We start from the raw sequence: 72,089 nt of genomic DNA, 5'->3' as shown, positions 1-72,089 counted from the left end.
CCCAGGGGGCCATATTTACCCATGTGCTTTGCCATACTAATGGCACACTGTGGGGTGATGCACCATTAGTATCCTTTGGCATACTAATGGCGCACGTTGGGGTGATGCGCCATTAGTATGTATATTAGGAATTTTTTTTCTTTTCTGATATTTGCACAGATTAAAAAATATATTATTGGACAGAATATAAACAGCACCACATAGCAACAACAGATTCATCGAATACAATAGAAGATTAGTCTCTGAATACAATTCATCATATTAGTCTCCGAATTCAAAAGACCGAACAAAGATAGAACATTACAAGTCTCGAGACCGCGAGTAGCGAGTTTGTCGAAAGTAATACTAATCCTAACAAGTCCTACTAATCATATCATACAACTTCTACTCGTTATTAATAACAAGTCATACGATCATCTCCCTGATAGTCATCGAACCAACCCTACTTAATTGTTCTTAGCACATGATCAGTATTAGGCAGGACCTAAATACCCTATTTAAGGTAAAATAGCATAAAACAATATAGACCCTAACTCTCCATTATGGAGAATGGAGATCATCCTGTCTCCAATTCTTGCGCGGCGCTTCCTTTTGCTTCCAAGAACCTCCTTACGACTGTCCATACATTTTTTCCATTCTCTGATTAGCATGTCTCCACTTCTTCTAGAAATCCGGTATGGACAGTTGAGATTCGTAGGATGACCTGGATATAAGTTCAAAACACGAAGGCTGCCATTCTGATACATCAAATGAGTCACACAATCCTCTGGGATTCTCTATTGAAAAACATAGTAATAACTTCATAGTTAGCAATGATGTACTAGTTTTAGAAGTATGCAGAAGATGCACGGATGTCGTAATAGTAAAAAATCTTACCAGGGTATCTCCATGGTAGTTACCGTAGTTCAACACGTGCACTAGTGGCACGTATTGACCATAATGTTGAGGAGTTTGATTGTAGATATTGTAATTCTCAAGATCAGTACAAAATCCGACCAGATGATTTTTCTCCTGATAAGTTAACTCGGAGCCATCGGTGTAGTCGGTTTTGTCTACCATGTTCCGCACATTTTTTGAACAATCAAAATAAGCTGTCAATGGAAATAAGTTGTCAACTATTTTGAAATAAACAATATAAATTAGTTAATAATTAACTATGTTTGAGAAACTCACATAGCGGTAGAACTGGAGCGTATCAACAAGGACCCAAATGTCCATATTGTCTTGGTCGATGTCAGGATCACCAAGATCCATGGTGAGAAGCATACCCTCATCAAAACCATACATCTTGCAAAATGCTTCTCAATTTTTGCAACCAAAATGGGTTACGCTCTCAGCATTATACAGATTTACTTCAAAATCCACATCATGATGTGTCCTTAGGTGAATTTTCTTCGTTTCAAAATTTTCATGATCTTCAAAATCCATCCTCTCCAAGACATAGCGTCTTGCATGGCATGGGATAAACTATACTCGAATTGTAAAAGATGAAATTACACGTTGAAATAGTTGAAGTCATGCTTAATTATGAAAAAAACACTTGTCGTCGTTGCGTACCGTTTCAACTTCGAAGGTCTCCTCGAGCTTAATGCTGAAGCGCCGATCATCGTCCTGGTGAGGCCTGTCGCACAGACCTCGACCGTCGTGGCACCAGCGCACTCCCCCGGGAGACTTTCGTCGTCCGGTGATGACATTTCCTATGTTCATAATTCAAAACTACATCATCTCTGTTGGGTCCAATAAGATAATCCACAGTGTGGTGAAAACACGCCCTTCGAACTGGTTTGAGCAATTGGTGAATGGAGATGGTCTAAGATTTTCAGTAGTAAGAAGTGAAGTGGTAATTTTATTTTGAGAGCAAATGGTTAGGATGAGTGGTTCCTACTTAATTAAGTACTAAGACCCCGGCCCATGCATTAGTCACAAGTACCCCATATGTCCTATTTTTAGCAAAGTCATGCTAAAATTCATGGAAAATTTCAGCATGACCTTTGCTGAAAATAGGACATATGGAGTACCCGAATTTGCCGGAACGGAAGTTAATCGACATTCCAGCAAACTCAAGGGCCTCTCGGGGTACATCAGCAGCATCACAAGTTGACAAAATTCCCAAGTAGTACAGTAGCAGCATCACAAGTAGTACCAATGAACATATAGTCTAGCACATTCTGAATTTCGATAAATGACAGCAAGTTAACTCATGCTGACAGCAACAAACTTATAACAACATAAATGAAATTGCAGTTCATACACAACACGTGGCCACATGGCTGCTCCCTCCCTCTCTCTCTTAGTTTGCTGGAGAGCAGCTTGATGACATTGCTAATCCATATTTACCCACTGGACTGGAGTAGTACTAACTGATCCATTAATAAATTAATTAAGATAAATAGTTAGGTTAATCAGTGAAAAGCCAGTAAAAAAATGGCGCCACCAGTCAGTGTGCACTCCAAACATCAACTCTGACCGCTGGTGAGGTGATAACAACACATATATTCCCTTCCAAAAAGAAAAAAGAAAGAAATGTATGCGTGGACACATTGCTCATCATCAGTCTAGAATAGGTAGCACATGCATCTGCTACTATTTATAATTAGCCCCCTCCCTCCCTAACTAACTAGAGTAATTACAGACTTGCTGTCAGCATCACAAGTAGTCCCAATGGAAGTGGAGCATTACTACTCTACAGAAAGATAACGCAATGTAACAAAAGTGTAACTCTATCTATCCACAATGAGTGGAAATGGCCAAGCCTAAACAACTTACTACTCGATTGATTAAGCATGTGGATTTGTCAATGATTAATATGATATAAGTGTAACTCTGAAATGAAAGACCATATAGATAAAACAATGCAACAGAAATGAAAGACCATGTGGATTTTCTTAGAACTTTAAGCGCAAATGTCAAGAGCACAGAGTACACATTCTCAAAGAGAAGTTCAGTTCTGCAATCGACAAACCAGACACTTTAATTTTTATCAAGGAAGGGTTTACCCCTCCGATTTCCATTAAGAGAAACCAACAGCAAACTACAAGAACCAGTTATCTTACAAAGATAAAACCAAAAGCTACTTACTACAGGAGCTTATGTCTGGACCTGATGAGAACACTGCTTATGGACCCTTATAACGCTAAAAAAGTCGAGAGATTTTACAGAACAGAACTTAGTTACCAGCTTATCGACCTCGTTACAGATAATCCTTTTGTAGGTACCATCCTTGATGCTTTTCTTTGGAGGTGACTGTGTTTTGTTATACGCAACAAAACTTGAATTAGAATATTTCCAAATCATAAACAGACAATAAAATGCAAATTTGGAGAAATTTTTGCAAATAGATGAATTGTGTAGGTATGCATGGATTTAAGATTATTTGTTCAAAGCCAATTTGTCAATGATTAATATGATATCTCAATTTCCACCAAATAATACATTTGTTATACACCAATTAGGTGCTGCTGGAGATGCTGTCGGGGCGGCGGGCGCTGGACAAGAAGGAGGAAGGAGGAACGAGGAGAGGGACCTAGGCGAGCGCGGCCGGTCGCCGGAGGGGTCGGGGTCGGGGTTGCGGTCGGGGTCGGCGGCGGCGGCGGCGGCGTCGAAGGGATGGCTCGAGGGCGTCCGAGCTCGTCCGGGTCCTCGTAGTCGGAGAGGAAGACGGCGGTAGTCCTCCTGGGCGCCTCGGTTGGTCGTGGGGAGGCCGGCGGCGACGTGCTTCACGGGTCGGCGCGGGGGCGGCGGCGCGGGGGAGCTGCAGTGGTGGGGACACGGGGGAGCTGCAGTGGTGGGGGCGCGGGGGTGCGGGGGCGGCGGGGATGGAGTCCGGCGGGGGTCGGGGAGTTACTGGCGAGGGAGTGGGATGAAGGGGATCTGGCGAGGGAGAGGGACGAAGGGGATCTGGCGAGGGAGAGGGAGGAATTAGCTAGGGGAAACTTACTAATGGCGCACCCCGAAGCGGTGCGCCATTAGAATGTTTTTTTAGATAGCAATGGCGCACCAGCCAGAGGTGCGCCATAAGTAATTTTTTTATTATTATTTTTTGTTGCATCTAATAATTTTTTAGAAAATGAATATGAATATGAAACAGTAATAATTTTTTATAAAAACAGTAATAATTTTTTGTGACGGTGGAGCGGGCCGGGGAGGGTGCGGGGGAGGGTGCGGGGGGTCGTCGGTGGCGGTGGAGCGGGCCGGGGAGGGTGCGGTGGGTCGGCGGCGGCGGTGGAGCAGGGGAGGGTGCGGTGGGTTGTCGGCGGCGGTGGAGCGGGGGAGGGTGCGGGGGGTCGACGGGGGGTGCTCGGCGGCAAGGGGGACCGGATCTGGCGAGGTGGGATAGCGATCGAGATGGAGGGGGATCGAGATCAAGTGTCCATGAAATATACACTAATGGCGCACCGGGGAACAGTGCGCCATTACTAGTTTAAACTAGTAATGGCGCACTATACACTGGTGCGCCATTAGTAGTTTTGCAAAAAATATATATATATAGTAGTGGCGCACTATGAGGCCGGTGCGCCATTACTAGTTAGAACTAGTAATGGCGCACTGTGCCATGGTGCGCCATTAGTATGTTTGGAAAAATAAAAATAAAAATTTTTGTTACTAGTGGCGCACCGTGTGTCTGGTGCGCCATTAGTGTCTTTCACACTAATGGCGCACCAGCACATGGTACGCCACTGCTATATAGTAGTGGCGCACCACATGTCTGGTGTGCCATTAGTGGCCATTCCATCTATAGCCCTTTTCCTAGTAGTGCATGTGCGTGTTTTTCCCATATGTACCTTTTCTTCGCCATTATATTCATCGATATGACTTAAGTTTTGGCCAAGCTGGGTTGCCTGGCTCCTGTGCTTATGCCCTACGTTCCCGTTAGTTCGGCTAGGGCATAAAGGGAGCACCTCTGCGATTGTTACTGCCGGGTCATCCGGATGTGTACCTCAGACTGGGTGAAGCCGAAAGCTAGCGTTCTTAAGGGAATATTCGGTCGGCAGACTAAAGATGTTTTTGCATTCACCCCATTGTGAACTCCTAGATGTTACGTATACTGTGATTTTTTCAATCACAGTTCGGACATGCACATTAACGCATGTACACCCAGGGAAAGGAACCCTTAACGGAACTATTCTCTCTGGAAGATGTTTCTTACAATCACAATGTAATATAACATAGCTAGCCGAATACAACTTGTCTGTTGAAGCAACTATGACCCCTACGCTTAGTTTCCACGCATACCCCAGTCTATTGATAACCCACAAGTATAGGGGATCAATTGTAGCCTCTTTCGATAAGTAAGAGTGTCGAACCCAACGAGTAGCTAAAGGTAGAACAAATATTCCCTCAAGTTCCATCGACCACCGATACAAGTCTACGCACACTTGACGTTCGCTTTACCTAGAACAAGTATAAAACTAGAAGTACTTTGTAGGTGTTTTCGGATAGGTTTGCAAGATAATAAAGAGCACGTAAATAAAAAGTAGGGGTTGTTTAGATAAAGACACAACTAAATTAGTTTTAGTAAAGAGCTTTTTGTCACGAGAAAGTTATTTGTCCCTAGGCAACCGATAACTAGACCGGTAATCGTTATCAATTTTATATGAGGAAGAGGCGTAAGCTAACATACTTTCTCTACTTGGATCATTTGCACTTATGATTGGGACTCTAGCAAGCGTCTGCAACTACTAAGGATCATTAAGGTAAAACCCAACCATAGCATTAAAGTATCAAGTCCTCTTTATTCCCATACGCAAACAACCTACTTACTCGGGTATGTGCTTCTGTCACTCACGGCACCCACGATAAGCAAATCATGAACATATTGCAAACCCTACAGAGGGGATCCCTCACGCTTGCGCGACATGGAGAGAGCCATAGGATAGCACCAATAATAAAACATGCAACTCAAACCAATCACGATCATCAATTAACCCATAGGACAAAACGGATCTACTCAAACATCATAGGATAGCCATACATCATTGGGAAATAATATATAGCGTTGAGCACCATGTTTAAGTAGAGATTACAGCGGGTAAAAGAGGGGTTACACTGCTGCATAGAGGGGGAAGAGTTGGTGATGATGGCGGTGAAGTTGTTGGTAAAGATTGCGGTGATGATGATGGCCCCCGGTGGCACTCCGGCGCCACCGGAAACGAGGGGGAGAGAGCCCCCCTCCTTCTTCTTCTTCTTCCTTGACCTCATCCCTAGATGGGAGAAGGGTTTCCCCTCTGGTCCTTGGTCTCCATGGCATGGGAAGGGCGAGAGTCCCTCCGAGATTCGATCTCTCTCTGTTTCTGCGTTCTGGGATTCTGCCCTTTCACCGTTTCTTATATATCCGGAGATTTGTAACTCCGATTGGATTGAAACCTTCGCCCAGATTTTTCTCCGACAATTAGCTTTCTTGCGGCCAAAGAAGAGCAGCAACCACCTTACGGGGGGGCCACGAGGGTCAGGGGCGCGCCCCCTTGCCTCGTGGCCCCCTCGGGCACCTTCTCGCGTTGATTCTTCTTCCCATATTTCACAAATATTCCAAAAATATTCTTCGTCCGTTTTTATTCCATTTGGTATGGGGATTCTGCGAAACATAAAACATGCAACAAACAGGAACTGGCACTGGGCACTGGATCAATATGTTAGTCTCAAAAATAGTATAAAAAGTTGCCAAAAGTATATGGAAGTTGTATAATATTGGCATGGAACAATAAAAAATTATAGATACGACGGAGATGTATCAGCATCCCCAAGCTTAATTCCTGCTCGTCCTCGAGTAGGTAAATGATAAAAAATATAATTTTTTATGTGGAATGCTACCTAGCATAATCTTGATCACATAATCTAATCATGGCATGAATATTAAGACACGAGTGATTCAAAGCAATAGTCTATCATTTGACATTAAGACAATAATACTTCAAGCATACTAACCAAGCAATTATGTCTTATCAAAATAACATAGCCAAAGAAAGCTCATCCCTACAAAATCATATAGTCTGGCTATGCTCCATCTTCACCACACAAAGCATTCAAATCATGCACAACCCCGATGACAAGCTGAGCAATTGGTTCATACTTTTTAACGCGCTTCAGCCTTTTCAACCCTCACGCAATACATGAGCGCAAGCCATGGACATAGCACTATGGGTGGAATAGAATATGATGATGGAGGTTTGTGTGAGAAGGCAAAAAAGGAGAAAGTCTCACATCGACGCGGCTAATCAACGGGCTATGGAGATGCCCATCAATTGATGTCAATATGAGGAGTAGGGATTGCCATGCAACGGATGCACTAGAGCTATAAGTGTATGAAAGCTCAAACTGAATCTAAGTGGGTGTGCATCCAACTTGCTTGCTCATGAAGACCTAGGGCATTTGAGGAAGCCCGTCATTGGAATATACAAGCCATGTTCTATAATGAAAATTCCCACTAGTATATGAAAGTGATAACTCAAGAGACTCTCTATATGAAGAACATGGTGGTACTCTGAAGCACAAGTGTGGTACTCTCTTTTTCTCTCATTTTTTTCTTTTTTTCTTTTTTTTCTTTTTTCATTTTGGTGGTCTTCTTTGGCCTCTTTTTTTATTTGGGCTTATTTGGCCTCTTTTATTTATTTTTAAAGTCCGGAGTCTCATCCCGACTTGTGGGGGAATCATAGTCTCCATCATCCTTTCCTCACTGGGGCAATGCTCTAATAATGATGATCATCACACTTTTATTTACTTACAACTCAATATTAGAACTCGATACTAGAACAAAGATATGACTCTATATGAATGCCTCTGGTGGTGTATCGGGATGTGCAATGATCTAGCGTAGCAATGTCATCAAAAAACGGACAAGCCATGAAAACATCATGCTAGCTATCTTACGATCATGCAAAGCAATATGACAATAAATGATCAAGTCATGTATATGATGATGATGGAAGTTGCATGGCAATATATCTCGGAATGGCTATGGAAATGCCATGATAGGTAGGTGTGGTGGCTGTTTTGAGGAAGATATAAGGAGGTTTATGTGTGATACAACGTATCGTATCACGGGGTTTGGATGCACCGGTGAAGTTCGCACCAACTCTCGAGGTGAGAAAGGGCAATGCACGGTACCGAAGAGGCTAGCAATGATGGAAGGGTGAGAGTGCGTATAATCCATGGACTCACATTAGTCATAAAGAACTCATATACTTATTGCAAAAGTTTATTAGCCCTCGAAGCAGAGTACTACTACGCATGCCCCTAGGGGGATAGATTGGTAGGAAAAGACCATTGCTCGTCCCCGACCGCCACCCATAAGGAAGACAATCAATAAATACATCATGCTCCAACTTCGTTACATAACGGTTCACCATACGTGCATGCTACGGGACTTGCAAACCTCAACACAAGTATTTCTCAGTTTCACAATTACTCAACTAGCACGACTCTAATATCGCCACCTTTATATCGCCAAACTATTGGATGGAATCAAACATATCATATTCAGTGATCTACAAGTTTTATGTAGGATTTTATGACTAATTACCATGTGAATGACCAGTTCTTGTCATCTCTCTAAATAGATATAAGTGAAGCAAGAGAGTTTAATTCTTTCTACAAAACATATGCCCATGCTCTAACAAATATAAGTGAAGCAAAAGAGCATTCTACAAATGGCGGTTTTCTATGTGAAGAGAAACAGGCAATCCAAATTTCAAATGATATAAGCGAAGCACATGAAGCATTCTATAAAGCCATACTCAAAAGATTTAAGTGAAGTGCAAAGAGCATTCTATAAATCAACCATGGACTATCTCATACCAGCATGGTGCATAAAAGAAAAGTGAAAACTAAGTGCAAAAGACGCTCCAAGATTTGCACATATCGCATGAACGAAACGAATCCGAAAACATACCGATATTTGTTGAAGAAAGATGGGATGCCTTCCGGCGCATCCCCAAGCTTAGACGCCTGAGTCTCCTTGAATATTTACTTGGGGTGCCTTGGGCATCCCCAAGCTTGAGCTCTTGTCTCTCCTCCTTCTCCTCATATCGAGACCTCCTCGATCTTCGAACACTTCATCCACACAAAACTCAACAGAAAGCTCGGTAAGATCCGTTAGTATAATAAAGCAAATCACTACTCTAATACTGTTGCAAACCAATTCATATTTTATTTTCGCACTGTAGCTACTGTAATATAACTTTTTCCTGGCTTAATCCACTAATAGAAATTGATAGTTTCATTAAAACAAGCAAACTATGCATCAAAAACAGAATCTGTCTTAAACAGGACAGTTTGTAGTAATCTGAACATTCACCATACCTCTAGTACTCAAAAAATTCTACCAAAATTAGGAAAAATAAACAATTTGTATAGAAAGATAGTGCAAAAAGTTTGAGAACCGTTTGACGTTCCAGTAAAAGAATGTAAAATCGCGCACTATAGCCAAAGTTTCTGTTCTGCACTGCACAAACCAACAAGCAATGTAAACATCCTAAAGGCAAATCTTGGCACATTATTTTTATAATACAATGGAATTTTACAAGGGGATAATTATTTTTGTTGAAAACTTTCTGTAATTAAGATTCACAAAGTTTCCGTGAGCATGAACAAAGTTCAAGGAGCTCCCCCACTTCAACAATGCTTGTCTCTTTCACTTTCACTTTCCTTTTTGCAAAGGTTTTAGGTTCCCCTCTTTATTTTTTGTTTTTAAACTTTATAAAAGCACTTAACAGAAATTAATGACTCTCTAAAACTTCCGGGTTGTCTCCCTGGCAGCGCTTTCTTTAAAGCCATTAAGCTAGGCATATAGTTCTCAAGTAATGGATCCACGCGGATCCCAAGGTATATCAATGCCAATTTTAATTAACAATGATTTTTGATTTAGTAGTGAGCACAAAGTAACATATATCATGCAACAACGAAGTCTAACTCTCTTCCTATGCATCGGCATGTCATAAAAGAACAATCCATGCACACATAGTAAAGGCCAATGCATAGTATAAATAGTTTCTTTCTTGGTATTGGAACCATAGAGAGGTGGAGATATAGTTCCTCTCTCATAATAATTGCAAGTAGGAGCAGCAAGCACATACATATTATATTCATCAAAATCATCATGTGCAACGGTAAAAGGCGACCCATCAATATAATCCATAATAAGTGCAAACTTCTCCGATATATTGTAGTCGGGAGAATTCAAAAAGATAATAGGACTATCATGCGTGGGTGCAATAGCAACAATTTCATGTTTAACATAAGGAACTATAGCAAGTTCATCTCCATAAGCATAATTCATATTGGCATCTTGGCCACACGCATAGCAAGCATCATCAAAAAGGGATATTTCAAAAGAATCAATGGGATCATAACAATTATCATAGCAATCATCCTTGGTAAGCATGAAGGGAAATTAAACAATGTATGAGTTGAAGAGTTACTCTCATTAGAAGGTGGGCACGGGTGATCAATCCGCTCTTCCTCCTTTTGTTCATCCATCTCCTCCTCATCTTTTCATCCAATGAGCTCGCAATGTCATTAATTCCTTCTTCCATAGACTCCTGCAAAATATTAGTCTCTTCTTAGACAGCGGAGACTTTCTCAATAAACGCATCAACATCGGCATTGTATTCATAATTCTCATAGCAATATTTAAGGATAGCTAAATTTTCAGGTCTATAAACTGAATCATCAAAATATTGAAACTCTTTAAACAAAGATTCAATTTCACATGCACCCTTAAAAGCAACAAATTCTTCTATCCGTTCCACATCATAGTAATCATATATACCACTAGCATAAGAAGCCAGGTTTCATTATCATTAAATTTGCATGAAAAGGGAAGGTGTGGAGCCTTCATCCTAGAGCAACAAGTATAATCATATCTCAAGCATAGTTGCCTAGCATACCACTTCAACATATAAATTTGATCCCATAATAGTTTCCCTTTTTGAGTCAAGCGATAATCCCTAAAGTATTCACGTTGATCCAACGTGTCTCCCATTACAAAATTGAATGGGGTTTTCTCGGGATTATCAAAGTAGTACATAATATCTTTCACATAATGAGCATCGAGGGTCTTAGGAGGTTCCCCATCTCCATGAGTAGCAAGTAAACCTAATTTTTTTGGTATTTCGTGTTCCATATCCATAACTAAAGATAGAGAACAACTAAGAACAGCAAATAAAAATTACTTAGTGATAAAGTAAACAAGCACACATGAGAATATTCACCCCAGGCTATGACTCCCCGGCAACGGTGCCAGAAAAAGGTCTTGATAACCCACAAGTATAGGGGATCAATTGTAGCCTCTTTTGATAAGTAAGAGTGTCGAACCCAACGAGGAGCTAAAGGTAGAACAAATATTCCCTCAAGTTCTATCGACCACCGATACAACTCTATGTACGCTTGACGTTCGCTTTACCTAGAAAAAGTATAAAACTAGAAGTACTTTGTAGGTGTTTTCGGATAGGTTTGCAAGATAATAAAGAGCACGTAAATAAAAAGTAGGGCCTGTTTAGATAGAGACACAACTAAATTAGTTTTAGTAAAGAGCTTTTTGTCACGAGAAAGTTATTTGTCCCTAGGCAATCGATAAGTAGACCAGTAATCGTTATTGCAATTTTATATGAGGGAGAGGCATAAGCTAACATACTTTCTCTACTTGGATCATATGCACTTATGATTGGACTCTAGCAAGCGTCCGCAACTACTAAAGACCATTAAGGTAAAACCCAACCATAGCATTAAAGTATCAAGTCCTCTTTATTCTCACTTGGGTATGTGCTTCAGTCACTCATGCCACCCACCATAAGCAAATCATGAACATATTGCAAACCCTACAGAGGGGATCCCTCACGCTTGCGCGACATGGAGAGCACCATAGGACAGCACCAATAATAAAACATGCAACTCAAACCAATCACGATCATCAATTAATCCATTGGACAAAACGGATCTACTCAAACATCATAGGATTGCCATATATCATTGGGAAATAATATATAGCGTTGAGCACCATGTTTAAGTAGAGATTATAGCGGGTAAAAGACGGGTTACACCGCTGCATAGAGGGGGGAAGAGTTGGTGATGATGGCGGTGAAGTTGTTGGTGAAGATTGCGGTGATGATGATGGCCCCCGGTGGCACTCCGGCGCCACCAGAAGCGAGGGGGAGAGAGCCCTCCTCCTTCTTCTTCTTCCTTGACCTCCTCCCTAGATGGGAGAAGGGTTTCCCCTCTGGTCCTTGGTCTCCATGGCATGGGAGGGGCGAGAGCCCCTCCGAGATTGAATCTATCTCTCTGTCTCTCTCTGTTTCTGCGTTTTGGGATTCTGCCCTTTCACCGTTTCTTATATTTCCGGAGATCCGTAACTCCGATTGGATTGAAACCTTCGCCCAGATTTTTCTCCGAAAATTAGCTTTCTTGCGGCCAAAGAAGAGCACAAACCGCCTTACGGGGGGCCCATGAGGGTCAGGGGCGCCCCCCCTGCCTCGTGTTCCCCTCGGGCACCTTCTCGCGTTGATTCTTCTTCCCATATTTCACAAATATTATAAAAATATTCTCCGTCCTTTTTTATTCCGTTTGGACTCCATTTGGTATGGGGTTTCTGCGAAATATAAAACATGCAACAAACAGGAACTGGCACTGGGCACTGGATCAATATTTTAGTCCCAAAAATAGTATAAAAAGTTGCCAAAAGTATATGAAAGTTGTATAATATTGGCATGGAACACTCAAAAATTATAGATACGACGGAGACGTGTCACCTATTTTTCAGCTCGGGTATTCGGAAATACTCCACACCTTCGGGTCCAGAGGTCGAAGCGAAAAGGTCTGCCATGACAATCGTTTTACAATCCGGCTAGGGACAAACATGTCTTGGACTCGCAAATTTCCTCCTCTATATCAGTGGTACCCTGCGGTTGTTGTCCTCGGCGGGGTCGGCAAGGCTCCTGGGTTCATTTGGCCTTTTTTATACATTAATTAAATTTCTGGTCATTTAATGTGCATAATTCAAATTAGAACTACGAACACATGCTCCAGTGCACCAAAGTTGGTTGAAAGATCACATGTGTGTCCTTGGGTGAATTTTTAGGTCCCATGCAAGAAATGGGAATGAAATTCAAACATCTGGGCGTCGTGGCTCGGCCGGAAATATTGAGAAACCTGGTTTTTAATTCCTGAATCTAAAACACACCTGAAAATCATGAAACTTGGCATGGTGTCATGACATGGCACCAACATGATGTGGCAAATTTTTTTGCCGAATTGGGACAAGCTTTGATATAAGATTCTTGCAACTGGAGCTTCTCTCAAGAAGGCTCGTGGTTCCGAGAGGGAACGTGTCACCTCCGTGTGCGAAACGACATACACTGCCTTCTCCCACCTTAATTTTTTTACACAGGCAGCTTAGACCAAATAGGAGTTTTGTGCTAAATTTTGGAATTATTCCGGGTTCGTTTGGCGTTTTTATACATTAATTGAATTTTGGGCATTTAATGTGCATAATTTGAATTTGAACTACAAGCACATGCTCCAGTGCACCAAAGTTGGTTGAAAAATCACATGTACGTCCTTGGGTGAATTTCTAGGTCACATGCAAGAAATGGGAATGGAATTCAAACATCTGGGCGTTGTGGCTCGGTCAGAAATATTGAGAAACTTGGTTTTTTAATTCTTGTAAATCCAAAACACGCCTGAAAATCAAGAAACTTGGCATGGTGTCATGACATGGCACCAACATGTTGTGGTAAATTTTTTGTCCGAATTGGGACAAGCTTTGGTATAAGCATCTTGCAAACTGGAGCTTCTCTCAAGAAGGCTCGTGGTTCCGAGAGGGAACGGGTCACCTCCATGTGCGAAACGACATACACTGCCTTCTCCCGCCTTGATTTTTTTACACTGGCATCTTAGACCAAATAGGAGTTTCGTGCTAAATTTTGTAATTATTCTGGGTTTGTTTGGCCTTTTTTATACATTAATTGATTTTCCAGGCATTTAATGCACATAATTCAAATTTGAAGTACAAGCGCATGCTCCAGTGCGCAAAAGTTAGTTGGAAAATCATTTATGTGTACTTGGGCGAATTTCTAGGTCCCATGGAAGAAGTGGGAATGGAATTCAAACATCTGGGCGTCTTCGCTCGGCTGGAAACATCAAGAAACTTGGTTTTAAAATTCCCGTAAATCCAAAACCTGCCTGAAATCATGAAACTTGGCATGGTGTCTTGACATGGCACCAACATGTTGTGGTAAATTTTTTGTCCGATTTGTGAAGGCGCACACATTAACAGTCAACAAAGTCATTTTGGAACAAGTGATGTCACGTTACAAATCGGAAACACAAGTATTATTGAAACCGTGGGTGTTCTACTTACCATTTATGTGCCACCACACGTCCCCTTTTTTTATTGGCTAGGAGGTGTCGTGCGGGGTAGCTATTTTAGTACGGGGGGCGTGCGATTAGACCCCTGTGTGTGCTCATCGGGAGGAGAGCCCTTTGACCTCTATGAAATACACAAGGGCAAAAGAAGAAGGAAGACAACGATCCAGCTCGCTGATCTCTACTTTCTTGATGCGTTGCTGTAGGCCGCGGGAACTAGTCTCCGCGGCGAGCGACGATGAGCTCTTTCATGTCCTCCAGACACTTCTTGAGAGCATCCATGGATTCCTCCACCAGCCTTTGGTGCTCGATGCGGAGCATGTCATTCTCGTCCATAAGTTTCTTGACGATGACGCTGGTCCTCTTCAACAAGGCAGTGGTCTCCTCCTTCTGCTCCGCACTTCCGATGATCTTCACCCTCAGCAGGTCGTGCTTGGCCCGGAGCTTTGCATTGCCCTCCATTAGTTGCCGAATGACGTCGGTAGCCTGTCCAAACGAGGTTTTCATGTCGTCCTACAACTTTGCCCAACCGGAGATCTGACCCATCTGGCTATGGGCGATCACATTCATGCGCCTGTAAGAGTCATCGGCTGCCCGCGAGCCATTTTCCCAGGCCGTCGCGGCACGGGAGGACATCTCTGCATCATTCGCGGCGCGGCGGGACATCTCTGCTGCTTCCGCAGTGCGACCGGACCAGTCTGTTGCATCAACGGTGCGGCGGGACCTCCGTGCTGCTTCGGCGGCGCGGCGGGACCTCTGTGCTGCTATGGCCGCGTGACGGGACATGCCGGCTGCTTTCGCGGCGAGGCGGGACATCTCTCGTGCTTCCACTTCCATGCTCGCCTCTCCCTGGTGGTAATCTCTCGACCCAGAACTCACGCTAGCCATGGCAGACGCAAGGGAACGATGATGAATGACTTGTTTGTTTTTGTGGATGAGGAGTTGAGGAGGAATGTGCAGTCATCTTGGAGTAGTAGTATTTATAACTGAGTACTAATACACTTCTAAGTGGGAAACCGTTTAGGTTTTGATTGGTGTGAACAGGTTTGCAATGAAATATAGCATGGTAGTAATTTAGAATGTGACGGGACGCAGGCTCAAAATTTATTGACGGTTCTATAATTTCTAAGTGCGGCACTATTCCCGGACGGCGTAACGTGGGCATGCTTTCTCGGCCGCATACGTGGCGTTTGCACCATAGGGTGTACCACAATAGGCAATGTCAGCACACATCTTGTTCCAACAACTGTGCGCGCTTGTTATTACCATCGCGCATGCTTCTTTTAATTAGAATGTGTGCCCGTCTAGCGCACACACGTTGATCTGTCTAATTGTGTCAGTGTGGAACGACACCTATGGGATCACAAGAATCCCTACTACGGTTGCCGGGGCACAGGGTTGCAAGAAGAGCAGGATTAGTAATCAGCACAAGGATTGTTTACCCAGGTTCGGGCTGCGAGGATGCGTAAAACCCTAGTCCTGCTTTGGTGGGTGTATTGAGTGTTCTTGAGCCCTCCAACTAGCTATGGTAGCTGAGCCGTTTCAGAGAGCCGAATCCTTCTCCAGTACGCCATGGGCTTCCTTTTATAGTCGAAAGGGGCTGCCACAGTGGCACACAGGAGGTGGAAAGGCATACAGTGCCGCAAGCTTATCGCTCGTATTACAGGACAAGGCGCATTTAATGCATCACTTAGGTGTCCCCTTGCTTTATTGGGGACGGGAACGAGGCCCGTCCCGTCCGTTGCCGCTCCTCCTCGCTTCGACACGCGCCCTGGCGAGCGCTGCATGCGGCGCCATGTAGGCAGGCAAGCAGCTGAGGTGGCGCGGCGGTAGGGTCTTCACGAAGATCTGCATGCCGCCATGCATGTGCTTGCTGATCTGGTCTGGGATCTGCATGTTGCCACACAGGTGCCAGCCCAGCTGGTTGAGCTGGCAGCTGCATGCGAACGGCGGTGGAGACTTGGATGGTGCGGGCCTGGAGGTGGCCCTGCTGGCGTCCTCGGTGAGGGCCTTGCCGGGTGGCCCAGCAAGGGTCTTGCCGTGGCGCGCTGTCGTCCCCGGCAAGGATCTTGCCGGGGGTCTTGTGGCTCTCCTCGGCAAGGATCTTGCCGAGGATCGTTGTCTTCTAATCCTCATCTGATCTTGAATATTCCTTGTCTTCACAAAGATCTGCATGCCACCATGGAGGTGCCTCCCGAGCCCTGGCCCAATGTGGTTGATGGTGTTAGAGACCATGGGCTCAAGGGTGGTGCGCTCCGCTGGTGTTGGACGAGTCGCCCCGGCAAGGGTCTTGCCGGGGCCGCTGAGGCTGCCCCCGGCAAGGGTCTTGCCGGGGGAACCTGCTTCGCCTCTCTGCTTCTTTGTGTTCTTGGCCTTGGCGTTGCTCTGGCTGTCTTGGGCTTCAGTTTCACCTCGGTTCACCTCCCCTGTTCTGCTTGGTGCGGCCGTGGGCGCGGCTCCGACTGTCCATGCACAGGTAAAGGGGTACAAAAGTGCGCCCCTTCTTTTGTACACCGACAGGAGCCCCCGGGCCTGGGCCACACAAAAGCGTGACATGTTATTGGGCCAGGCCCAAAACGGTGCGCGGGCAGGAGGGCGGTTTTTACCGCAGTAAAACTTTTCACGCGCTGCGCTTCCCACGACCAGCGTTGAATGCATGACGTGGAGGGGTGCGCGTGACGTGGGCGGCATGCGTGGGGTGATTCCCGCATGCATGCGTCACATCGTGGTAAAGAGGCGGCTCGCGCCTTCCCCGTAAAAAGATGGAGGCGTGGAGGCTCGGCTCATTTACTGAATGGGGCCGGGTCGCGGTCTTCAAGGCGTCCACCCCCCACGATCACGGGGTGGGGAGTGGTCGCTTCACCTGTCCCCTCGGTTCTACACGTTCACCACGCGTCTTCCATGCACTTGGGGTGGAAAGCGGTGGAGATGGGAAACCGGTCTATCGCTGGTTGGGGCAGCGGGTCGGTCTCGATTCCCTGCGCCTCTGGTGGCTGGATTGGCCGAGCGGGGCGGCCGAGCCCCGACCCTGCCCCTTTATAAGGCGAGGGAAGGCGGGATGGCATCCCGCATTCTTCTATCTTCTATCTCCTCCTGCTTCTGCTTCTTCCTCTCATCCGCCATGGAGAAGGGGAACCACGGTCCCTTGACGGTGGCGGCGAGGGTCGCCGCTCGACAGCGCGTCCCTCCTCCTCCTGAGCCCGCGGTGGTGGAGCCGGACGCGAGGGGACGGGGGAGGGGGCGAGGCCGTGGGCGAAGCCGTGGCAGAGGTCGTGGTGCTCGGGGAGGAGGAGGACGGGGCGGCGCGACGGCCTCGCCCTCGCCAATGATGCCTTTCTCGACGGAGGGCCACGTTGGAGACCAGCCCCGCGAGTTCTTCATCAGGTTGCGCCGGCCTCCGCGCCGTCTTCTTCGTCTTCCCGCCCTGTTTGCTCGGGAGATGGAGCGTGACCCGCCCCAGACCCTCAGGTTTCACATGAGGGGCTGCGGGAATGGGGGCACGCGGGTCGACGTTGACTTCCCGGCTCCTCGGGTCATGTACCTCCGCCGTGGATGGAAGACGTTCGCTCGCATCCACAGCTTGATGGCGGGGCTCGTCCTCTACTTCAAATTAATGGAGGATGGGTTGCTCTCCGTCAAGGTCTTCGGAGATTTTGGAACTCGCCTGAAGTGCTGCGTGGAGAGCTCCTCCGACGGAGACTCCGATGATGGAAGCTCTTCCTCGAGCGAAAGTGATGAGGAGGACAGCGGGGCAGATGACCGGAACGAGTCCGACTAGGCGTCGGACGCCCCGCGCCTGGGCGGGTGCGGCAGCAGCAGCATCTGCACCTGGCCGCTCCTCCGGTGGAGTTTTGCCGGGGGAGGGGCCAGCTCCTTGAACTTCTCGGGGCTGTCTCCTTGGGCGGCTGGCGTCAGGAGGCTGCGGAAGAGGAAGAGGGCGGGTGGCAAGGCCGTCAACCCAGAGTACGCGGACACCGACGCCTTCATCGCGTGTCCGACGACCTGCCACCTCGTCTTCCAGCTCCTTTCCCGGCACCGTCATCAGCGGCCCACCCTTGGGTAGCCACCGAGGTGTTCTCTTGGTGCTTTCTGCTGCTTGTAGCTCGCCTAGGCGCCCCTTTTTCCCATTCGCCTCATTGACCTGCCTCCTGAGGAGAGGGACAAGAAAGGGATTACGGGCATCTCATCTCTTATTTTTTTAGTTTGTAAGCCTTCGTTAAATTTAGAACTTGTAATCCCCTTGCTCATGTTTTTCATTCCATACGAACTGTACCTGTATGGTATATTTTTAATGAAAATGAGATGTTTGTCGGGTTTTTCGTTCGTGGGTGGATCCCGCGACAAGGAGCAAATCCTTGTTATTATTTAAGATAAACGTTTTTCGCCCGGCAACAGGCCTTGCCGTCGCCCTCACTTCGCTCGACCATTCTCGCGCCCTTGGCGGAGGCAGGGATGAAGTGGGCTTGGGCTCCTTGTTCTATCTCCTTACCGCCGCGGCTACAACCAAATCCGGACCCAGGAGATAATCCTTAGGTATAGGAAAAAGGGGAGCACGGTAGCCTGGAGATAAAGCAAGGTTTCACATGTCCCAGTTCCGTACCGAAATGCATGACAGAGGATGAAAGACTTATCTGGATCTGCAGCCCCCGGCAACCTTGTCTTGCCGCGGTTGGACGCTTGTACTTGCAGCCCCCGGCAACTCTGGTTTGCCGGGGTCGGGATGCCGGTCCGTTCCCTTCCTTCCAAGTAGCTCAGCAGAAGTGCCCATGTGTCCTGTGAACCAAAGGAGGGTTGAAAAGAACAGAGACGCGCACTTGAGCTCTAGGCTAGCGGTTAGTTGCCACTAAGCACTATCAACCCTAACCAAGGAAGAGACTCGACCTAGCATGCATGCTATAACTTAGGGCACCGGCGCTTCATTTATTTGTGCTCAGGGTCTGCGCCTGGCTTTGTACAAAGGGTTACATGCCTTGCCGGCAAGGCTTGTACAAAAGGTGGCTTGTTGGGGGGCCCGGCAAGCCGCGCCTTATGGGTAAAACTTGCAAAGATGCTCGATGTTCCAGGAATTGCTCACTGGAATAGCATCTTCGGTCTCTAGGCGGACTGCGCTAGGCCTGGTGACTCGTATTACCCGATAAGGGCCTTCCCACTTTGGCGTCAACTTGTTGGAATTCTTGGCCGACTGAACGCGCCGAAGAACAAGGTCGCCTTCCTCAAAGCTTCGGGCATGAACCTTGCGGCTATGGTAGCGGCGCAAGGCTTGCTGGTAGCGTGCTGCTCTCACAGACACCCGAAGACGATCTTCCTCAAGGAGTGTCGCGTCATCTTGTCGCAACTGCTCTTGCTCAAGCTCATCATAAGCGAGCACTCGAGGTGACCCGTATATGAGTTTCGTGGGGAGAACTGCCTCCGCCCCATATACTAGGGCAAAGGGTGTCTGACCGGTGGCTCAATTTGGTGTCATCCTGATCGACCAAAGAACCACTGGCAACTCATCAATCCAGCGCCTTCCGCTCTTGTGCAGCCTGTCAAAGGTCTTCGTTCTCAGGCCTCGCAACACTTCAGCATTCGCCCTCTCCGCTTGGCCATTGCTCTGGGGGTGTGCCACGGAACCAAAACAGACCTTGCTGCCAAGGTCTTGAACGTACTGCATGAAGGTGTGGCTCGTGAACTGCGTGCCGTCGTTGGTGATAATCCTGCTTGGCACACCGAAGCGGCAGACCAGTCCCTTGAAGAACTTGACGGCTGACTGTGTTGTCACCTTTCTCACTGCTTCCACTTCCGGCCACTTTGTGAACTTGTCGATTGCAACGTACAAGTACTCAAAGCCCCCGACAGCACGGGGGAAGGGGCCCAGTATATCGAGCCCCCAGACCGAGAATGGCCAGGAGAGAGGGATTGTTTGAAGGGCTTGAGCTGGTTGATGAAGCTTCTTTGAATGGAACTAATACGCTTCACACTTGGTTACTAGTGTCGTCGCATCCTGGAGGGCGGTGGGCCAGAAGAAACCTTGCTGGAACGCCTTGCCGGCAAGGGCCCTCGACCCTATGTGGGAGACACATATGCCTCCATGTATCTCCGCCAACAGCTCCAGTCCTTCCTCCCGGGGGATGCACTTCAATTTCACACTGTTCGGCCTCCTCCTGTACAGGACGCCATCGACGAACTGGTATAGGGCAGACCGACGGGCTACTTTTTCCGCTTCTTCCTGCTCCTCGGGAAGCTCCACTATCTGGAGGAATCGGACGGTATGTTGCGCCCATGCCGGAGCTTGGGGCTCGACGGCAAGGACCAAAGGCATCTCTTCTGCCATGGGAGCGGTTGTCTCCACGGCCAGGGCTTGACGCCCTGCCGGAGCCAGTTGCTCTTTGGCAGGCTCAATGTGCACGGCAACATCCTTGCCGGTAGTCCCAGGGGGCTCGGCGGGAAGGTACTTGCCGAGACCTGATTTCCTCTGCTTGTTCTGCCCCATTGACGGTCCGACGGATGGCTGAGTTAACCGGAGCAAAAAGGTACTTGGTTCCACAGGTAGCTTGAATGCGGCACGCTTCGACAGGTAGTCGGCGATGTTGTTCTCCGCTAGGGGAACGTGCTCCGCTTGGATACCATCGAAGCACTCCTCCAGCTTCCTCACTTCATCTACGTAGGCCTCCATCAATGGGCTCTGGTAATCCTTGTTGACTTGCCTGACGACAAGCTGCGAGTCACCCCTGACGATGAGCTTCTTCACCCCGAGGTCTGCCGCGATCCTGAGACCAGCAAGCAGCCCCTCGTACTCAGCTGTGTTGTTTGTGGACATCTCCTTGGGAAAGTGCATCTGGATCACTTACTTGAGGTGCTCTCCGGTGGGTGCGACAAGCAGCACACCGGCACCGGCGCCTTGCAGCGAGAAAGCCCCGTCAAAGTACATGATCCAGTTGCGGTCCGCTTCCTTGCCGGGGAGAGCGGTCTCTTGGATTTCTTCGTCAGGTGTTGAGGTCCATTCCGCAATGAACTCTGCCAAGATTCTGCTCTGGATTGTTGAGGTACTTTCAAACTTCAACCCAAAGCTCGACAACTCCAAGGCCCATTCCATAATCCTTTCGGTTGCATCTGGGTTGTGCAGTATCCGTTGCAACGGGAGGCGGGTGACGACAGTGATCTCGTGGGCTTGGAAGTAATGACGCAGCTTCCTCGAGGCCATAAGGAGGCCGAAGAGCAATTTCTGCACATCGGAGTACCTCGACCTAGCCCGCTGCAAGAGGGAGGTGACAAAGTAAACCGGGTGCTGCATCATCTTCTTCTTTTGCACCACCTCACTCGATTGCGCGGGCACTGCCTTGGTGGCATCAGACTCTTCCGGGAGCCTCGCCTTGCCGGCACCAGGCCCTGCCGGGGGAATCTTTGGCTTGCCATCCGCTGGTTCTATCATCGCCACTGCCTCCTCGTCGACCTCCCTCTGCGCCACCAGTGCGGCGCTAACCACTTGATTCATCGCCGCCAGATACAGCAGCAACGGCTCTTGTGGTTTAGGCGCAACTAGTATTGGCGTGGAGGAAAGGTATTTCTTCAGATCCTGTAATGCCGCCTCGGCTTCTGGGGTCCACTCCATTGGGCCTGCCTTCTTCAAGATTTTGAAAAAAGGAAGGGCGCGCTCGGCGGACTTGGAGATGAATCGACTCATGGCGGCGATGCAGTCGGTGAGCCGACGCACATCCTTGATCCGCTTGGGTGCTTCAATCTTCTCAATGGCCTTGATTTTGTCTGGGTTTGCCTCGATCCCGCGCTGCGACACAAAGAATCCGAGAAGCTTGCCGGACGGAACGTCGAATACTCACTTCTCAGGGTTCAGCTTAAGGTTGATCTTGCGCAGGTTAGCAAATGTCTCTTCCAGATCTTGCACAAGAGTTGCCCCGTCCTTGGTTTTGACCACTATGTCATCCATGTATGCTTCCATATTTCTATGGAGCTCGGGTTCAAAACCAATTTGGACTGCTCTTGTAAACGTCAAGCCAGCACTCTTTAACCCCGAAAGGCATCCGTAAAAAGCAATACGTACCACATGGGGTGATGAATGTTGTCTTCTCTTCATCCTCTCTTGTCATGAAGATTTGGTGGTAGCCCGAGTAGGCATCGAGGAATGACAACAGATCGCACCCGGCCGTGGAGTCAACAATCTGGTCGATGTGCGGCAATGGGAAGGGGTCCTTAGGACAAGCCTTATTGATATCTGTGTAGTCAATACACAGCCTCCACTTCCCATTTGCCTTGCGCACCACTACCGGATTGGCCAACCACGTCGGGTGGAGCACTCCTATCACCAAACCTGCTACTTCCAACTTCCTAATCTCCTCTGTGATGAACTCCTGCCTCTCCAGAGCCTGCTTTGTGACCTTCTGCTTGACGGGCCGTGCATGAGGGCAGACAGCTAAGTTTTGCTTAATCACCTCCCTGGGAACACCGGGGATGTCGGATGCTTGCCATGTAAACACGTCGACATTCGCCCGCGGGAAGGTGACGAACGCGCCTTCCTATTTGTTGTCGAGGGTGGAGCCTATGGTGAAGGCCCCTCCCATGCCATCCTCCCTGACGGACACCTTCTTGGTCTGTGGTGGCTCGGCTCTAGATCTCTTGCTCTTTCCGGTAGAGCTCTCTGGAACGTCCTTGACGGTAGCGCAACACTCCGAGGAGGTGTGCTTGCCGGAGTGGGTGCGAGAGGTCTTGTCGGGCTTCTTCTTCCCTCCCGGGCCTTCAGCGGCAGAAGCAAGTGCCTTGACGGCAGCTGCTGCAACTGCTTCCTGGTAGAGTTGGTCGGCACAAATCAGCGCGTCCTTCGTGTCGGAGGGGACGGAGATGATGGTCAACGGCCCGGGCATCTTTAGCATGTTGTAGGTGTAGTGTGACGCCGCCATGAACTAGGCTAGTGCCGGGCGGCCGAGGATCCCGTTGTAGGGCAAGGGGATCTCGGCCACGTCGAAGACGATCCTCTCCGTCCTGTAGTTCAACTCTCCTCCAAACGTCACGGGCAGTGTGACCTTCCCCTTCGACTGGCTCCTCCCCGGATTCACCCCTTGGAACGTGCCCGTTTCCTTGAGGTCTCCATCAGGAATTTCCAGCCTTTTGATCACGACGCGCGAGATCAAGTTCAGGCCGGCCCCGCCGTCGACCAACATCTTGTTCACCTTGAGCTTGCGTATCGTTGGTGAGACCAACATTGGCAAACACTGACCGCAGTTGTGCGGTCAGGGTGATCCTTGGCGTCAAAGATGAGGGGCGTGCTGGACCACTTCAGCGGCTTCTGAGCATCGAACGATGGCTCCGCTGCTGTAATCTCACGTGCCTACTGCTTGAGCTGGCGGTGAGAAGTACGCAGCGAGGCGCCACCGTCAACGCACATGGCCTCCGTAGCCTTCTGGAACTCTTGCTCACCGGACTCATCGTCTTCATTGTGATCATCGTCTTCTTGCTTCTTGTCACGGCCCCGGGCGGGCCTCTCTTGCTGGTTGTCCTTGCCGGGGCGGCTTCCTTGGCCGCCACGCTTCTTGCCGGATCCCTCGGCACCGTCCTGTCCCTTCTCCTTGTCCCGCCTCTCATACTCGGCCTTTTGCTTTTCAGCAAGCAGCTCGACTTGCCGGCAGTTCTGGAGGTCGTGGCCCTTGGTGCGGTGGATCTTGCAGTACTGCTTGCCGGAGCCCCCTGGCTTGTCGGCAGCTGCTAAGGCCCGGCAGGCGGCGCACCCGGCAATCTCCTTGCCGAGGCCGTCCGCCTTGACCATCTTGGCAGCGCTGGTGTCGTTAGATCATTCAACGACAAGTACGGCCTTGTCCTTGCGTTTCCTGTTGCGATGCCGGCCCTTCTTCATCGTGATGGCGTCGTCTTCGTTGGTAGAGTCGGTTTCTGCGCCGGCGTCTTCGCCGGGGTACTTCCTTCCCTCTTCAGCTCGGGCGCATCTATCGGCCAGAACGTAGAGTTCGGCCACATCCTTAACCTTGGTCATCGCCAGCTCTTTGCGCATCTTGCGGTTACGCACGTACTGATGGAACGCGCTGATCACAGCGGCGGGATGAACGTCGGGGATGTTGTACTTGTCGGTGTTCTGGGAATGGGGGTCCCCAGACTTGCCTGCCTGCGGCCCACAGCGTGGCTAAGCCAGCAGGCCGTACGGCCCATCTTCATCAACAAGGCATCCAAGACCCTCGCGAGGCGGACGATGCAAGACCTCCTCTAGAGTGGCCTAGTCAGGCAGGCTCACGAGGAGCGGAGATATCAAGGCGGGGCAAACCTCACGAGGCTCTCGTGACGTGAGCCATGACGAACGATGCCAGGCGGGCGCCAGCGCACAACGTCCTTATTTCCTCTTTGGTGCTAAGGAGGCCAGCGCAGGCGAAGAGTACCGAGGCATCAGGCAAAGGTTGCTATATTGGTGCAACGAGACCAAGACCAGGAGGACGGCAAGACGGAGGTCATCGTGGAGCCCAAGACGGCGTCACCACCAGAGCTTTTCGCAGGCGAAGACCGCTTTTGTCAGGGTAGCTTGTACTAGCTGTCCCCCTTCAAATTTGCCCGCCATTGTTGGCTACCTTCCCGCTCGATATTTGGGAAGAGGACCAGGGCCTATATAAGTAGAGCTAGCCACCATAGTAGAGGCAACCGGATCTGATCGCATCTCATCTGATCTCATCTCATCTTAGCTTGATCCAACCCGATCGAGAGCCTACCCAAGCCACAAGAACACCTCAACCTAAGGAGGCTGTTCTTCCCTTGTACTGTTCATCATCAGCCCTAGAGGCAATCCACCACCACCACACTGGAGTAGGGTATTACACCACAATGGTGGCCCGAACCAGTATAAATCTCGTGTCTTTCTGTGTTGCGAGTTCATCGAGTTCGTCCGCGAGATCTTAGCGAGCTAGGGCGTAGATCGGTAGGAGGGAAAGGCTTCGCGTGCACCCCAGAGTTCGATCCTTGAGGGTTTGCCAGAACCCGACATCTGACATCTGGCGCGCCAGGTAGGGGTGCGTCGTAGCTTCCCTTCCATCAGTTGTCGCTCCGTCGCTCCGTCGTCTCCATGGCGGACGCTCGCCGTGCTCGAGCTGAGCGTCGGGCTGCCCTCACCGCCCGTGTCGCTCAGACGGCTCCCGTTGTCGGGCCACCTCGTCGTTCTCCGTCACCCGCCGCCAACGCTGCCACCGGCCCGGCGGGGAACGAGCAGCAGGCGTCCTCGCTGCATCCTTCGGTGCGGCAGGACGGCCGCACCGCCACTCCATCGCTGACCCCTGCCGGTTCTTCGTCTCACGCACGCCGCGCTCCCATGGAGGTGCGGGCTGCGCTCCTCGCAGCGAACGAACTCCTGCGCTACCGCCCCGTCGATGACCTCTATGAGGAGTGGCTCCACCGCGTCGCCGAGCTCGTCCGCACCGCAGGGGGCTCCCCGGCGCCGTCCCTCTCTCTACCTCCTCCTCAACCAGCCGCGGGCGACGAGGCTCATGGCGTGCCTCCACTACCTCTGCCCCAAGACGGTGCCTTGGCACCAAGGCACGCAGCTCCGCGGCATGATCCACCATGCCCGGCGCCCGTGCGCGAAGAGAGAAGCTGCCAAGAAATCCCGCGGCCGCGAGAAGCTGCACCTGCGCTCCCCCCGCCACCTCGTCAAGACCGCGCACCGCCCGCAGCGGCGCAGCGCAGACCTCGTCAAGACCAAGCTCTGCCTCCAAGGCGGGCCCCAGCAACCACGGCTGGCTGCCGCGCCTTCACCCCTGAGCTGCGTAGCGTCGCCTGGCCAGGAAAGTTCAAGCCGGATCTGCCTCCTCGCTACGACAGTACCGCCGACCCCGTGGAGTTCCTGCACCTCTATGAGCTGAGCATCGAAGCGGCCAACGGCGACGAAAAAGTCATGGCGAACTGGTTTCCCATGGCTCTCAAGGATGGAGCCCGCTCCTGGCTCCTGAACCTGCAGCACAGCTTGATCTCCTCCTGGGACGAGATGCGCGAACGGTTCGTCGCCAACTTCCAGGGCACTCGCAACCGCCCGCCGGCCGCGGGTGATCTACGTTGCATCAAGTAACAACCAGGAGAGACCCTCCAGAAGTACATCCAGCACTTCAACAACACCCTCCTCAAGATCCCCAAGGTCATGGACGAAGCCATCATCTCCGCGTTCTCAGACGGCGTCCGTGACGTCAAGATAAAGGAAGACCTCGCCATCCACGAGGAGCTCTGCACCTCTCAGGAGTTGTTCAACCTGGCGACCAAGTGCGCAAGAGCTGAGGAGGGGCGCCTCTCTCTCCTTGAGCTGCCAGCCGTGGGCGCGGAGGAGAAGAAAACCAAGGCCAAGGACGTGAAGCACAAGGAGGCAGCTGTGCTCGCGGTGGAGCCCGACACCAAGCGGGGCAGAGATCAGCCCAAGTCTTCCAAGAACAGCCGACCGTTCTGCGCCTTCCACAACTTGAACACCCACAACACCAGCGACTGTCAAGAGCTCAGAGCCATACGAGAAGGACGCTTCAGTCGACGCCCCGAGCGCAGCGACCGGGGATACTGCCGCGGAGGAGGACGTGGAGGCGGACGCTGGGACGATCGTGGCCCGCGTCAGGAATGGCGCGACCGGCCTCGTGAGGACCGCTGGCAGGGCCAACCTCACGAGGGCGCCTGGAGGGACCCGCCTCGTGAGGATCGCCCCCAAGGCAACACCGGTCTTCCCCCGTTGCCGCCACCAAGAAGGAACAACGACCACCACCAGGACAAGGGGCTGGGGGCTTCCAGGAGCCGCGTGCAATCGCCTGCATCTTGGGCGGTGCCCAGGCCCCAGCCTCTCAGCGCATCTTCAAACAGTTCGCTCGTGAGGTGAACGCGGTGCTTCCCAAGCTTGAGGCCACGCGCCCGCTAAAGTGGTCCCAATGCGCCATCACTTTCAACTCGGCAGATCAGCTCAAGTGCGCAGCCACCGCTGGCGCCCTCCCTATGTTGTGTTCCCCAGTCATCAGCAATGTGCAGGTTACCAAGACCCTCATCGACGGCGGCGCAGGGCTCAACGTCCTGTCCGTTGAAACGTTCGACAACCTCCAACTGCCATATGAACAGCTCCAGCCCACCAAGCCTTTCTCAGGAGTGACCGACGGTTCCACCACACCGATAGGGCAGGTCCGCCTACCTGTCACCTTCGGGGAGCGCAAGAACTACCGCACCGAGCTCATCGACTTCGACGTCGCGCACATCCGCCTGTCGTACAATGCCATCCTTGGGGTATCCAGCCCTGGCCAAGTTTATGGCAGTCACCCATCACGGCTACAATGTTCTCAAGATGCCAGGAAGCGGACGGATCATCACGGTCCCATGTGAAGAGAGGGATGCGGTGTGCTCCCTCGAGCGCGCCTTTCAAGCCGCAGCAATCGATGACCCCGACAGCAGAAGTGAAGGCCTTCTGGAGACCGTTCCCAGGAAGAAGCAGCTGCGCCGCGCAGGACTTCAGGAGAATGGCGTCGCGGTAGGAGCCTCATTAGGTTAAGTGTCCGTCCCAGGGGCGCCTCCCTCCGTTGCATAGGAAAGCGCGCCCGGCGCCCTCCTCGGGCAGGGCTCGGGGGCTCCCTTCTGGAGGGCCTCAGACCTTGCCAACCTCACGAGGGAGGCGCTTGGGCACCACGTGGAGGCGTGCTTCGCAGCACGTGTCCCTCAGGAGAGCACAGGGCAAGGAGTGCCCACCACTCAGGAATTCATCGCCAAGACCACACAGGAACTGCAAGACGCAAGAGCCATGCGCGGCGACAGCCGCTCACAAGGCGCAGCACCCCATCTAGGCGAGGATGCCGGGCTGCGTGTCTGCGTCGACGTCCCAGGGCTCAACAGGGCCGCATCTCAGGAGCGTTTCTGGCCTTCGCGTGTGGGCCGTCGCGAGGGCCCTCCACACAGCTACGTTCGCATGCCCTTCGGCTTGCCGAGCGTGGCGTCAGCCCATCAGCGCAACATGCGGCGTGTCCTGGAAGCTCAGGAGGCCAGAACCACGCCGTCCTGGAGGAGATGGAGATGGTCTTCAGGGAACCTCCCGAGCCCCCAGAGCCTCCCGAGGCTCAGGGCCCTGGTGGTTCGTGAGGAGCCACTCCTTCGACGCGCGCCTTCAACTGCACCAACTCTACTTCGTCTACAGAACCAGGTGACATCTTCCAAGCTCGTTTAGCTGGGAGCGCCCCTCGGGCTGCATTATTCCCAGGCCGCATGGGTCCGTCCCTGTGGCATGTATCCCTTTTGCTTATGTCTTTAGCTTACCTTGCTGGGGGCGCCCCTCGGGCTGCATCATCCCCAAGCCGCTCGGGCCGGACCCAGTGGCATGTATCTTCCTGCACTTATCCAAGTTGATCTGCTCTCCATGCTTAACCTGCCAACTGCTATCACCTGCTCGATCATCGCCTCCCCCGGGGCCTCCACACAGGCACGACACTGATGCATTGGTCCGTCCCTGTCACGTCGACAAACCTGAGCGGTCGAGCTCTGGCTCGCGGCACGCCCCACGCACGTCACCTCACCAGGCCCTCAGTGCCTTCACCTCATCCAGAGCAACCAGCGGCAGGCTGACAGCTGTAATGGCAAACCGTGTTTCTTCTTGTGTCAGTTCATAGGGATCCCATGAGAAGGATAGCAGTCGGCACCGCGAGTCTCCTTTTCTCTCGTGCAATTCGCTTGCGCGTTAAAAGGGGGGCTCCTGAGCATCACGACTCAGGAGCTCTTACTGGCTCTCAAGCCCTCACCCCTGGCCTTGACCACGGCATCGCGACCTGGCATACCAGCAGCGGCTGAGCTCGCTCGAGGGCCGGGACCTGAGGACGTAGAGCACTAAGGAGAGCATGAGGGGAGGGAAACTCGTACGGGCCGGCCTAGCTATGCCGCGCGAGTAGGCGCGCAGCTCCAGCGCAGCGTCAGGAGTCACCGCAAAGTCGACAAGATAAGTTCCGCTCTCAGATCAGCCAAATATTGGGGCCTGATGGTCACCCTCGCCTTGCCGCGACCCCGTTGCGGCCACGTCAACTCCCTCTCTTGCCTTACCATGGCTGCTTGAGCGCTAAGGGGGACCTCCTGAGACCTCGGGCCGCACACCTCCTGGCCTTGACCACGGCACGCGACCTGGCATACCAGCGATGGCTGTAGCCACCTGGGGACCGGGACCTGTCAGCGCAGAGCAACAAGCCGTTGCGGGGAAAGAAAGTGGGGACCGAGCCTTAACGGGACATGCATTCGCTAAGTTTTCGTAACAAGGAAGATAGGTACAAAAGACATTATAGATCCTTACATGCCCCCATTGGGTGATTCATGATTCTTCGCAGGAAACAATAGCTGATACTAAGGGGAATCCTCTCTACACCCTTCCGTGGCGGACACCATCATCAATAGTGGGCCACGGAGGGCCTGCGCCAACCCCATCCAGATCAGCGGCGGCGAAGAGCGAGAAAGGGGATCTGGGGTGAGGCGATGAAGAAGCAATGAAGGCAAGAACTGCCTGCGCCAGCATTTTGTCAGGACAAGCAGTTGCCGAGGCAGCGTGGGGAAGTGGAGACGCCCACGTCCAATCAACCGCCACGCGTCAACCGAGGCCGCAGGCTTTTGGGGCCCGCGGTGCTCCGAACTTGACCCTTGGCTTCGCCGCGAAGCCAAGCCCGAGCGCACCTTGGGCCCGGGGGCTACTGTCGGTGTTCTGGGAACGGGGGTCCCCGGACTTGCCTGCCTGCGGCCCACAGCGTGGCTAAGCCAGCAGGTCGTACGGCCCATCTTCATCAACAAGGCATCCAAGACCCTTGCGAGGGTCCAAGCCTCGCGAGGCGGACGACGCAAGACCTCCTCTGGAGTGGCCTAGTCAGGCAGGCTCACGAGGAGCGGAGATATCAAGGCGGGGCAAACCTCATGAGGCTCTCGTGACGTGAGCCATGACGAACGACGCCAGGCAGGCGCCAGCGCGCGCAGTGTCCTTATTTCCTCTTTGGTGCTAAGGAGGCCTGCGTAGGCGAAGAGTACCGAGGCATTAGGCAAAGGTTGCTATATTGGTGCAACGATACCAAGACTAGGAGGACGGCAAGACGGAGGTCATCTTGGAGCCCAAGACGGCGTCACCACCAGAGCTTTTCGCAGGCGAAGACCGCTTTTGTCAGGGTAGCTTGTACTAGTTGTCCCCCTTCAAATTTGCCCGCCGTTGTTGGCTCCCTTGCCGCTCGATATTTGGGAAGAGGACCAGGGCCTATATAAGTAGAGCTAGCCACCATAGTAGAGGCAACCGGATCTGATCACATCTCATCTGATCTCATCTCATCTTTGCTTGATCCAACCCGATCGAGAGCCTACCCAAGCCACAAGAACACCTCAACCTCAGGAGGTTGTTCTTCCCTTGTAATGTTCATCATCAGCCCTAGAGGCAATCCACCACCACCACACTGGAGTAGGGTATTACACCACAATGGTGGCCCGAACCAGTATAAATCTCGTGTCTTTCTGTGTTGCGAGTTCGTCGAGTTCGTCCGCGAGATCTTAGCGAGCTAGGGCATAGATCGGTAGGAGGGAAAGGCTTCGCACGCACCCCGGAGTTTGAACCTTAAGGGTTTGCCGGAACCCCACATCCGACAGTACTGCACCCGGCTGAACCTCTGGATGTACTTGCGCAGGGTTTCGCCTTCCTTCTGGGAAATGATATGCAGATCACTGGCCTGGCCATGAGCGTGGTGGCCTCCTGTGAAGGCGCCAACGAACTCATGGCACAGATCCGACCAAGAAGAGATGGAATCCGTCGGCAAGTGCATCAACCAAGGCATAACATTGGGCTTCAGTGCCAGCGGGAAATAATTGGCAAGCACCTTGTCATCGCGAGCTCCGATAGCCTGCATCGCGATGGTGTAGATGCTGAGCAACTTGGACGGGTGGGTCTTGCCAGTGTACTTCTCGCTGACGTCGGGCTTGAACGTGCGGTGGGACGGCCACTGGAACTGCCGCAGCTCGCGGGTAAAGGCCGGGCAGCCCACCTGGTAAGTTAGGCCGCCGGAGCCCCCCGGTGCTGGGTGGTCCATAGCGGGTCCCGCCCACTTGTCCGACTGGTGGCGTGTATCACGCCGGCGCTCAATAGTGGGTCGAGCATCTTCGTGAGCTCGTTCTCGAAGAACTTGGCGCTGGTCGCGGTGGGTCCGCGGGTCGGATGACGCTATAGAGATGTTATCACAAGCGTCGTCACGACAGGCCGGCGCCCGCGGCGGCTGGCAGGGAGGAGGAGAGTGCACCATGACCGCAGCACCCCCGGTTCTCCCAGCACTGGCATGTGGTGGCTCGGTGGAGCGCCGGCCCGAGGGTCCCGCCGGTCAAGGATCGTTTTTGTTGGCGACGGCGATGAGGCTCCGGATGGTGGCCCTCCACTCGTCGAGCTTCTCCGCAGCAGGAGGGAAGTCGAGGAGCAGTTGCGCGCGTGCCAAAGCTACTGCTGGCGTGGGTGGCGGCGACAGCTCCATGGACCGTGGCGCGCTTCGACTTCTAACCACGTTAGAAGGAGCTCCACCACCACCCAGCGGCTGCGCGCCATTTTTGCCAGCACTTTGGCGGGCATGTTGAACTCCTTCATCCCGCGAACGACGCACAGGGCTCTTCCCACGGCGGTGCCCAGGGTCACCGGCGTGGTGACGCTGCTCGTCGCGCACACCATGGGAAGAGCGCGCAGTGGTCGCCGGCGTGGGCGTCTTGGAGGTTGATGCGCCGCCCGTGGGTGGCACAACAACACTCCTGGAGGGCCCCGCGCCGCCTGCGGGGGCCTGGCCCTATCTTTACACTTGGCGATGTGCGGCCCGTAGCCTGGCGCGCGAACGGCGCCGCTCGCCAGGCTCTGACTGCCAGGGCGATGCTGGTGCTCGCGGACCGCGGATCGGGTTCTGTCTGCGACCGGGCCGCTGCTCGCCCGCACTGGCACGGGCCGTTCGGCCCCCGACCAGCCGATCGCCGTGGCCGTCTTCTTCTTGGGAGCCATCGCGATGAAAAAATGCTAGGCTAACTACTAGACCAGATTCTCACAATTGCGCCCCCTACCTGGCGCGTCAAAGATGTCGGTGTGGAACGACACCTATGGGATCACAAGAATCCCTACTAAGGTTGCAGGGGCGCAGGGTTGCGAGAAGAGCAGGATTAGTAATCAGCACAAGGATCGTTTACCCAGGCTCGGGCCACGAGGATGCGTAAAACCCTAGTCCTACTTTGGTGGATGTATTGAGTGTTCTTGAGCCCTCCAACTAGCTATGGTAGCTGAGCCGTTTCAGAGAGCCGAATCCTTCTCCAGTACGCCATGGGCCTCCTTTTATAGTCGAAAGGGGATACCACAGTGGCACACAGGAGGTGGAAAGGCATATAGTGCCACGAGCTTATCGCTCGTATTACAGGACAAGGCGCATTTAATGCATCGCTTAGGTGTCCCCTTGCTTTATTGGGGACGGGAACGAGGCCCGTCCCGTCCGTCGTCGCTCCTCCTCGCTTCGACATGCGCCCTGGCCAGCGCTGCATGCGGCGCCATGTAGGCAGGCAAGCAGTTGAGGTGGCGCGGCGGTAGGGTCTTCACGAAGATCTGCATGCCGCCACGCATGTGCTTGCTGATCTGGTCTGGAAGCTACATGTTGCCACGCAGGTGCCAGCCCAGCTGGTTGAGCTGGCAGCTGCATGCGAACGGCGTCGGAGACTTGGCTGGTGCGGGCCTGGAGATGGCCCTGTTGGCGTCCTCGGTGAGGGCCTTGCCGGGTGGCTCGGCAAGGGTCTTGCCGTGGCGCGCGGTCGTCCCCGGCAAGGATCTTGCCGGGGGTCTTGTGGCTCTCCTCGGCAAGGATCTTGCCGACGATCGTTGTCTTCTAATCCTCATCTGATCTTGAATATTCCTTGTCTTCACAAAGATCTGCATGCCACCATGGAGGTGCCTCCCTTGCCCTGGCCCAATGTGGTTGATGGTGTTGGACACCGTGGGCTCAAGGGTGGTGTGCTCCGCTGGTGTTCGACGAGCCGCCCCGGCAAGGGTCTTGCCGGGGCCGCTGAGGCTGCCCCCGGCAAGGGTCAACCGGGGGAACCTGCTTCGCCTCTCTGCTTCTTTGTGTTCTTGGCCTTGGCATTGCTCTGGCTGTCTTGGGCTTCAGTTTCACCTCGGTTCACCTCCCCGTTCTGCTTGGTGCGACCGTGGGCGCGGCTCCAACTGTCCGTGCACAGGTAAAGGGGTACAAAGGTGCGCCCCTTCTTTTGTACACTGACAAATTGTTTATGTTTGTTGTGGCTAATCGGAAATAGTTCATCCGTGTGAAGTGTATGCCGTCAATCGGAGACACGTTGATCTGGCTGACCGTTTCTGTTGTGTTTCCTAATCGCAAATAGTTAATCCTTCTGAAGCGTATGCCCTCAACCGCACACACCTTCATCTGGCTGCCCGTTTCTGTTGTTTCGCCTCATCACAAACAGTTAATCCGAGTAAACTGTATGATGTATATTGCACACACCTTCATCTGGCTGCCCGTTTCTATTCTTCTTCCTCATCGCAAACAGTTAATTGAACTGAACCGTATGCCCCGCATCACACACGCAACTAAAATCTGAACCGTGTTTGATGAATCCTTCATCGCAAATGTTTTGCATCTTTTTTGACAGTTTTTTACATCACCATTTGCGGTTAATGCATCGCACATAGTTTCGTCAAAGGGTCTCTGATCGTAGTGTCGCATTAGCAGCATCCTGCATAGTGATAGTCTGGTTTTTGTTAGCCTACTCTCTTCAAGGATAAATGTAAGTTTGTCCTTTCTTGCAATGGATATCAAAGAGTTGGTAATATTAGTAGACATCAGGAAAGGCCTATGAATTATTCACTTGTTATTGAACCATTTGATGTTTGGGGATTTGATTATATGAGACCTTTTCCTTCCTCGAATGGGTATACGCATATTGTAGTTGTTGTTGATTACATTACTAAGTGGGTAGAAGCTATTCCAACTAGTAGTGATGATCACAACACTTCTATTAAAATGCTTAAAGAATTTATTTTCCCGAGGTTTGGAGTCCCTAGATGTTTAATGACTGATGGTGGTTCACATTTTATTCATGGTGCATTCCGTAAACTTCTTGTAAATATGATGTTAACCACAGAATTGCATCACCTGATCACCCTCAGTCTAGTGGTCAAGTTGAATTGAGTAATATAGAAATAAAGTTGATTTTGCAAAAGACCGTTAATAGATCTATAAAGAATTGGTCTACGAAACTTGATGATGCATTGTGGGCATACAGAACTGCTTATAAGAATCCTATGGTTATGTCCCCTTATAAAATGGTCTATGTAAAAGCATGTCATTTACCTCTTGAGTTAGAACATAAAGCTTATTGGGCAATTTAATAACTTAATTATGATTTCAAACTTGCCGTGAAAAGAGGTTATTTGATACTAGTTCTCTAGATGAATGGAGGACACAAGCTTATTTAAAATGCCAAGTTATTTAAAGAAAAAGTTAAAAGATGGCATGATAAAAGAATTCAAAAATGGAGGTTCAAAGTAGGTGATAAGTTTTATTATACAACTCTCGTTTAAGATTCTTTGCAGGAAAGCTGGGAAGGACCATATATCATTGAAGAAGTTTATTGCTCTGGGGCTATCAAGATAAACAACGCCGAAGGTACTATTCCGAGGGTGGTAAATGGACAAAGAATTAAGCATTATATCTCAGGTACACCCATTAATGTTGAAACCAATATTATTCACACTACACTACTGCAGGATGCTGCTAACGCGACACTACGATCAAATACCCTTCGACGAAACTGTGTGCTATGCAATAATCGCAAACGGTGGTGTAAAAAATCGTCAAAAAAGGTGCAAATCGTTTGCGATGGAGGATGCATCAAACACAGTTCAAACTTTAGTTGCGTGTGCGATGCAAGGCATACGGTTCAGTTCAATTAACTATTTGCAATGAGGAGGAACAAAAGAAACGGGCAGCCAGATGAAGGTCTGTGCGATGAACAACATACAGTTCACTCGGATGAACTGTTTATGATTAGGCAACACAAAAGAAACGGTCAGCCAGATCAAGGTGTGTGCAATATACGGCATGCGGTTCACTCAGATGAATTGTTTGCGTTGAGACAAGAGAACAAAAAATGTTCAACTTAACAAGATGTCTGTGATACGCGGCAAATAGGTCTGTAATCGGAAACGTGTGCGAAGACCGATAACAACACAGACGATTTCTGCTAACAAGCTGTGTGTGTTGTGAGAAAACGATTGCTGGTATACAATTGTGAGTGATTGATGAAAACATCACCGACGGGTTCCATTGTTTAGTCCGTGTGCGATGTGATTTTCTTTGTCCGCACAACATCTACGCTCTGTCTGTAGAGCATCAACATATATTGTCGGAGTGAATGGCCACGGGTAGCCTAACCGACTACCCCTGGTTCTTCAGAAAAATTATCAGGCCTTCGGGCCTCCCGACGCTCCAAGCATTGGACCCCCTTCCCTGGCCGGCTGCCTCCGAAGCCGACTCGTGGAAGGCGGCCCAGCCTCAAGCGACCTCCCTCCCCAAGACAACCGCGGGGTGGCCGACTCCAAGAAGCCAGCCTCAAAGAGCGCCGACTCCAAGAAGCCGTCCGAGACCACAACCACCAAAGCTACTTCCTCATAACGGTGACAAGACAGGGTATGGCCACAGTGCGGCCCACTACCCCCGAAGCCCGAGGCGGGCATGGCTACAGAAGGCCGTACGGGACAGCCGCTTCCCGTGCGGCTCAACACTGTAGCCATGCTGGCCTCAACGTCATCCGCGACAGACTTCCGTACGGCCCACGGGCGGCGGGCCCCTTCAGCCAGAGAGAGGCGTGAAGGCGGCCCGGCCTTTCCCAGTCGGCCAAGGGCGTAGCCGGCCCCCAGAAGCCGGCTACTCCCTTCCTCGGAGCAGGAGCCCCATTAAGGAGACAAGACGAGGTAAGGCTACAGTGAGAGCCCCCGAGGCGGCCCACTGTAGCCATGCTTACCTCGACAAAGCCCTCGTCATCAGAGGCGAAGCTACAGTAAGCAGCCGCCGACAAGACCCTAGGCGGTGGGGCCGGCCTGTCGACCAAGAAGCCGGCAGCCGGCGGGACCCACTAGTCGGCGGGGCCCAACAGCCGGCGAGCGTAGACACAGACAGCTGGGACCAGTGCCCAGCCGGATTACCATTGTACCCCCGGGGGGTAGGCCTATATAAACCCCCCGGAGCACCCATGCAAAGGGTTGGCTTCCAAGCATAGCACACACACCATAGATAGAAAGGAGAGAGAGCTAGCCTTGTTCTTCTTCTCCCTTGAACCCAACAGCTCTAGGAGCGATTGTAGCTACTTTCACCGATCTAGTGATAATGCGGAGACCCCACAGAGCAGGACTAGGGGTGTTATCTCCTCGGAGAGCCCCGAACCTGGGTAAGATCTGCCGGCGTGCATGTCTTCACCTCATCCCGTTTCGAGGCACCGGCGACGTCTTATTGGCACCCACAATGATAAGCCATCCGTTGGCATATGTCGCACCAACCACCCGACATTTGGTGCCCACCGTGGGGCCCGGTGCACCGTCGTCCGGAGACCTGTTCTGGACGGGAACCCTCATCCTCCCCCGCGAGCGCAGCCAGCCTGCTGCGCCCGATGGCGTTTGCCTCGACGCGCTGCAAGGCGTCGATGACGCCTACGCTGCGAGTTGCCTCGCCGATCTGCTCGGCGAGGCTCGCATCTCCGACGAGCCTGCGTCCGACGCAGGCACGGACTACCCCGAGAGCCGCCTCGTCAGTCTCCTCGACTAGCTTCACGTCTCCAGCAAGCCTGCTGCAGATGTGGAGTCGGTCGGCTCCACCGACCCGATGCTCGTCGACTCCGACACCGCATCGCTTGACGCCTACCCCTACGACGTGGTGGTCTTCGACGACCCCCTCCCACGAGCCGGCAGCGGCAGCAGCGCTGTCACCGAAGTGCTGGTCATCAGCCACGTCGCCAACTCGGGCGAGAACGCCCACGACGCCCTGCAAGCGGCAATGCACGACCTCTCCGTCCCCATCCCGGCTGATGCCGACGCCGAGACCTTGGAGGCACGCCGCCTCGCCCTCATCGCGGAGGGCCAGAAGATAGCCTCCATGAGACGCCTCACTGAGGCTCACCAGCGCGAAGTCGACCGCGCCGCCTAGCGGCCCGAGCCGAGCCGGCCTCGTCCAGAAGTGCGCCGCGGCCGTCGCCAGCATGCTGGGGGCAGATCGCCCTGTCTACGCCACCCCGCTCTTGAATTTGCGAGCCGCCCAGGCGGCCGCAGAAGAGCTCAATGGGCTGGGAGCCGACGAGCTCCCCTACATGACAAGACGGATCCAGCAGCTGATCGACGCGGCTGCAGAACGGCATGAAGCCGGCGCCCGTGCCGATAGCCATCCCCCGCGCCGGGAGCACGCCGCGACGTCCCGCTCGCCGACTGCGAGCGGCGCACGCCAGAAGAAAGACAAGGAGCCGGCTGCCAGCTGCAGCCGGACTCGCATCACCATCGAGCGCGATGCGGAGGGCCGCCCTCGAGCAGTAGAGCACCAAGGAAATCTGCCCCCTCCTCCGCCTCGAAGAGAAAGACGCCTCACTCCGCCGCCTATCACACACCCGACTCTTGGCGACCGACTCGGCCACCGAGAAGGAGTCGGCGAGAACGACGCCCGCCACAGGATCGACCGCCTTGCTCAATCCTTGGCGTTAGAAGAAGACGATGTCGGCCCGCCATGCTTTGGCCCCTGCATCTGCGACGAGCCCTTCCCCAAAGGGTTCTCACTTCCCAGAGACACGCCCAAGTACAACGGCTCAGTGAAGCCGGAAGATTGGCTCATCGACTACTCCACAGCCGTCAGCATAGCCAACGGCAATCGACGCGTCGCCGTGAAGTACGTCCCCCTCATGCTGCAGGGCATGGCGTGCACATGGCTCAACAGCCTCAAGCCCTACAGCATCAACAGTTGGCTGGACTTCACAGAAGTCTTCGTCCGCAACTTCACTAGCACCTACAAGCGGCCTCCCAAGCCTCGCCAGCTCTCCCTCTGCGTCCAAGGGCCCAACGAGTCAACCCGCGACTACCTCACGCGGTGGGCCGAGCTCCGCAACTCCTGCGAGGGGGTACATGAGGTCCAGGCCATCGAGTACTTCACCGCCGGGTGCCGAGAGGGCACCCTCCTCAAGCACCGACTCCTCTGCGACGAGCCGGCTACCCTCGACGAGTTACTGGTCATCGCTGACAAGTACGCCACAGCCGACTCCTCAATGAAGACCGAGCTGCGAGTAGACGCCTCGGGGAAGGTGATTGCTCCGGCTCCCAAGACACCAGCTGGCGACCCTAATCGGCGCCCCTACCAGAACGACCACAAGCGCAAGGGCCCCATGCCGACTTCCTCCAGTCGGCAAGTGGCCACCGTTGAAGATGAGCAGCCCGAAGAACGGCCCGCTCCCAAGAAGAAGGGTGGCCGGCCGCCTTGGCAGCTGGCTTTCTCCTACGAGCAGGCTCTTGATGCCCCTGCAAATTCCACAGCGGCGCGAAGCCGTCCAACCACACAACCCGGAAATGCCATTGGCTCACCCGCATCACCAAGGGCGAGGGGATGCTGCCGCCTCCGCCTCCCGGCCCGCCGCCTCCAGCCCCCCAGCAGCCGGCGGCTCGGCCGGCAGTCGGCGCCATCCAAGACGAATTCCCCGAAGAGCATGCCGCCTACGTCGTCTTCACCAGTCAAGCCGACGACAAGCGCAGCCGACGCTGACAGCATCAAGAAGTGAATGCAGTCGCCTCCAGCACCCCCGAGTTCATGCACTGGTCAGAGAAGCCGATCAGCTGGAGCCAGGCCGACCACCCAGAGGTGATGCCTTCGCCTGGCTCCTATGCAATGGTCTTGGACGTCACCCTCGCGACGGAGAGGCGAGCAGCCAGATTTTCCCGCGTCCTGATAGATGGCGGAAGCAGTATCAACATACTGTACCACGATACCATGGAGAAGCTGAACATCAAAGCAAAGCAGCTCATGCCGAGCCGCACCATCTTCCATGGTATCATCCCCGGCCTGTCTTGCTCTCCAATCGGCAAGATCAAAATGGATGTTCTCTTCGGAGACAAAGATCATTTCCGCCGGGAAGCAATATGGTTCGAGGTAGTGGATTTGGAGAGCCCCTATCATGCACTGCTTGGCCGACCTGCTTTGGCCAAGTTCATGGCTGTGCCCCACTACGCCTACCAGAAGATGAAGATGCCGAGCTCGAAGGGGATCATCACGGTAGTCGGCGACTACAAGAAGTCCATCGAGTGCGCCATGGCCAGTAGCCGGCTGGCTGAGTCCCTCGTGGTGGCAGAAGAGAAGAAGATGTTGGAACGGGTTGTGGCCATGGCCGGCAAGCAGCCGGCCCTGTCCCCCAACCCCAAAAATGGTGATGTGCAGGGCTCCTTCCAGCCTGCCAAAGAGACAAAGAAGATACCTCTGGACCCGGAGAACCCGGAGAGGTTCGCTATCATTGGAGCGAACTTGGACAGTAAATAGGAAGGCGAGCTCGTCGACTTCCTCCGTGAGAATCGAGACATCTTTGCATGGTCCCCAAAGGACATGCCGGGTGTCCCGAAGGATTTCGCCGAGCACAAATTACATGTCCGAGCTGATGCGAAGCCGGTCAAGCAACCCCTCCGCCGACTGTCCGAAGAGAAGCGAAGAATTGTGGGAGAAGAGATAGCCCGGCTCCTTGCCGCTGGCTTTATCATGGAAGTATTCTTCCTAGAATGGCTAGCCAACCCAGTTCTGGTTCTGAAAAAGAATAACAAGTGGCGTATGTGTATAGACTACACCAGTTTGAACAAGGCCTGCCCAAAGGATCCGTTTGCTCTGCCGCGGATTGACCAAGTAATAGACTCCACAGCCGGATGCGAGCTGTTAAGTTTTTTGGATGCATACTCAGGGTACCATCAGATCAAGTTGGAACTGGCTGACCGCCTGAAGACTGCCTTCATCACACCCTTTGGAGCTTTCTGCTACCTGACAATGACATTCGGCTTGAGAAATGCCGGTGCCAGTTTTCAGCGTTGCATGCAGAAATGCCTCTTGAAACAACTCGGCAGAAATGCCCACGTCTATGTAGACGACATTGTGGTGAAGACAGAGAAGCGCGGTACCTTGCTGGAAGACCTGAAAGAAACATTCGCCAACTTGCGCTGATTCCAAATCAAGCTCAATCCTGAGAAGTGCGTGTTCGGAGTGCCAGCCGGCCAGCTGTTGGGCTTCCTGGTCTCCGAGCGCGGCATCGAATGCAACCCCGTCAAGATCAAGGCCATCGAGAGGATGGAGATTCCCACCAAGCTGCGAGATGTGCAGAAGTTCACTGGCTGTTTAGCCTCCCTGAATCGTTTTATCAGCAGACTAGGCGAGAAGGCTCTCCCCCTGTACCGACTCATGAAGAAGTCCACTCACTTCGAGTGGAATGATCAAGCCGACCAAGCCTTCCATGAGTTGAAGAAAATGCTGACCACTCCGCCTGTCCTGGCTGCGCCGACTGAAAAGGAGCCCATGCTCCTCTACATCGCCGCGACTAGCCGAGTCGTCAGCACTGTTGTTGTGGTCCAGCGCCCGGAGGAAGGCCGAGCCCAGCTAGTCCAGAGGCCAGTGTACTATCTCAGCGAAGTGCTATCCAGCTCTAAGCAAAACTACCCGCACTACCAGAAGATGTGCTATGGGGTGTACTTCGCTGCCAAGAAACTGAAGCCCTACTTCCAAGAGCACCCCATCACGGTCGTGTGCACTGCTCCGCTCGCCGAGATCATAGGCAGCCGGGATGCATCCGGCCGGGTGGCCAAATGGGCCATTGCATTGGCACCCTACACAATCTTCTATCAACCCCGCACCGCCATCAAGTCGCAAGCATTGGCCGACTTCCTCGTCGACTGGGCCGAAACCCAGTACCTACCGCCGGCTCCCGACTCTACCCATTGGCGGATGCACTTTGACGGGTCCAAGATGCGCACCGGCTTGGGAGCCGGCATCGTCCTCACCTCTCCCAAAGGCGACAAGCTCAAGTACATGCTGCAGATCCACTTCGCCGCCTCCAACAACGTGGCCGAGTACGAGGCCCTCGTACATGGGCTCCGGTTAGCCAAAGAACTCGGCATACGCCGGATCCTGTGCTACGGCGACTCAGACTTGGTGGTCCAGCAATCGTCTGGCGACTGGGACGCCAAGGACGCGAACATGGCGAGCTATCGATTCCTCGTCCAGCAGATCAGCGGATACTTCGAGGGCTGCGAGTTCCTTCGCGTGCCAAGGGCCGACAACGACCAAGCAGACGCCCTAGCACGGATCGGCTCCACCCGACAAGCCATACCGACTGGCGTCTCCCTCCAGCGCCTCCTCAAGCCGTCCATCAAGCCGTCTGCAGAGTCGGATTCCATCTTCGTACCGCCTGCGCCAGACATAGCCGGATCCGACTTGAGAAACCCCGCAGGCGGCACGGGGACTTCAACAACGGGCCCGAGGACTGCCGTAGTCGCACCCGGCCCGGGGACTTCGGAACCCGGCCCGGGGACTGCAGCAGTCGGCCCGGGGACTGCAACGACACAAGAAGCGGTGGCCGACTCCAATTCCACGCCACCCAGCCCACCCACCCGAGTCATGGTGGCTACATTAACAGAAGAAGAAGTCACAGCTCCGTCATGGGCCCAGCCCATCCTCATGTTCCTAGTCAGCAGAGAGCTGCCGGCTGATGAGATCTCAGCAAGACTAGTGCAACGACGAGCCGCAGCATACACAATAATCAACAGAGAGCTTGTGAAGCGCAGCGTCACTGGAGTCTTCCAGCGTTGTGTCGAGCCAGAAAAAGGAGTGGCAATCCTCAAAGACATCCACCAAGGCGAATGCGGCCACCACACAGCCTCAAGATCACTCGTGGCCAAGGCTTTCCGCCACGGTTTCTTCTGGCCGACTGCCTTGGAGGATGCTAAAGAAATAGTCAAGAGCTGCAGAGGATGTCATGTTTTTAGTTCCAAGCAACACCTGCTAGCTTCTGCACTCAAGACCATTCCCCTCACTTGGCCTTTTGCTGTCTGGGGACTGGACATGGTGGGCCCTTTCAAGACAGCCCACGGCAGCTTGACACATCTACTGGTCGCGGTGGACAAGTTCACCAAGTGGATCGAAGCAAAGCCGATTAAGAAGCTGAACGGGCCGACTGCCGTGACATTCATCACCGACATCACCACTCGGTACGGCGTATCGCACAACATCATCACCGACAACGGCATGAACTTCGCCAAGGGAGCACTGGCACGTTTCTGCGCGACGCAGGGCATCTGGCTGGACCTAGCGTCCGTTGCCCACCCGCAGTGAAACGGCCAGGTCGAGCGAGCAAATGGACTCATCCTCTCCGGCATCAAGCCTCGACTAGTTGTACCACTGGAACGATCGGCCGGCTGCTAGCTCGATGAGCTGCCGGCTGTCCTTTGGAGTCTGCGCACTACACCCAACAAGTCAACCGGCTTCACTCCATTCTTCCTCGCGTACGGTGCCGAGGCCGTCATCCCAACAGACATTGAGTTCGACTCGCCTCGGATCACCATGTACACAGAGGAGGCCATGGAAGCAAGAGAAGACGGCGTCGACCTACTGGAAGAAGGCCGGCTGTTAGCACTCAGCCGGTCCGCCATCTACCAGCAAGGGCTGCGTCGCTACTACAACCGCAAGGTCAAGCCAAGATCCTTCCAGGAGGGCGACCTTGTGCTCCGGCTGATCCAGCGAACAGCCGGCCAGCACAAGCTCTCGGCCCCTTGGGAAGGCCCCTTCGTTGTCAGCAAGGCACTCGGCAACGACTCCTACTACTTGATTGACGTGCAAAAACCAAGAGCACGCAAGAGAGACGACTCCGGCAAGGAGTCGGAGCGACCATGGAACGCAAACCTCCTAAGACGATTTTACAGTTGAAAGCAGTATGTATCACGATACCCTTTTGTATTAAGTACAAACCAACAGGCCCCCCGAACAGTACTCGGGGACTGCCTTTGTTTATCTATGAATGACAAGCGTCATATCCATGAATGTATTATTACATTTGAATTCTTGTCTGGCACCGGGCTCGACTAGTCGGCCCGGGGACTGGCCGCCTTGAGCTATATTGAAAGTTCTACCTAAAGTCAGAAAAGTAGTGTGCCGGCTCCCGAGTCCCCTCTTGTTGAAAGTCGCAGCTCGAAGAACCGACTGTCCGACTAGCAAGAGGCAAGGCAGAAAGGATGCCCACATGAAAAATGGGTAAGGATCAACGAACCTATATAGCAAAGAGACGGCCTCCAAACATGCCTGCCGGCTGTCAAAAACAGCCGGCTGGCCGGCTTCCTAAAAACTTAGCTTTAGTCCAGCAAAGCTAAAGTACTTCCCCCCCCCCAATCGGCCAAGCACTCCTCCAGCTTCAGATTGCAGAGCAACTGTTGGACTGGGGAGGCGGCATAAAAGGGAGGGCGGCAAAGGAAACAGCGGAAGGATAAAAAGCAAAGTACAAGGAAAGGCCAAATGCATGCATAAGTTATATATACACATAAAGCCCCCAATGGGTTGGCAACAGACATAAGTTCAAATACACCCAGTGGGTGGAATTGTGCAGACTTAACCAAACTTTGTTCCAAAAGTAACTAGACAGGAAAACAAAAGATAGCAGACTAAGGCGCGATGCGGAGGCCGAGCTGGTCGGTGAAGGCGGCCTCGCCGGCTGAAGGGGTGGCCGCCTAGCGGGTCTCGGCTTGATCACCACCTACGGCAGGCGACGCACTCGCGCGCGACGTGGTGCTGGAGGTGCGGTCAGGCTGAGGCTGGCCGGCTGCTCCAGCAGCCGGCTCGGCGTCTTCACCCTCCTCCTCCTCCTCTTCTTCACCCTCGTCGCTGGAGTCGATCTCCTCCGCCGAGTCATCGCCATCCGCCGGGTTCAGACCGAACCACTCCTCCGGCTGGGCGACACCGTTGTCGTCCACCTCAGAGGCGAAGACGCTGGTGTCGGTGTAGTCGACGATTGCCGAAGCCCGCCGGATGATGGCCGGTCGTGCCGGCTCCAGCTCCGTGTCGGCTTGCTGCCGCCAGGTAGCCAGCTGGTCCAGACTTAGGCCGGGATACCAAGCCTTGACAAACTCCAGCGCCTGCCTGGCACCGGAGCGAGCCGCCGAGGCCTTCCAAGCTTCGAAGCAGCCGACTGCCACCTCCAGCCAGTCGGCAGTCCGACTGGGGGTGCGAGGAACCACTTGGCCGGGCCAGAGGGCGGCCAAGACCTGCGCCCCGGCTCGCTGAAGCCGGCGGAACAGTCGGTGAGCCGGCTGGATACGGGCCTGGATCGCCAGAAGCTGCTCCTCCAGCGAGCGGCCGGCGGTCGGCGAGATTTCAAAGCCAGCCTGCCTTCGCGCTTAGCGACGGGCCTCGATGGTCTGGTTGGCGGCAGTAGAATAGCCAGGGAAATACTCTGCGCAAGAAATAAGAAGAAAGGAAGAAAAGAACACCAAAATCAGAAAACAAGCCAAAGTGGCAGATGGCAAGAAAGGACGAAGAGGTAGGCGGCTTACCGTCAACCAGATCTTTGATCTGGCCGTAGCCAGAGATCAGAGTCTGCCTGGCCTCAGCCCAGCCAGCCGCCTCCGTCTCGAACTCGGCCTAGAGAGTGGCTTCGCGGTCCTGCGTAGCCTTCAGGGCCGCCTTGTGGCCTTCCTCCTGGTCGGCCAACTTCTTGGCCAAGCGGTCGCGCTCCTGCACCAAGGCGGCGATCTCGGCGTCCTTGGCACGAAGGGCAGTCTGGGACTTCCCCAGCAGTGCCCTCAGACCGGCGTTGGCCGCTGCAGAGACGGCAGAAGAAGAAAGAACAGTAAGAAGAAATCGTCAAGGAAGATCCGACCCGACTGCTCAGCAGTCGGCCCGAATCTCGGGGACTACACCCAGTGGGTGCGCTGACGCGCCCCCACATGAGACAAAGAACCAAGCACGTACCTCGGCTCTCAGTAAGGTCGGCGGTCTTCTGGGTCAGCTCCCGAGCCTGGGAGTTGAAGGTGGCCGCACGAAGATTGTGGTAGTCCTGCAAAATAGACAGAAGATCGGAGTAAGAACAAGAATAGCAAAGGCAAATCCTCCAAGAAGTTCCAAGCCGCCTGCTCAGCAGCCGACTCGGAACTCGGGGACTACACCCAGTGGGTGCGCTGACGCGCCCCCACGGAAGAAATCAAGATCAAGAGAAGCTAGATGGGAAGACTAACCCGGATGGCCGCCCGTGTCGCGAGCAACTCATCGGTGAACTGCCTCAGCGCCACGGCTTGGCCCTGGAGACGGGTCCGGACATCCTGCGCAGCCACGTTCATCACGGCCGTCCCTCCGCCTGGCGTCCACCCTGAGGTTGCGCTGGCCGCCTCCGCATCCTGGAGCCCACGGCCGGCTGTGGCTCCGACGCGGCCTTCTGTGGCTCCGACGTGGCCTTCCCCGCGCGCCGGCCGGCGGCATCCGGACCGCCATCTCAGTCCTCACAGCCGGCTCGCCCCCCGCCGACTGTGTAGGCGGCTGATCTGGCCAGCCGCCTTGAGCCACCCCAGTCGGCGGGGTCGGCACCGGCGCCCTCTCCAGGATGATGACGTCGTCGTCTCTTCCCGGCCCTAGCTGGTCGCGGCTGGCTCCTTCTGGCGAGGGCTCCATGGAACCCGGCACCGCAACGCGCAGAGGGGTGACCATCAAGACCTCCCCCGCTGCTTCTGCAGCTGTAGCCTCCGCTTGGGCCTTGGCAGCAGCATCGGCGAGCACCTTCGCCGCCTCCTCCAGAGCTGCCTGAGCGGCAGCCGCCTTCCGCGCCTCCGCCTCTCGCGCCTCCCGTTCCGCCCGCGCCTCCCGCGTGTTCCGTTCTGTCGCCTCCTGAAGATCGGCACGGGGGTCCACGCGGCGAGTGGTACTCCCAGACCCCCTTGGCGACTCAACGACGGAGCCGGCGGCCGCCCGCTCAAGCGACAATGGAGCTCTGATCATTTGGAGAAAAAAGACAAGGTTTCAGGAACCACCAAAGAAAAGAAAGAAAAAGAATACACAAAGAAATATTCGGACTTACGCCGACACGGTCTGCGGTTGCTTCACCGCCTTGCGGAAGCAAGCCGCCTTCGCGGCCGCCTCTTCCCGCCTGGTGGCGGCCGCCCCGCCCCTGGGTTTTTTCGTCCGACTGCCGAACAGACCCTGGGCGGCGCGACGCTTCTGCCCTCCGCCCCGAGTAGGCGGTGCAGCGGAGGAGCCTGCGCCGCGCCCAGAAGCCGGCTGGCGGCGCGGGGCGACCTCGGCTTCGTCGTCGTCCGGCCAGTCGTCGAAGGTGACTCCGAGCCCGGAGCCGCCTGCTTCGCCGCCGGCTTGGCCGCCACCCGGCTCGATGTTGTCGTCCATGCCGGCCGCCCCCAGGTCGGGGTCCTCCAGATCGTGTTACGTCCGGTCGGGGACGAATCGACGCTCCGTGTCTGACCCGCCGGCCGGCCGGAGAAGAGGACTCTGTCAAAGAACAAGCCGACTAAGTTAGAGTCGGCCAAGAGGAACTCGGCAACGAAGTTGATAGAAAAAGAAGGCACAGGGAGAGCATACCGTGGGCGGTGGATTGGCTCGGCTGTATGGCTCCTTGCCGAATTGCCACTCTTCGGAGAGCTTGCAATTCGCAAGGTAGTTCACCATATAGGCGACCTCCTCGTACAGCATGTCCTTGGTGCACATCCGGCTCAGATCGAGCTGGCCGCTCATCTGACATATCAGATGAGGACGACTCTGGAGCGGAAGAACCCGGCGCGTGACGAACGCGGCCAGAAGGTCAGCCCCCATCAAGCCCTCCGACTGGGTCATCACTCGCACTCGGGCGACGGCTGCGGACCCGGCCGGCGTCAGAGTCACGGCCCGGAAGGACCACTGGGGCCGCCTGCCCGCCGGTGGGCCGGCTACGTAAGCCGGCAGGTTGATGTAGTCGCCCCGTGGGGCGATGTTCCGCACGTAGAAGTACGACTTCTGCCACTTCTTCACCGATTGGATCAGCGGGATGACAGGGAAGGGGTTGTCGGCGACCGACCTCCGCGACGCGATGAATGCGCCAGTCTGAGCCGGCACGCCCTGCATACGCGTGCCCAGCTTGGACTGGAAGAACTCCCTCCAGAGCTTGAGGGTGGGGAGGACGCCGAGGTAGCCCTCGCACAGGGTGACGAAGGCCGACAGCAGCACCACCACATTCGGGGTGAGGTGGTGCGGCTGGAGCTGATAGAACTCGAGCCAGGAGCGGAAGAAGGCGCTCACTAGAAGGCCGATGCCGCGCAAGAAGTGCGAGCGGAAGACCACCCGCTCGCCCTCCTGCGGCTCCGGCGTGATTTCCTTCGCCGGCGCGAGGCGAACTTCCACCTTGTCCGCGCTGGGCAGCGCCGCGTGTTGCGGAGGAACCCGACGTGGTCGTCGTGGACGTTGGAGCCATCCCAATCCCCGCCATGTTGCTCCGTGGCAGGAGGCATGGCGAAAACAAGCGCGGCGGCGGAGGATTGTGTAGTGGAAGAGCGCGGCGGCGAGGCGCTGTCGCAAGAACGGGCGAGCGAAGAAGATGGTGGAGGTAGGAGGAGCGTGCGAGGGCCTGCCGCCCTCCACCTCCCCCTACTTATAGCTTCGCAAGGCAGGACCGGGGAAGCCGAACGTGGGGGGAGTCGTGGGATTAACTGCACCCACTCCCCCCACGCCTCGCGATTATTGCGCATAAATGCGAGCCGAAACTGCCGCACGGGACGTGCGGGCGGTTTCGGGATGTAGACAATCCGCGCCTGGGCCAGGGCGCGGACGTGGCGGGCCCCCTCCCTGCGGCGACGTCCCGTCACGCGCGTGGGCTGGCAGGCTTTCTGGCCAAGAAGGGCCACGTGGTTCGCAGACGGCCAGTGGCCGGCCCGCGGCCCGGTACACGCACTGGCGGGCTCCCGCCCTCCGACTTCGGAAGATTCTGACCCAGGCGGCACGCCTGACCAAGGCCGGCTCCCAGCTGTCGGCTTGCTAAGATGGGAAGCTGATCGAGCTTCTCAACTCCTACTCAACCTCGATGCCCAATCAGCTTCGGGGACTACTGTCGGAGTGAATGGCCACGGGTAGCCTAACCGACTACCCCTGGTTCTTCAGAAAAAATATCAGGCCTTCGGGCCTCCCGACGCTCCAAGCATTGGACCCCCTTCCCTGGTCGGCTGCCTCCGAAGCCGACTCGTGGAAGGCGGCCCAGCCTCAAGCGACCTCCCTCCCCAAGACAACCGCGGGGTGGCTGACTCCAAGAAGCTGTCCTCAAAGAGCGCCGACTCCAAGAAGCCGTCCGAGACCACAACCACCAAAGCTACTTCCTCATAATGGTGACAAGACGGGGTATGGCCACAGTGCGGCCCACTACCCCCGAAGCCCGAGGCGGGCATGGCTACAGAAGGCCGTACGAGACAGCCGCTTCCTGTGCGGCTCGGCACTGTAGCCATGCTGGCCTCAACGTCATCCGCGACAGACTCCCGTACGGCCCACGGGCGGCGGGCCCCTTCAGCCAGAGAGAGGCGTGAAGGCGGCCCGGCCTTTCCCAGTCAGCCAAGGGCGTAGCCGGCCCCAGAAGCTGGCTACTCCCTTCCTCGGAGCAGGAGCCCCATTAAGGAGACAAGACGAGGTAAGGTTACAGTGAGAGCCCCCGAGGCGGCCCACTGTAGCCACGCTTACCTCGACAAAGCCCTCGTCATCAGAGGCGAAGCTACAGTAAGCAGCCGCCGACAAGACCCTAGGCGGTGGGGCCGGCCTGTCGACCAAGAAGCCGGCAGCCGGCGGGACCCACCAGTCGGCGGGGCCCAACAGCCGGCGGAGAAGCCGGCGAGCGTAGACACTGACAGCTGGGACCAGTGCCTAGCCGTATTACCATTGTACCCCCGGGGGGTAGGCCTATATAAACCCCCCGGAGCACCCATGCAAAGGGTTGGCTTCTAAGCATAGCACACACACCATAGATAGAAAGGAGAGAGAGCTAGCCTTGTTCTTCTTCTCCCTTGAACCCAACAGCTCTAGGAGCGATTGTAGCTACTTTCACCGATCTAGTGATCATGCGGAGACCCCGCAGAGCAGGACTAGGGGTGTTATCTCCTCGGAGAGCCCCGAACCTGGGTAAGATCCGCCGGCGTGCATGTCTTCGCCTCATCCCGTTTCCAGGCACCGGCGACGTCTTATTGGCACCCACAATGATAAGCCATCCGTTGGCATATGTCGCACCAACCACCCGACATATATACTTAAAAATACAGCATTGCATAACCAAATTAAGCATACAATTACACAAGTGACTACACACATAACATTTCCACACACCAAAGTAAGCAATTACATGCATACTAAACTAGGAGAAACGATGATCTAATCATCTACTTATTATTGCGACGACGCTTGCCATTGCTCTGCTTCCGGCTGGATCCCTGGCTGTTTTGGGGAAGGAGGCACTTCCTCATGTCAACGATCCGCCTGTACATGTCGTTGCTCATGTACGCCTCCTTGGCCGCATACACAACGTGAGCTTTGTCGAGTTTCTCCATCCTGGCCGAGTGCCAGGCACGCTTGTCCTTGTTGCACAAATCCTTCATGTCTCTGTTGTAGGGGTCGATGATGGCCTCAGCGAGGTGAACCAGTGAGTCCTTCTCATGCTCCTTGCTGCCCCAGATCTTGTATTGGCCCTGGATGTCGACAAGATTCTGGCAGGCGATGCCTGAATTCTCGAGCGCCTTTACATCGTTGGTGATGTCCACCATAGCGAACATGTAGTGGGGGCTGTTGACAAACCTGGCAAAATGCTCGCAAGGCCTTGTGGCCAGGCAGTAGTGGTAGATGAGGACATGGTGGCGCACGCACATCTAGGTGATGGCGACCTTGGGACGAGACCTGGCACGAGTGCGGGTGTACTCGAGGTCGAACTCGACCACCTTGTACTTCTCCTCGGCAAGCAACAGCTCCATGATGTGGATGGAGTGCTCCACCCAGACCGGGTCATTGGTGTACACCACCGAGAGGTCCATGAACCTTCTGTGTGTGTCCACCACGGCGCGCATGGTGAACTGCTGCTCGTCATTGGCAGCCGCTCGGAGCGCCATTGGAGTCGCGCAGGATACCCTCTAAGAATTTCTCGTGGTGGGTGTGCTTCTTGCAATGGTGGGGTGCGATCGAAAGGTTGAAGAGACACATGGGTTAAATGGCCGCTGTGATAAATGGGGGCCGGGCGGACTGTAATCGTCATGTCTTGTCACGGCGTTCATAGCGGAGGATTCCAGTGCACACTTGACAACACCGCACCGCACACGTGGGCTTGAAGAGGCGCCAAATGAATCGTCGGTGAGCATGTTCCCGCGCTACCGTGCAGTTTACCGTGCAAGCTTCCCGCCCGGCTAGTTTGGCCACGCGTCGGCTAGAAGAGGGACAAATCGTGGGCATTTATTGGCAAAAAGCTTTGTAAAAACGAAGTGTGTGGAATGACTTCGGTCATAAGTTTACCAATGGGTGATGAGGTCAAAGTTACACAGAAGGGTGATGATGGACACTCGAGTGCAATAATTAATTCTGTGCTCTACAGGGCACAAGGTGGAAGAAACCAACTGTGTGCAATAATGTCGAAGATCGCAGTCGAGTTAGCTATACAGATCATGTGCCGTGAGATCGACAAGGTAAACAGATTCGAGAATGGTTAATAAAATCTAAGACTATTGCATATTAAGGCCAAAATAGTGCTACCAATATACGAGTCTCATACGATGCCATTTCAACGACTGTACCACAAAAGCTTGAAATATTACAAGGTTCAAATTCCAGAGTTATATGGCTCAAATTCAAAGATTACAAGGTTCAAACTGATATTAGAAATGAAGTTCAGCTCATTAGCTACAAACGCTCGCGCTGATCCGTTGAACATGGATATCAGAGAGGTTCAAACTAACATTACCACTTCTAAGTCTGGTTTCGAAACCTCACAATTTTTGCAAAGGAGTCAGCCACTGAGAAGTCATGTAGGGGGTTGACACGATGACTTCCGACTACTCTGTCATCTGAAGTTCCAAAATGAAATTCGGCATTTTTGGATCCTATTCCATTCTGCCGCAGGCGCCGGCGCTGATCAACAAACCATTCATTTTTGCGAAATAAATGTAGGGCAAACCTCATTTCCTTCAGCACCCTTGCTCTGAGAACAAAGAACCTAGCGAATATAATCTCCGGTAAGGTCCCTCGGTAGGTGTTCAAAGTAATTTCTAAGAGATGCAGATCTAGGCATTTGACGTGATTGTTATATTATATCACATTATCCACCAATGGACCTAATCTTATCTGCAAAAGAAGAAAACGTGTTAGTGCCTACATGCAGTTTTGAACATTACTACAGGCCTATTTGGTTTGCAGGATTTGTAAAATGAACTAACATGCCATCTTCGATCTGACATGATTAACATGGGCAATTTGATTACGTTCTAGAAAAACGTAGCCTTCTTCACAAGAGGTTGGAGTGGATGAAAAGTTCCCTAAGAAAAATAGTACAGATGAATCCAAAGGAGAAATGCTTATTGATTGTAACCATATGGATCAAGTAACCAATATGGGGGGGACATGTATGTACCGAAATCCTCCAAAAGGATCCTTCAGAAATCGTAGTACATTGTCATTGTATACTTGGAAAAAGGTGTCACAAATTGAACTCCCTTATGGTTAACATTTAACAGGAAAGGAACATCACCTCGATATATAGCTTCTCCAGACACGGAAAGCTTCTCAGGAAACTGACAACTTGCTCCAGGTTGGAGCCGATAGATTCTAGTGCCACGACCTTCACTGTGCGCAGTTTTGGGGTCAAGCTTGTCGGAATCATTTTCTGAATGACAGACGAACAAACATCTTCAAAATTAGAAATAATGTTAATTTGTAGAAGGAGAGGTAGAAGGCAGTTGTTGTATGTGAATGGGTGTGGATCCAATAACAAGTTCGGAGTATTTGTCACACGAGTAGCCCACCACTGTCAATTTCGGCGCAGAAATGACATTGATTCTTGTCGGACCTTCTTGATCAACTACAATTAATCTCTCAAGTGCAGGTGTGTCCTCAATGACCATACCGTGGTACACATCTTATGATGTCTTTCTGCCGCACCATCAACACACATAAATAGTCCAGAGGGTCATGGAGGTGATGTGGAAGGTACTCAAACCATTGATCGCCTGAAGACGAAGGTACTCGAGTGCAGTGCAGCCACGGAGCAGGCGCTCCATATCACCATTTGAGAGGCAGACAGCGACAAGCTCGGGGTGCTTCAGTCGTGGTAGAATAAGAGCGGGCGCGTCATTAAGGGGGGGAATGGCAGTTCCTGAACTTGGCGACGCGTTGCGTGGGCGCGAGGCGGAGTGTGGACATTGGCAGCGAACGCATATGCCCATCATCAAAATTAAGCTCCTCGAGCTCATCTAGGGAGGGGGATCGGAACCAGTCGTCAAGCTTGGCTCGATCGTTGCCGTTGGAACGGAACCTGCCCATTCTAAGGCCTCTGGTTGGGTCAAGGTGACTGCCGAGGATCTTAGAGAACGCATACAAGCTTTTGTGATAGCCATGGCAGAGCTCGTTGGTGTCGATGAGGTCAAGAGGGCTAGACTTCCATGGGGGGCGCCACCACCGGGAAAGGAAGGTTTCCCGTGCCCCATCTTTGTTTGGGAGGAGGGACATGATGATTGTCAACATATCATCGGGCAGGCTGCTAATGATGTCTAGGCCTGCTGGAGTCGCTTGCGGTTCTAGCTTGCCCCGCCTCCGCTTGTTGGCAGCCCCGTTCTCCACCTCCGGAGTCTCCTTGTCAGTGGCGCTTTCTGATAGAAATGGGAGTACATAGAATATTTAGTTAAAACAGGGCAATAGAAAAGTGTATTGGTAACTAGAAGTTATTAGGTAGGAATATAGTAAGAAAAGGGAATAACAGTTGGTTGCTTAAATACTACACAATTCATTTGATATTGCTGGGTAAGTCAACACGTAGATAGTAGAAAAGAAAACTTACTTCGAACAAAGTCTGGACGGATGATATCGTCAGGGAAGTTACCATATATCTCATGACCAGACCCTTTTATGTGCAATGCAATTCCAGTGCCAGCTTGCAGTTCATAAAACTTAGCAATTTCTTTCCAAAAGCCAGTCTCAAAATAGGAGTCACCACGTTCATCATGTCTTACAGTAGCAACGATTGTAAATCCATGGTTTGTGTGCAGTATGACATCCTTGCAGTCTTGATTTATGTAAAGGGAAAGATTGTGCACTACAAATTCTGGGCCCAAATTGAAAGAACTGTACAGCAGTCGAAATCGAAGGACAAAAATTTATAATTAAACAGATAGGCTAAACATGATGTCATGGAAATATGAGAGTAATCCAAAGAACAATACATCATTAATTTGCCTAATATAGAAAGAAGAGGGGAAATCCCCTTTGACGTATATGTTGCATGTGGCACCTTTTATCCAAATGTAGTAACATTTAGAATATGTTCAAGAAAGTAGGCCATGCCAGCCGATTTAGGCTGAGATTGAACATACCGCGCACATCCTCAAGTCATCTGGTACGGTGAGATGGAATGTTTGGAGGAGGCTGCAAGGTCCTGATGTGTCCATGCACTGGACACTCTATGAATGGAAGAAAACCCTCAAATCAGCTCGAATAAAAATGAATTCACGACGATTTTGGCCGGGTGATTAAAGGAGGCAGATGAACTGGGATAAGTGATGAGATAATATCTCATTAAATTAGTTACCTTGTCGTCCATGAGAAAGAACCCTCAGTGCGGCAGATTCCCCAACCGATCGGAGCTGGGTCGACCGTGAGCAGTGTCGAGAAAGTCGATGGCGATATGCGCTGGCAAGCGGAAGTGGTGAAATGCGGTGGGCTTTGCCGGCAGCCTGGCGGCGGCGGCAGGCGGCGAGCTAAGTGTTTACCGCCGCGATAGGTGGTGCCATGCATAGACATGGAGGAGCTTCTGCAGGAGTGAATGGGGACCGGAGGGGGGTGGCGGGCGGGGTGAGGGTTTTTGTCATGTGGGGATGGTGAGGGTTTTCTTTTTTCTTTTTTGAATTGGGGGTGAGGATTTTCTATCTCACAAAGAATTTTGGAGGCGGCGGTTTGCTAGAGCCAACCGTGTGTGATTGACGCAACAGGCAAAATGAAAGTCACTGCACACGGTTCCAATTTTGGGAACCGTGTGCGATGGACGTACTACCTCCGTCCTGGTTTATTGGCCCCCTTTGTAATTTTTACCAAATTTTGACCAGATATTTAACTAAGAAATGTTTATGCATGTCACCAAAAATTATATCATTGAACACTATGCTTAAATACCCATCCAACGATATAATTTTTGCTGACCTGCACTAACATTTGTTAGTTAAACCTTTGGTCAAAATTTAACACAAATTACAAAGGGGACCAATAAACTAAGACAGAGGTAGATTCCATCAACCGAATTGATTGCATCCATATCCCACGGTTAGACATAAGTAAACATAGATTAAACATACTCAGACATAGATAATAAGCGTACACGTACACAAGCATAGTTCAACCATAAGTACATAGTTCAACCGTCATTAAGCATACTCAAGCGTACATAGTTCAATTCCACATCTCATCTGACATGCCGGCACGATCCTGAAGCTTCTCCAGGTACTCGGCGTACGCCACCCTGCGAGAATACTTCTGCTTGAAGGAGCCAACGGCCCGTCCTCTTACATGCGCCAGAACACTTAGATACGCGTCATGAAGCTTGTGGTTGCAAAATGGGCATCGATAGCCACCGTTCGAGGTCCTAATATGCCTGTTATGCATTCCCGCATAAAGCTCCCTCAGGATTTGCCTCTTGTACCTCCTTTGGCCATCTTCATCCTCGCTTTCCACATCATCAGACAGCACCTATACAAATAGTAAAACAAATTTGGCATCAAATCAATGATTACATGCCGTGAAGTGGGATTAGGAATTTATGTCTATTTATTTATACATATCCAGAGATTATGGTTCGATTTTAAGCACAGTCGTCTATGTACAGACCAATCTTGAAGAAAATAATGGCACAAACATATGTAGGTCATTCAAAATCAATTGTCAAGTCCTGGCTAGGAATTATTAGCACGAACACTAACCCTAGTCGGATCACTAGCAGAAATCATTTGCACAGATTTAACAACTAATCACTTATCACTTGTACTATTCAAACAATCAATACACTACAAGGATCTAATGAAACTTACTCAAATTTCATGGATTGGGAGAACATAACCATAGGGTTTCTATTCCAAAAAGGGGGAGGCAAGAGTAACCAGAGAAACCCTATGATCTATTTGACACATAAATGGGTATAGATGACTAACAAGCTGTCCGTCGTCGCCGGAGTGGTCGTCGGAGTTGTCGTCGGGGTCGTCACCAGAGTTGGTGTGGAACTCCGCCTCCGGCTGTGGAAGCTCGACGCCGTCGACGACGTCAGGGTGCAGCGATAACTCGCCGGCGGTGACGGCAACCTCTGTCTCCATCTCCACGCCGTGCTTCGGTGTTTTAGCAGCCCGGGCATTGCCACTCCCTCTGATGGGGAGCTTCTGCGGCATCCTCATACACTGACGGCTTTGAGGACTGTGAGTGGTGTCGAGGATGCAAGTAGAGAGAGAGGATTATGTGTGTGGCAAGGATGGGGAGTGTGGCCGCTCGGGCGCACCATTAATATGGACTGGTGGGAGTTGTGGGAGAGAGGCGGGCGGCGGTCAAACCGATGGCTCGCCTCCCTGTGAGCCTGCGCACCGGGCTGCTAGCATGCCTACCAAAGTTTCATACGGCTACTCGCACGCCTCTCGATGACACTATGCAGCGAGCACGCCTCCGTCAATTCACACACCTGCACGCACGCCTCCCGGTCAGCCTACGCGGCGGACTACTCGCATGCGTCCCGTCAACTCATGCATGCTCGCACGTCACACAGGTCGCGCGGCGGCGCGTATATTGTTTTTCTATTTGGATGATTAATGTTGCCGCTTTATTGCTTAACCGAAGCATGGCACGTATCCATTGTTGGTCTAACGCTCACGGTTTGAATAAATAATCCGTTTGGGATATTGGTTCCCAACTATTAATAATCTCCCGTTTGTAGTTAGATAAAGATTACATCAAAACTGTCTCAAATTTGACAAAAAAAGTACAATGCCACTTTGTATTGGTGTCCATATGAAAACATGATAAGTTTCATGAACTTCAAATAAGTTTTGGATGTACTAGAATTTAAAAATCAAGATTCTCAATGTTTGAAATTTGTTGCATGGGGAGTAAACATGCACCCAGTGAGACACATGTGTTTTTGCAATCCATTTAGGTGCACCATCACGTGTGCATGTAGCTCAAATTTGATTTTTGCACATTATACTTGTAGAAAATCAATCAATTAATGTGCTAAAACATCTTAATGATCTATGTGTTTTTTTAAATTAAAACGTCCCTCCTTTGGTAACATATGTTCATCGCGGGATAATTAATTTAACATGCATCGTAGTTGCGGTGGATTCGCGGTGTGTGTGTGGGTGTGTGCGCTGGGGGTGGCGGGTGGCTCGCAGTACACTACGAGTTGTGAGCCACCTTGTTGGTTGGCCGTTTTGTGAGGCAGGCCGGTGCCACATCAGAGTCGTGAATTCGTTATTTAAAACATTACACGACCCTTTCATACATACATATTCAGCCACATGCACTCGATGGTTGTCCTACACGACACTCGATACTCACGTGTGACGCTTTCTGTGGGCCCGCGAGGTCATCGTCCATCACTTTGACAAACAGTCGGCAGTGAGGTTAATTTGACCAGCAAGGTAGAATCTTTTTTGTTTGTGTTATGGTGGTATATAGTACGCGTCGAAGAGGTGGGAGGGGACTAGCATATATACTATACGTACGCGTCCATGAACAAGTACACCTCACTCAGTGTCGGGACTTTTCGGTTTTCGAGGCACATGCCACATCCAAATTGTGAAATTGGCTATTCAAACATCACACAACACCTCTTTGGGCCACATGCATGCACGCGGTGGTTATCCTAGCTAGGACACTCGCGTGTGACGCTTCCATCTGTGGGCCCACGAGGCCATCGTTGATGCATGCATGCATCACTTTGACCTACATCGGGAGAGGTTAATTAATTTCACCATCGATGAGGATTCTTTTGGGTTGTACATATTACGGTAGGAGCATATAGTATGCGGTGAAGAGGGGGGAAGGGGACCATCATATGTAGTACGCTTCATGAACCTCGCTCTGTGTGGGTGCATAGTTTACGGTTTTTGAGGCATGTGGCACATCAAAGTTGTGCATTTTTGGTATTCAACATATATATGTTTGGTCCACATGCAAAGTGGTGGTGGTTGTCCTCTCGCACCCACTTAAGCGGTTATCAGCGATATCGATGCTTTCCATCTGTGGGCCCGCTTGGTCCATCACTACTTTCTGCCTGACAACACAAGAGAGGTTAATTTGACTTAGGAGGAGATTATTATTTTTGCTTGTAATACGGTATATATAGGTCATGCTCTGGGATGACACGCATGATACAGTTTGAGCACACACACATGCATGTGTACGCATGAATCCCTCGCATCGAGTCGAAGTGGCTAGTACAACGACACGTCATGAACCGATCTCGCTTTATGTGGGGAGCTAGTGTACATTTTTTGACGCACGCGCCACATCAATGTTGTGAAATGGTATTCAAACAAGCATGCATGCATCACCTCCATACATATGCATGTAGTGGTTGCCTTCGAACGGTACATTCCCTCGCGCGGCTATCGGCGACAAGCCTATACATTCGTGGGCCCGCGTGGACATCCATGATCACCTTGACCGACAACAAGATAGGTTACCATGGCAGATTCTTCATATGGTTCGTGTTATCGTAGTATAGGTCATGGTGAGATTCAGACCTAATTAAGTTTGACCGCATATACTATGCACGCATGCATGCATGAATCCCGTCATTGGCTTGAAGTGTGGTGTAACATACATATGCATCGTTAACCTAACCCTCACTTAGTGTGGGGATTTCTAGTTCGAAATCGCGGTACCACATCAAAGTTGTTCCATTGTTACTCAAAAACACACATCTCCATACATATGTTTGGGCCACACGCATGAAGTGGTTGTCTTCGGGGACTAGCTACTTGCATGATTATTGGCGAGCTAGCCCATCTCCGTGGTCGCATGGACGGCCATCACTTTGACCAACAACAAGAGAGAGGTTGTACAACCAATGTGGATTATTCTTGGTCCGTTTTACGATCCATCTTGGTGAGAGATGCCTCTCTGGCCTGCCGACTGAAAGTGTGTGTGTGGTGGGGCTGCTACTTCGCACTTTGCTAGGTGAACCTCGGTTGGGGGCATGCATTCATAGCTTAGGATTCCCTTTGTGGCAACACGAGGGGGGTGTTGCTAGCTGCTACTTCGCACTTTTCTAGGTGAACCTCGGTTGGGGGGGCATGCATTCATAGCTTAGGATTCCCTTCGTGCCGACACGAGGGAGGGGGGCTGCTAGCTACTTCGCACTTTGGTAGGTGAACCTCGGTTGGGGGCATGCATTCATAGCTTAGGATTCCCTTCGTGCCGACACGAGGGAGGGGGGCTGCTAGCTACTTCACACTTTGCTAGGTGAACCTCGGTTGGGGGGGGGGAGTGGCATGCATTCATAGCTTAGAATCCCCTTCATGCCAACACGAGGAGGGTGGGGGCAAGCAATACCGTGCACTTTGCGAGATAGGTGCCCCATCGGAGTTGCATTTTGTATTTGAAAATCAAACCACCCTTTTCATACATAAATTTGGTCCACATAAAAGTGTGTTCGTGTTCTGACCCTCTCCTGCGTCATTTTTCGCCAAATTTATGAACATTAGACAATTCGGAAGACGCAACAGACATAGTTTACTCAAACTAACCGTGTGCCACGCCGGTGCCCCTGTCACACACACATCCACACAGTACATTGGGCTGCACGAGGCTTCCCCTCTCAAAAATATCTACCCGCCTGCAGCTTTTTTCTGTTTGATAACACACGGTTATTGTGTTTCGACCGTGTGGGATGTTTCTTGTTCCCAATCCCGCCTGCATCCCTAGAGAATATCTGCCCGCCTCGAGGGTTTTTCTGTTTCATAACACACGGTTGTTATCTCCGGACCGTGTGCGATGTTTCTTGTTCCCAATCACGCCTACATCCCTCGAAAATATCAGCCCGGCTCGAGGGTTTTTCTATTTCATAACACACGGTTGTTATCTCCGGACCGTGTGTGATGCACCATCATCAAAATTTTCAATAGCCCCGGCATTTCACTCCCGCGTAGTAAAATTTTCAGTACCCGTGTCATTTCCTCAAACACCCCCCTCCTCCACACACACACACACACACTCCCATGCTTGAAACCCTAGCAAGGTCCCCGCCGCCGCCACCGCCCCAAGGCCTCCCTTGTCAACATCTGCTGGTTTGCCCGTGCAGCTTACCCGCCGATCTCCATACCCAGTCCGCCCTGAGTTTCTTAGATGACGCCTGCCAAATGCCCCCTTTCCCACAGATCCCCATCCCCCACTCCAGAGCGTCGCGGCCTAAGCCCGGCTACGCTTCCCATGGAGCTCGAGGAGCGACTGGCCCAAAAGAGGTGTATCGCGGTCTCTTTGCCCGACGTCGCCAAGGAAGCTGATGACCAGTACTGGCGGCAGGCACTCAAGCAGCAGGCTAGAGTATGCGGGCATGTCTCGGCCGCCGGCTACAACATCGAGGTCATCGACAGCGACAGCCTGAGGCGGGCTATGTCACAGGTTAAGTGGCCCACCCCCAATCCCTCGGGTTCAACCATCGTCGATCACATCCATGGCCCCGCCGCTGATCTCCTCTGGCTTGCTGTCAACAATTTGCCATCCTACATCGCCATTGAACCCCTTTTCTCATTTCTAAAGGACACGTTCTGCGACGCTGGCTTGGGATCCACAGCTTCCAAGTCAGACCTCATCGACGGTGACCACGAGGAGGGCACCCTCTTCGGCTCTTCCAAGGGGAAAGAGCCCATCTGCTCTTCCAAGGGGAAAGCGCCCGTCTGCGACATCAGGGAGGGCACCCTACAGCCATGCTCTTCCAAGGGGAAGGAGCCCATCTGCGATAACATGGAGCGCATCCAGGGTTCGTGCTCTTCCCACGGGAACGAGCCCATCAGTGACAAGTGAGGAAACCCATGATTTGTTTTGCTGTGCCTGTTCACAGGGGGGAACCCATGATTTGTTTTGTCGAGTCCCTTTTGTAGTGTAGTGAGAATATGTCCTGTTTTAATTTCTATATCTGGTTGTTTACAGTATGCTTTGTTTATTTCAGTTGTTCACAATGTGATGCTCTATATGTGCAATTATTTACTGTGCAGTACATTTCATCAATCCAGTTTTAAACATACCGATAGGCATGCATATATTTGCTTGTTGTTAAGCCTATTATAGCTAGAATATGCCTCTTTTAAAGTTTTTTTTATTGTTCGGTTGTTTGTAGTCAGCATATGTCCAGTTTCAAATGCTATCTCTGGTTGTTCGTAGTATGCCTTGTTTATTCCAGTTATTCACAACATGATGTTCTATATGTGCAAGTATGAACTGTGTAGTTCAATTTCATCACTACCAGTTTCAACAATACCACTATGAATGACTACATTTGGTTGTTGCATCTTGTAGTTAACAGGCCTTTCCATTTTTATTTAATAATAACCAGTGTACTTAGACCGGCACAATACCAGTTTGAATGACTATGTTTGCTTGCTGTTAAATGTTAGGCATGTTGCAGTTAACACACCTTTCCACTTGTTTTGCTTTACTAGCGTGCTTAAGCCTGCACACTGAAGCTATCTTTTGGATATTATCTTGTCTGCCATGGATAATTTTGGTTGATGTTGAGCCTATTGTGCTTAACATGCTTCTCGATGTACCTACATAGGACAATTTTGGGAACGACTATTGTTTTCCATCGAGGTTAGTTTCATCCCATGGCTTATATATGCTCACTGTTCAGGGTATCGGTAGCTGGTACCATATAGGCTGGGGGTTGATAAGGGACTAATCGGTGAATCGGACTTTTAACTGAATATATCTGCAACCCATTTATTGTTAGGTTAACTAGGGCCATATGTAATATATCTCAGGCTACATAGCAACATGCAATCCTAGGCTACATAGCAACAAGGAAGAGTGTTACATTAATGTTCTGATGATGTCTAGATATACGTAGAAGAGCAACAACAACAACAACAACAACAACAACAACAACAACAACAACAACAACAACAACAACAACAACAACAACAACAACAACAACAACAACAACAACAACAACAACAACAACAACAACAACAAAAACAACAACACGGCCCTGTTTGGATCAACTTAGCTAGAGGTTAGAGTTAGTTTCTAGCTCATGACTAACCCTGAACTAACTCCATCCAAAGAGTTGTTTGGATGGCAGGGTTAGATTGACAATAAATGCACTAGGAGAACTAGCTCCAATTAGCACCTCTTGGGTTGGATAGTTTTTTTGGGTGGGTTATCGCAACTAGCTCAAACCAGCCCTCATGTTTAGATATACTTTAGAGCTATTTGAGCCCAAACTAGCTCAAACAAACTGTAACCCATGGATATAGCAGCAGTTAATCAGCTGATAATTTGTTAGAATGCACTAAACTCCTTTTGGCCCATAATATAAGATCTTAATTCATCTAATATGTGAGTATATTGGATGTTATAAGATATTATAAAAGAGTGTTGTACTACATCATTGTGCAATTGCTGTTTAGCTTCTAATATTAACTTGGTGCTTCTAGGTACATATGTCATTGGTAAAGATCCGCGCTTCAACCCTTTATGCGTATGGGGCAATGAGATATCGATGAATCAGCATCAATTGAGGAAGCTAATAAAGATTGTTAGTAAAATGGGTCAAAAGATGGCAATTAAACTATTTGTTTACACTTTATCCAAGACAACAGCGAACTGCAGGATGGTAAGTAAGAACTTTGCAGCCTTCTTTTTACTGCCCATACTGAGTTGTGTTAGATGACAATGTCTTAATCTTTTTCCTTTGCAGTGGTTGCCAAAGCAGTTTACCCAAGATTACCTCTCAAACTACATGATTGGCGGGCGTGCAAAGGTTAAAGTATTTCTACCAGAACATGATGATTATCTAGATGTACCGTGAAGGATGGGCCGTCGGCCATCACAAGGGGTTGGACTAGAGTCGTGCATGCCATCTGCATGGAGGAGGGCACAACATGGGCATTCCGCTTCACCTTGTTCAGCAACCAGAATGTATTTCGCCTCTTTCTTTACTGTCTTTAATAGTACAAGTATACAACTGTGATTCAGCATTCTTTATTTGGTTCTTATGTAATTCTTGAACATATGTACCTATGAATCGAATAATGCATTGGTTGTTTGAACCTGATGGAAATGAATAAAGCTGTATCATACATTCAAATTCAAATTCAAATCCGGAACAATTTGAAATAGCAGCAATTAAATTACAGTGAAATTATGCTATCCAGGTCGTTGCGGCACACACGGTTTGTAAAACACAAACGTTTGCGATATACACCATAATCCGAGACGGTTCACAAAGAGGAAACGTGTGCAAGCATGCACACAGTTGTCGTTTGCAAAGCGTGTGCGATGTCAGACAACATCACAAACGGTGCGGGCAAACTAAACGTTTGTGTTAGTTGCCTTATCGTACACGATTCGCAACCATGAAGTATTTCTGATGAAGTATGCATCGTAAACGTTGCACTACAGAATAGCGTGTGCGATAGTTGTCGTGTACGACGATGTTACTATGGTCCGACGTTTTGTAATCCTGTCTGACACTCGTACGACGATTAGCTAATCTTCTTAATTAGTTATCACATACAGTTTGGGAAAACTGAATGTGTGTGATTGTATGCTTATCATACACGTTCTATAATAGTGAACCGTTTGTGATGGGCCGCGCATCGTAAACATAGCACCACAGCTGACTGCGATGGCAATGCAAGCACAAACGAGTAGGAGTACCGTAGGATCCCTATCCCCGAGGGTTTATGGGTCGTGTGGTAAGGAGCCCCTATCGTCGTCACTCACTAGGCGACGGTTCCAAATGCCGTCGCGGAAAGGGGTTAAAAATCATTTGTATAGCACCAACGTGTACCAGTGCTATGATGTCGGAAGAGCACATAGAGGCAACCTTCCGAAACACTCCAGAACCCTGAAAAGGAGTAGGTATGTAGTACGGTAAGTAAACCGACTACAAAAGTTCTATAAAAGCACTTCTTGTTTGTTTTGGAATATTTAAAAATTTAGGAACATAATAAACCGTCTGAAAAGTGCACGAGGGAGCGACAAGTCTAGGAGGCGCTTCCTACCCCCTGGGTGCGCCTCCCAGGCTTGTGGCGGCCCCCGTGGACTTTCCTGACTCCATTTTTCTTCCGCATTCATTATATATTCCTTGATGTTTGTACCATCTTATCGCATGATTCTTCTCAATTCTTGTTTTGGGCTATTTTCTGACAGATCTAGATCCCCATGGTGCCTCCAAGCTCATCCAAGGACAAGTTCTATGAGAAAGTCATCAACCCTTACCTTCATAAGGTGATGAAACACACTCAAGAACTCGAGATGCGTGAGGGGGACTTCACATCCAGGACATTCAAGGGCCTAAGAAGACCAGAAGCGAGAAGGCCAGGCTTGAAGAGGTGGAACATGAGATCTTCATGTGCCAGGGGATGGTGGAGCATGGACTCAACATCAACCACTCCATGATCACGGAATTCACCCGTGAGCATAAGATGGACAACAAGGAGATTGGAGACGTCATCTTTGAAGGAAATATGCCCTAGAGGCAATAATAAAGTTGTTATTTTATATTATATTTCATTATTCATGATAAAGGTTTATTATTCATGCAAGAATTGTATTGATCGGAAACTTAAATACATGTGTGAATACATAAACAAATACTGTGTCCCTAGTAAGCCTGTACTAGACTAGCTCGTTGATCAAAGATGGTTAAGGTTTCCTAACCATAGACATGTGTTGTCATTTGATAACGGGATCACATCATTAGGAGAATTATGTGATCACTGGTACGCGTTGGTGCTATAAAACGGTTTCTAACCCCTTTCCGTGACGGCATACGGAACCTCGCCAAGTGAGTGACGGTGATAGGGGGGTCCTTCCAACACAACCCAGAAACTGTCGGGGGTATGCCCTCCTGGCACACACGCTTGGCAAAATGAGGTCGTGTGCGACCGGCGAGCGCTCAAATACAGTAATACATATAGTAGAGCTAAAAAAAACAATTATACAGGCGAAATTGTTTCCGGCCGCAAGTACATCCCACACAATCAGTCCCCGCTAAACGTTTTCGTTCGTATGTACATCCCACACAGTCTCTCCAAGGAAAACGTTTCCGTTCACAGGTAAATCACACACAATTTCCCCCGTTAAATCGTTTGTGATAGTGTTGCCATTGCACACGATATTAACAATTTTATCATTTGCATTATTGAATGCATCACACACGGTGCGTAGAAGAAACTGTGTGGCAAAGGTTGTCCATCACACACAGTTTTTATGTGGTAAACATTTGCGCAAGGTGTACTAACACAAACAGTTTTCAAGAGGATGTCATGTGTGCAGAGGAGATTGATCGCACACATAGTGGATCCTAGAAACGTTTCTGATCTCCACATCTATCGCAGACGTTTCGCTTTCGCAACCTGTGTGCAGTGTAATCCCTAATTAATCCCTAATTTAAAAATAACATGTTTTGAATTTGAAATTGGCAATCACTTATTTCATATCCAACCATGTTTATTACAAATATAGGTTCAACCACGAATGTATAATTCGATGCACAGGTACATATACTGAAGAACTACAAAAGCACCAAGTAAAGAATGATGAACCACAATTGTACTAAAGACTCTAAAGAGAGAGGCGAAAGACATTCTGGTTGCTGGAGAAGGTGAAGTCGAATGCCCATATTGTGCCCTCCTCCATGCGTAATGCGCGCATGACTCTAGGCCAACCCCTTGTGATGGTTGCCTGTCCATCCTTCACTGTCTTCATTATGACTTCTCGATGCTCAATGTAGTCTGGATGAAATACTTTAACCTTCATTGTGTGTCCACCAATCATGTACTTTGCGAGGTAATCTTGATTGAACTGCTTCGGTAACCACTGCGAACGAAAATGATTCAGACATTGTTGTCTAACAACTCATTATGGGCAGTAAAAAGAGAAGGATGCAGAGTTTGTAGTTACCATCCTACAGCTCACTGTTGTGTTGGATAGAGCATAAACAAATAATTTGCTTGCCACCATTCGTATCTTTTTGCTAATAATCCTTATCAGTTTCCTCACTTGATGCTTGTTCATGAATATCTCATTGCCCCATACGCAAAAAGGGTCGATGTGTGGATCCTTGCCAAGGGCATATGTACCTACAAGCAACAAGTCAATATTCGAAGCTAACAAGTGTCCATGCCTGGATCTATATGCACTACATTACGGAACGGCGGGGGGAGTACAAGCCGAGGGATGAAGCTAACCTCGGCGGAAAATGGTGTCCACTCCCGTTGTTGTCCTGCATAAGTAGTGGAAAGGCATGATAAGTACAACAACCTTAACATCAAACAAATATAGCAAAGGTAAACAACATCATCTCCAAATGATAGCTTGAATGTGTTGGTTTCAGCATGCTGTTAAAGCAGATATAAATGGAAGGCAATGTTACCGACAGCAGGCTTAACAGCCATCAAATATTGCAATTCAAACTGCTATTGTTGAAAATGAATAGAACGTAGGTAATGCTTAAACATCACACTGGATAAATGTGTAAAACTGAAATAAAGGGCATGTGTTAACTACACCAGGAATAACTGGAACCAAATATAGTCGTTCAAACTAGTATTGATGTAGTCAAGCGGCACAGTTCTGACTTGCACATAATGAACAACACATTCTGAATGACTGAAATAAACAAGGCATAAATGACCAGTATAACAACCAAATATAGCCATTGAAAACTGGACAGAGTCTCACAGCAACCAACCTAACAAGCAAATACAGATAAATAGGGCATATGCTTGAAAACTGGACAAGTGCTCACTGTTGTTGGATCTCGGGTTCCGGCAAAACCCTCAAGGTTCAAACACTAGGGTGCGCACGAAGATCTCCCCCTACCGAATCACGCCCTCAGCCTCGCCGGGATCTCTAAGCTTAGTTCGACGAACTCGCAACACAAGGGACACAAGATTTATACTGGTTCAGGCCACCGTTGTGGGGTAATACCCTAATCCAGTGTGGTGTGATGGATCGCCTCTTGGGCTGAGGATGAATAGTACAAGGGGAAGAACAGCCTCCTGAGGTGAGGTGTTCTTGTGCTTGGTGGGTGTGAGGATGGGTTGGATCTAGTCCAAGATGAGATGGCTGAGGCTCAGTTGAGATGAGTTGCATCCTACTGTGGTGGATAATCCTATTTATAGAGGCCCTGGTCCTCTCCCAAAATATTGAGCGGGAAGGGAGCCAACAACGGCCAATCTGAAAGGGGACAGCTAGTACAAGCTATCCTGACTAAAGGTGGTCTTCGCCTGCAAAAGGCTCTGGTGGTGACGCCACCTTGGGCTCCATGGTGACCTCTGTCTTGCCGTCCTGCTGGTCTTGGTCTCGTTGCACCGATATAGAAACCTTTGCTTGACGCCTCGGTACTCCTCGCCTGTGCTTGCCTCCTTAGCACCAAAGAGGAAACAAGGACACTGCGCGCGCTGGCGCCTGCCTGGCGCCCGCCTGGTATCGATCGTCATGGCTCGTGTCATGAGAACCTCGCGAGGTTTGCCTTGCCTTGATCTCTCTGCCCCTCGCGAGCCAGCCTGGCGAGGCCGCTCCCGAGGAGGTCTTGTGTCGTCCGCCTCGCGAGGCTTGTCCCCTCGCGAGGGTCTCGAATGCTTGTTGGTGAAGATGGGCCGTACGGGCCCGCTCGCAGAGCCACGCCGTGGGCCGCAGGCAGGCAAGTCTGGGGACCCCCGTTCCCAGAACGCCGACAGTAGCCCCCGGGCCCAAGGTGCGCCCAGACTTGGCTTCGAGGCAAAGCCAAAGGGCAAGTGCGGAGCGCCGCGGGCCCCAACAGCCTGCGGCCTTGGTCGACGCGTGGCGGTTGATTGGACGTGGGCGTCTCCGCTTCCCCACGCTGCCTTGATACCCGCCTGGCTAGGCGGCCACCGCGGTCTACACGGTTTCCTCCCGTTGTTGCGGCGCTCTCCCCAATTCTTCCGCTTCCTCGAAGCCTAACCTCTTCTCCCGATCCGAACTGAGCTCGATCCTCCCATTGCCATGGCGCCGGACCAGTCGGAGAAAGGGAAGAGTCCCCTGCCCTCCGCCGAGCTATCTCCGGCCATTGAGCCTGCCATTGGCAGGTCGTTGGTGCTCAACCAAGAAGCCATGGACAAGGTGCGTCCCATGCTCGCCTCCAGCTTCAATGAGTGGGGAAGGACGGTGGCCTGGCCCGCGTCCCGTGCCCGTATCGACCGGACAGCCACCGAGGTCCCATTCTTCATCGACGCCCTTTGGGCCGGCCTGGTTCCTCCTTTCTCCGCCTTCTTCAACGCAGTGCTTGCCCATTATCGGATCCACATGCTGCACCTTGATTCCCAATCCGTGACCCTTCTTGTCGTCTTCGCCTTTGTTTCCGAGGCCATGGTGGGCATTGCTCCTTCCGTGGCCCTTCTCCGCCACTTCTTCTCGTTGCACCTGACTGATCCCCGGCAGAGCTCGGGGTGCCTGAGCTTCCAGGCTGTGGCGGCGACGGCAGGCACGGGGATTGACTTCGAGCTTCCTCCATCCACGAGCGAGTTTCGGACACGGTGGGTATTTGTTGATGTTGGAGTGCTCAGCCCTCTGCTCCAGTCTCCGTCGGTGCCTGCTATTCCCAACTCCGATTAGTAATATCAAAGGCTCGCCGATCCGCGCCTTGTCCTCATCTGGCTCAGGCTGAAGGGGCTGAAAGACCTTGGCGTGACTGCTAAGGGAGTCCTGGACTAAGGGGTCCTCGGGCGTCCGGCCTGTTATCCATGGGCCGGACTAATGGGCTGTGAAGACACGAAGGCCGAAGACTGTACCCGTGTCCGGATACGACTCTCCTTGGCATGGAAGGCAAGCTTGGCGATCAACTATGAAGATTCCTTTCTATGTAACCGACTCTATGTAACCCTAGATCCCCCTCGGTGTCTATATAAACCGGAGGGTTTAGTCCGGAAAGGATATACCTATTACCATAGTCATACAGGCTAGACTTCTAGGGTTTAGCCATTACGATCTCGTGGTAGATCAACTCTTGTAATACTCATATTCATCAAGATCAATCAAGCAGGAAGTAGGGTATTACCTCCATAGAGAGGGCCCGAACCTGGCTAAACATCGTGTCCCCTGTCTCCTGTTACCATCGACCTTAGGCGCACAGTTCGGGACCCCCTACCCGAGATCCGCCGGTTTTGACACCGACATTGGTGCTTTCATTCTGTCGTCCATAGTGATGCTGTCCAAGGGGAAACTTTCCTTCCCGGACAGATCTTCGTGTTCGGTGGCTTCGTACTGCGGGCCAACTCGTTTGGCCATCTGGAGCAGATCGATAGCTACGCCCCTGGCCATCAGGTTAGATTTGGAAGCTTGGACTACGTCACGGACATCCGTGGAGACCCGATCTTCGACGGATTTGAGACCGCGGCGATCGCTCCCCCTCGCTCCGATGAACATGACTTAAATCGGCCATCGGATCACATCCAGGAGATGGTTCCTGTTGCTGCAACGGCCTTAGAACCGGAACAGATTGCGCCATCCGTGGCCACAGAGTCCGTGCCGTTGGAGCCGCACACAGACTCGACACCTTGCGATATTTGCGTCAACGGAACTCCGAACTCGTCTCCGGCTATATATTCCGAACCACGTACGCCCACCGACGCCGAACTTGATCGTCTATTGATCTTCGAATTCAGCGCCACAGATGTCTTCCAGCGCTCACCTTTGGGCGATGTGCTAAATTCATTAAAGAACCTGTCCTTGGCGGGGGACTCACAGCCGAACTATGTCCGGTTTGAACTAGAGGCTGATGATGGAGAATTTCGCTTCCCATCCGCCACCCACTTCATAGCCACTGTCGAGGACTTAACCAACATGCTTGATTATGGCTCCGAAGACATCGACGGTATGGACGATGATGCCAACAAGGAGCAAGACCAAGACCCGCCATTCACTGGACGTTGGACGGCCACCTCTTCGTACGATGTGTACATGGTTGATACACCTAAAAAAGCTAGCGATGATGACAAAGAAGATCCAGTTGAGAATAAACCTCCTGAGACACAGTCTAAGCGCCGGTGCCCTAAACGCCGTTCTAAGTCACGTCGCTCAAAAGAAAGCAACACTGGCACCGGAGAAAATAGTACTCCGGACAATGCCGAAAACAATGAAGACCCTGTTGGAGCAACATCCGAACAGGAGGAACAAGAAAACGGGCAAGTTAACCCTGATAAACAAGCCATGCCCAACGACTCGGACGACGATAGTTATCGTCCACTCTCCGAGGATGAGAGAGCCTCGGCAACGAGGATTTCATCGTGCCTGAGGCACCCCTCGAGCAGGAGTGCTTCAAGCGCCAGCTAATAGCTACTGCAAGAAGCCTGAAGAAGAAGAAGCAGCAACTTCAAGCTGATCAAGACCAACTCATTGACAGATGGACTGATGTCCTGGCAGCCGAAGAATACGGCCTCAAGCGTCCAGCCAAGAGTTACCCGAAGTGCAGATTGCTACCTCAGTTCGATGAGGAGGCGCCGGAGCCCATACCTCCCTCGCGCAATGCGGAACGACCACCACGTGGCCGGGACAGCGCGGCGGACCGACCACCCCGCGGTCGGGATAAAACGGCAACTCAGGCCGAACAGCAACCCACCCCACCACCTCGTAAAAACAGAGACAAAACAGCCTGGGACTATACATACGACCTTCGGCAGGACATGGACAGTAGAGCAGGACACACAAGATCGATTTACGAATCGCGAGGACGTTCTTCGACGCACGACGATCGCTACCTATTCGGACGTGGCAAACCTAGTCACGCCCGGGCCGACAACCGCAGGCGGACTCCATCGGAGGTACGCTGCGACACGGCCCGATATAGAGGCGCCGCATAGCCTCTTTGCTTCACTGATGAAGTGATGGATCATGAATTCCCCAAATGGTTCAAACCCGTCAATATTGAATCATACGACGAAACAACCGACCCCGCAGTATGGATCGAGGATTTTATTCTCCACATCCATATGGCCCGTGGAGACGATCTCCACGCCATCAAATACCTCCCACTAAAACTAAAAGTGCCAGCTAGACATTGGTTGAATAGCCTGCCTCAAAATTCCATCGGTAGCTGGGAGGACTTGGAAGAAGCTTTTCTTGACAACTTCCAAGGTACTTATGTCCGGCCACCAGACGCCGATGACTTAAGTCATATAGTTCAACAACCTGGAGAATCAGCCAGAAAATTCTGGACTAGGTTCCGAACCAAAAAGAACCAGATCGTTGGCTATCCGGATGCTGAAGCCCTAGCGGCCTTCAAACACAGCATTCGTGACGAATGGCTCGCCCGCAACCTCAGCCAAGAAAAGCCGAAATCCATGGCAGCCCTCACGACACTCATGACCCGCTTTTGCGCGGGTGAGGATAGCTAGCTGGCTCGTAGCAAAAACACAGCCAGCGAGGCAGGCCCCTCCGAGGCCAAAAACGGCACCGGCAAGCTCCGGCGCAATAGACACAAATGCCGAAGCAATGGCGATAACACTGATGACACTACAGTTAACGCCGGATTTAGTGGCTCTAAGTCCGGGCAGCGGAAGAAGCCCTACAAAAGGAATAGTGAGGGACCATCCAGCTTGGACCGCATACTCGACCGTCCGTGCTAGATACATGGCACCCCAGACAAACAAGCCAATCATACCAACAGAGATTGTTGGGTTTTTAAACAGGCTGGCAAGTTAAATGCCGAGAACAAGGAAAAGGGATCACAAAGTGAGGACGATGACGAAGAGCCCCGGCAGCCGAACACTGGGGGGCAGAAGAAATTTCCCCCTCAAGTCAAAACGGTGAACATGATATATGCTACACACATCCCCAAAAGGAAGCGCAAGTGCGCACTCAGGGACGTCTATGCGGTAGAGCCAGTCGCCCCAAAATTCAATCTGTGGTCGTCATTCCTGATCACCTTTGATCGTCGAGATCATCCAACTAGTATCCGTCATGGCGGTTCGGCCGCACTGGTCCTCGACCCAATCATCGACAGATTTCACCTAACACAAGTCCTAATGGATAGTGGTAGCAGCCTCAACCTGCTCTATCAGGATACAGTGTGCAAAATGGGCATTAATCCCTCACGAATCAAGCCCACAAAGACTACCTTTAAAGGAGTCATACCATGCGTAGAGGCCCGTTGTACGGGCTCAGTCACGCTGGAGGTGGTCTTCAGTTCCCCAGACAACTTCCGAAGCGAAGAGCTAATCTTCGATATCGTCCCCTTCCGCAGCGTCTACCACGCACTGCTCGGTCGAACCGCATTTGCTAGATTCAACGCGGTGCCGCACTATGCTTATCTCAAGCTCATGATGCCCGGTC

The sequence above is a fragment of the Aegilops tauschii genome, chromosome 7, assembly GCF_002575655.3.
Source record: "Aegilops tauschii subsp. strangulata cultivar AL8/78 chromosome 7, Aet v6.0, whole genome shotgun sequence".
In the NCBI taxonomy this organism is placed as follows: domain Eukaryota; kingdom Viridiplantae; phylum Streptophyta; class Magnoliopsida; order Poales; family Poaceae; genus Aegilops; species Aegilops tauschii.
This window is presented reverse-complemented; position numbering follows the sequence as displayed.